Source organism: Haliotis asinina, chromosome 1 (genome assembly GCF_037392515.1).
Source record: "Haliotis asinina isolate JCU_RB_2024 chromosome 1, JCU_Hal_asi_v2, whole genome shotgun sequence".
Taxonomy (NCBI): domain Eukaryota; kingdom Metazoa; phylum Mollusca; class Gastropoda; order Lepetellida; family Haliotidae; genus Haliotis; species Haliotis asinina.
The window spans coordinates 61053382-61114329 of NC_090280.1; the positions used below are offsets into that span (position 1 = coordinate 61053382).

Genomic DNA, 60948 nt, shown 5'->3' on the forward strand with positions numbered 1-60948 from the left:
TTTGTACGTATCTTCTTTAAGTTGAACTAATATATTCAACAAACTGGAGGGAGACATGCATCTGCCATCCAACCACTTGACTTTCTTCATAACATGCAGACCAAAACCACATCCACAAGGATTTAGAACCCTTGTCTATTTTACAGCAACCATCAACACCTTGCAGAAAGCCTCATAACTACTCATCACTTCGTTGAAACGGTGTCCGTATCTACACCGAGACGTCCATCCGTTGCAACAAAGAAGTTAACCATACATGAAAAATACTCTAGATCTGTACACATCGATCAACCTTAGCTTTGACCCATTTCTGACTGTCGCCATACAGACTACGAGTCTGGCGAGAAACATACAGTTTGAAAAACGTCCTTCTGTCAATTTCTTTTCAAGCACTTGTCCAGTATCAACTACAGGTGAACAAAAAGGAAATGAACATATTGCTCTTCCAACGTGCAAGTGTGCTTGAATGATACATAGCCGCTCAAGTAGCGTTCAATTTTATTAAACGCTATTGCAGCCATATATAGTTCAGATAGATATTGCGTGTTTCTCCCAGTTATTTCATCCGTCGAGTGACCAAGCTTTTAGATTATAGTACGGGAACTGCGGCGCCACCAAGATGTACAATGATATACTTAAGTCACTGGCAATCAGTCAAAGGAGAAGCCACACAGCTCAGATTGCAGGCTAACCAGTCACATCAGTCAACCTGCTTCCTGAGATGATACACATCTGCCTTCTCAGTAACATAGGAGTATCCACAAATGTCCCCCTGGTCCAGTTTGATGTCCTTGGCACATCTCGAGGTAGTTTTGATCGAGGGACTGGGAAATTGTACAACCATTTTGAAACAGAAACGACGTGTATGAATTTGATATATACTTACAGCTTGTTCAGTTTGGTCTGATCAAGGGAATACTAATGCATTGCGTGCACATTTGCTTGTGTCTATTATTGTGAACTTCATTGTCAACATGTCCGAGACAAGATCAAACACCGTTATGTCCAAGTACATATTGTGTCGAAGGTTAAGCTTGACACTTTTCCATTTTTTATTTATTTTTCGATCATGGCATGATGTGTCTTCACCTTGGACACATGTCTGTGCCAGTGTAAAGGCCTATTTATATCGCTCTTTACAATATTTGACAATGGGCCGTTGCCGAATGTATGCATCATGGACAAACGCTATCAGCTGATACTGTGAAAATTCAGCAGGCGCCGTGCTGACTCGTAGCGAAGGTCTTGGTGCGTTATTAATGGGAATATAAGAATGCATTCAAATTTATCACAACAGAGAAAGACGAATGTTTTTTTAAAAGGCCATGAGAACACAATACATTTCTTTCCAAATGCTGCGCGTATTTGGGATGCTATCTAAATTAGTGCTCCCTCGTGGGAGTTGACGGCAATTTCAAGGTATTCGCAAAGTGCCAGCTTCATTTTAGCCAAACTTGACAATCATCATCACTAAGGGAAAGAAATTCTTCCCGTAATCATACTTGTGTTTGTACAAAATATAGCAAAATAAATCTTTTCTGACATATACATCTATTTGAAACCAAAGTCTTGTTCGATCGACATATCACAAATAGAGTTAAGCTCGAGGGCGAAATGAAATTTTCTTATGCAGTAAGATCAGTTTGAAAGAGAAACATTTAGCCTGATGTATTGTTATGTTTTACGGTACAAAATTGCATTTAATCATTGGTCATGTTGATGGTTTTAACGTCCCCTTAAAACAAGAGATAACGTGAATAGGTTCAAGGTTGTATGCTCCATTAAAGGCGATACGTCTAGAAAGTTCCTCGGATAGTGTGTCACCATCAATATATATGACTTGCCATCTACATCAAACATGGTATAATTGTCTTCTGTGTGTCAGGAATCCGCCTGATGCTACTTTCAGAAGTTGAATTAAATCGTATTATTGGCATCAAATCGTACTACGGTGCTCTAATTCCTTGGGGCGTGACATATCAAACGTTGTTGAAGACAGATACGTTAAAGAAAAGTAAAATGTCCCAGTAGACATACCCTGATAATGTTCAGACATACTTTCTTGTATCGATCTTCTTTATGACCTTGTATGAATGTCGCATAGAAAAATATGAAAAAAATTCACGCTTACAAGAACGAGTTTCATTTGGTTTCGATTCAAACACTGAACGCTTTTTAGAGTTACAGGCAAAATAATAGTTCGCTTTTTTGTACATTAAGGTGATATGATTTTATGATTTATGATTTTTTTAACCGGTATTAATATTTTCATTGGGTCGAGAAAATTAAACTTTCTTACATTCAGAAACATACGATACGGAAAATATACGTAATCACGGATATAGTTCATTCACGAACAGGAACTGGAACTCATGCATTTAGCAAAAAATCTAGCTGGTTATTTTTGCCTTTCACACTGAAAAACGATGTGGACATAGTTAGCTAACAGCATTAAATCTACAGTACAGCACTGCATGGTGTTGCTGTTGTTCACCGGAAATAAACCAAGAGCTTCTCCGCATGCGTAAATATTGAGTTATAACAGTAATGTTGCAGACAAAGATGGTGTTATTGTCAATACCATTGTAAATTCTAATATGTCTTTGTATTTATGCAGCTATATTCACGGCCATCTCGTTGAGAGCACTATGCGAGAACTTAGCTAGAAGTCGTCTGTTCGTTTACATCTGCAGACTGTGCATGGTCTTGTGAGTAACTTGCTTAATGGCAGGATACGAATGTGTGCTACGTATATAGGTCAAGTAAATCATGCAAACTGCAAACACTAGATTTGCCACCTCCTCAAATGTAGTGCTTAATGTCAAGCTTTCTCTGAATATATCTGAACATGTGAACTACTCCTGAGACCCAAACTGATCTATCACAAAGTCCATACCCTAACGTAATCATTTTTTCGTTTGAAGCTATCTTTAGAATTTTAATCCCGGTAATCGGTAGGCCTTTCTGATGACGTCTTCCAATGCCCTTAGACAGCGGTCACGCTGGTTTCAAAGTGTTCAGAGATTTGTTAAAGTTGATTTCGGGACATTATAACCTAGCTGTTTAGGTATCTGTACATACACGTATGTCTCATCTGAAAGACTTCCAATGAAGTTTTCTACACATAGCATACAGCTGACTTAACCACAGTGAAAAGTTTGCTTGGGAGTTATTACGTTTTTGTCTCGATCACAAAAATCATGTGTTCTGAGACAGGTCAGGGTTAGAACTGGCCCTCGGTGATGCTTACCGCAAGATGCGATACCGAGATCGGGTGGTCAGACTTCAATGTCAGAATACTGGATTCCCAGTTGGAAGAATATCCCAAAGGAAATGTTTTGTCTTCATGTGGTAGCATGTGAAAAACGTCACTTTTCACTTATAAAGAAAGTATAGAACTTTCGACACAGCATACTTTCGTGAAATAACCATTGCGGTTTAAGTAAAGATAAAACTCTCCTACGATAGGAATCTTTGCAATAAGATATTTCATACTTGTTCTATATAATCATGAAACATCCTCATGAAGAGAATCTATTTTACAAAGTTATAAAAATATATATCGATCTACATCAGTGTCACAGATTCCCGTCGAGGTTGAGTGCTTTATCAAAACTCTGTTATTTAGGTGTTCAATGCAAAATATCACAAACCATATTAAATTTAGGCCTTGAAGCACATGTAAGTGGAACTGTAGACACTTTCACGTAACATGTTGCGTTGAGTTTTAGAAGTGCATCTATTTGATCAGTTATTGGGTATGTTGCTTAATTACACCTTCATTCTATGCTAAACTGGGACGGTAGTACAATAAATGATCTTCCCCAAGTTATGTTAGTTGTATGGTTAGACGAACTGGACGGTTTTGTGATTAGATTGCTGCACGTCATCTTAGCCAAAAGAAAAGTAGCTTACCTTCTCATGTGAACATACATTTGCACGAATGTGTACTAATATTCGAGTATAGATAATGCCGTTAGAGACGCTAGCTGATCTTACAGCGAGAACACCCGTGAAAATCCGTGTTAGAGTTGTTCTTCAGCAGCCCAGGCCGCCTGTCGTAAGAGGCCACTAAAGGGATCAGGCGGTCAGACTCGCCGAGTGGGTTGACATGTGTGATCGAGTACCAGTTGTCTTGAGTAATGCTCATGCTGTTGATCACAGAATTGTCTGTGTCTTGACAACCACTCTCTCTAATATAGATGGTTAGTGTTCCATTCAGTATATTTGGTCCATTCGTTGAATACTCACATTGCTGGAATAATGGTAAAACCCAACTCGATAGTATCAAACAGTCGTTGTTTCGTAGGCTGAGATGAGAGTTTTACATGTTTAAGTGTAAGACTGAAACATGTAGTGTTCCATTTGTGAGTGAGTGAGTTTAGTATTACGCAACACTCAGCAATATTCCAGCTATATGGTGGCAGTCTGTAAATAATCGTGTCTGGACCAGACAATCCAGTGATCAACAACATTAGCGTCGATCTGCGCAATTGAGAACAGATGACATGTGTCAACCAAGTCTGCGAACCAGACCACCCGATCCCGTTAGTCGCCTCTTACGACAAACATAGTCGCCTTTTATGGCAAGCATGGGTTGCCGTAATGATGCAAGAGAATACCCGAAACATTCAAAATGGGCTGTCTCAACATATTAATCGATTTATAATCGAGCAAAAATCACACACCCTACTAGATTTGTCCAGCTTTCTGACCTGAAGCATCTTCCTCAGCAAATCTTGGACGTTTTATACATCCACGTGTCTGCAGCCAGTGCCTTGGGAGGATTGAAACTGTGGGAACACTTTTGTTTGAGCTACACATACCTTTTGATGCATGTGACGTATACTAAACCAATCACACTCCAACCAGGAGTCAATATCAATCAGTGTGTGCTTACACATTGACTTATCTACGGTATCTATAATGGTAACGGTATCAAACATTGGAGTATCCCAACAGATTTCCACTCCAGTACGCGAATATAATGTCTTTTCAGATCACGTTTGCCATTTGTGCACTTTGAGTAAACTACTTGTTATTACCCATTACTGTCATAATCAATAGTACACGGAGAGATGTGTCTTTTTTGTTCGTTGGCAGAACAATATGATATAAATATACGTATAGCACCAGCAGCATTCAGTTCAGTTATGTTACTCTTAACTTGAAACTGAATCATTTTTATTGAAGAACAAAAGAATCATCACAGGGCCTGGAATCTTACAGAATCAACATGGAAAGTACGTATTATCTCGTCATGGTGTGTGACGTAATGATAATGCCCAGCATTAATCTCTTGTTAAACACTGCACCCAGCAATATTCAGCTGTGGAGGTCTGTTAGTAATCGAGTCAGAAACAGACAACCCAAAGAAATCCTACATTAACAGAATTGGTCTAAGCAACTGGGAGAATGACGTCTTGGAGAAATTAGCAGTATAGTTTGCCTTCAGCTGATCAACTAAACCCATTGATTTATGTGTTGTAAAGCGTGGTTGATATATGATCTCTCTAAGTTGAATATTGATGAAAACTGTGTCCGTTTTACTCTCACCCAATACACAATGTCACGAAACACAAACCATCACTGACCTGTCTAAAGGGTTGGCTGAAGTGGACTTTGTGGTGATTCGTACCTAATCCCTAATCCTTCAGGTCGGTGTAATACATATGCTTTTGTAACAGATATATTAGATGTTTTTGTTTTTATCTTGCTACCTGATTCTGTTTTGAAACAATTCATTCACTCACTCTCATTTTCACTAAGCATATTGGTCATCATACATACACTTCCAAGTATAATATCTGAGAACATCGGCTTCAACAAAATGCTTTGAACAGAATCTTAAAAGTTTCAGTCTTTTCAAGAGACATGAACATGATGTTCATAAATGGAAGACACTTCTCCCCGAGGTCACGTTTACTTGTCTCACAGTGTCAATAAAAGCTGATTAATTCAGTTAACTGAGGAAACATGGCTATTCATGGCTATTCTATAATTATTTTTCAACAACTGTTAGGTGCACCATGCCTTCAACAAACAGTCATTAGTGTGTTCAAAGGAAATGTGTTTTGTCACATGCAACGCAAAGCACAACTTTGCAGATTTTGACACCTTTGGGCGTGGACTTACAGTAACAAATAATCAAAATGCAAATTCAACTTAGAAAGTTGAAAAATAAAGAAAGGGAAAAAGAGCGAAATCGAAAACGATTCACTAATTTCAACCCCATTGTGTAATCATAATTTCACCTCAGCTGTGGTGAAAAGTCGTTTCAAGAGCTGTGTTGCGCTGTGTACATAGCGCATGCGCAATAATTAGGTTCCTGGCAACTTCAACCGGGATGTCTGGATGGTTTATTTCCATGGAGTCGACTCATGGAAAACACGGCAAGTGATGCATACATGGATCATATGTGGTCGAAGATGGAAAACAAAAGATGTGTCTTGTGATTACAAGCATCTTGGATCTGCAGTGAAAAAATACACTGTTTCCATACTTTTTCATATTTTTTTCACATCTCGCTTATTGGGGTTTGGCAGATTTGCGAGCCAGGTTTTCAAATGAGAAAGTGTAACATTAGAAATACTAATATGACCGTTAAAATGGTCAGCTTGGAAACGGAAGTGTTTGATTCATGTCTGCAAAGCATAGAAAAACAGCTTGATAAGCAGCTGTCACAGTCATCCCTCAATGCGATGTTTGTTGTATTGACACCTATGTGTCTACCTGCCTGTCTCCTTATGCCAGTACGCAATACACAATTTCAATCACTGACCACATGCATTTGGAACTAACACCTATCAGGCTATACACCATAAATGTCTTGTGCACCTGAGTTCTGTCTGTGTCCTAATACGTAATTACGCAGATAGTCAGATGTGACACTTGTACACATGACTCATTATAATGTCTGCATCTATTTTTCTCGGGTGACTGGAACGGGCGGATGCTGGGGCAAACTCAAATTGTCAGTTTCAAGTCCTGCTTTGTACTTGGACGAACGACATTTTCCAGCCACGCTACCATCTTAGCATTTGTTGATGGGATCGAACCCAAATGCAGAAAAATGGGCATGCATTTCTAAACCCCAACATCTCTATACACACACACCTGAGCGTATTGACAAATGAACCAACTAGTGGCATTACACTTGAGTGCACGCCTGTCCGCTCTGACTGGCTTCGTTTCGAAGGTAGTAAACCCAAGTACGTGTGATGGAATTATTTTTGGGTTCATTTATTTATTTATTTATTTATTTATTTAATTATTTATTTATTTATTTATTTATTTATTTATTTATTTATTTATTTATTTATTTATTTATTTATTTATTTATTTATTTATTTATTTATTTATTTATTTATGTAAATCTTTCTATAACTACCCCCAAACAGACATTTCTTTAACACAGCTCTCATTGCGAACAAAGGGAATATCTTAATGTGGGGTAGATTTGTTTCAGATTTACAACGGATACATGTATTATCATTGTCATATTCAAATTCAATAGCTATGAAAAAAATGAGGGAGAATACCAGTCACATCATCAACTACATGATACGTGTGATGCTGAAAACTGAATTCGGAGACCGAGCACATTCTCTTGTCATCAGAATACAAAGTACTAAATTCTGTGCAATATGTAAGTATGTATCTGTTTCATGTAATCGGAGAGGTGTTATAGAGATCCTTCATTATTTGCAGGGTAAGCTTAATGTCTCATGCATTGTCAATACACGTGAATCTAGTTAGAGGATGGCATTTTCCCCTGCCAACAAGAACAAAACAGTTATTCTAATGGCAATGATACACCAAACACGTTTGGTGTCAAGCCATGTTTCATTCATATCCCGTGAATTTTATAATGCTCACTGAAACTTTGCCTTTTCACTCTATGAAATTGTGTTTGTCGGATACGAGACTATTAATTCATTTACATTGAAGTATAATATCGTAGAGTATCATAACTATCAAACATAGTCATTCAGCTGTGACCATGTGCCAAAAGCAATGACTCCTAAAACCACAAAGCTAATGACAATGTTATCTCAAGCAGAAAGATCACATCCTTTGCACATTCAGGAGACAAAGGTAAATCGGGTTTGTTAAAAATGTGGCCATTAGACCACTTAATAACAGCATTGGTGACGGTTTTACGGTATCAGCAATGAACGTCCATTAAATTAGGTTCATCGACTGATCCCATTTAGCTGAAGGAAATGGACATTCTTCAGATCCTTCACAGGGAGATTTTATTATCTTATATGATCTGTTTCTTATAATCGGAAAATGTTCAATTTCATTTGTGTTTGTATAAGTCCAAGCCAAGGTTTCAGATTGTATTCCTATCAGCAAAAAGAATTGGCTTTATATAATAATGTCCTTCAAGTGTAACACACATGCTCCCCCATTACAGTAAACACATTCTTTTTCTATTCATTTCCTAATGATAATCCGTGTATAGGTTGTCTAGGGCAAGGGTTGTGATGATGGTGCACATGTCGTTCTAGGAAACATACGTACGTGAATTATTTAAGACAAGTTCTAAGTGTTACATGTATGTTCTGAAATTGCCAAGCGATTTGAGGCGCACATAAAATACTGAATATATTGCTGCTGTCTATATTGTATGGGATATCTGGTTATGATTGCTCAAGAAAGAGAGTGACCACCTTGGGTGTCTACCGTCCAAATCTAGTCTCCAAGTTGGCTAGCTTCCCGCAATATATCAACATGCATAAAGAGAAAGATCAGCAAGAAGAGCACATTGTTAAGCAAGTGTGCCTGCCGATCTCTTCACTAACATTTTATCACGTGGATAGTATTTCTGGTCATTTGTGTGATTGGTTAAGTGTATTAGTTCAATTTGCATCGGGCGATGTAATTAAATTAATCAGGACCATGTCAGATAAAACACATAACCAACCTAATACCGTAGGTAGGGACGTTATTCACATAAACGCCATCTAAATTACTTGGGCCTCCTGAAATATTGCATATCATTGCCAGCCAAAATACACCAAACTGAAGATAACTATCTGCGTAATTATAAATGATTAAATCAATCTGAATAAGTGAGAAGGAGCAATATGTCTACTGGAAATCTTTTCTAGGGTATGATATGTTTACAAAGATAGACTTAAATTTCGGCACTGGCAATTTATCTCATTCTGCAAGCATAGCAAGACATCTATTAAAATAACGGCTAATGAATCCTGAGTAGAATTATGTGTAGCCATCGTAAGTAATAAATGACGTTTAGTTTATCAACAAAAGTAATCATTTTCCACAACACGTGACGTTTATATGACATGCTATTGCGTACAGTGGCAACTGAAAATGTTTTCATTATCAACCCCCATGATATGTGAGGCTGGCAAGATTACGTGGAGAACGAATCGTTCCTTTCACATCTCTTCTGACGCTCGTTTCAGCACTAAATGTATCAACTTAATCTGTCTTGGCGAAGTGCTGTAATCGATTGTTTCCTCGTAACATTGGTATCACAGGCAACAAATTCCCAACCCTAAAAAGTGATTATTAGTCATGTTTTTTTCCCCAAGTAATAATCTTTAACGTTTCAAAAAGGTCCATCGCATGCCTCCTATTGAATTGATAGTGCTCAAATATATATTATTGTCTTTTGACAAGTTAAAAAAGCCCCCAAAACCACCGGGATGGTAGAACACTTACGTAATCTTTGTCAGAAGAAACATTAATTCGAACTACAAAACTGAACTTGAAATGTTCTTCTGCTATGTAATGCTTACTCTGTTTACAACATCCTTGTCTGATGAGTAGGATAAAATAGCATGATACAAGACGGGGCAGTTATCTACGATCAGTACATAGATCTGTTCTTTCATGTTTGATCGTACTAACTTGAACATGAACATGAACCATTCATTCATCTGTTCTCCATTAGTATCTATATGCTAGGCATATATGAATATGAAATTTATTCCACTCCGTTGGAAATGTTTCATCTATATGAATATATCAGTATGCTCGCAAAATGGAATCTTCACTACTTTATAATGGCGCACGCACGCACGCACGCACGCACGCACATATATATACCTTCAAAAAGTAGGGATCATATATATTACCTTTTTTCACATGCGTTGGCATTGCCTAGCAGTATGCTCGCAAATTGGCATATTCACTACTTTTTAATGGTATAGAAATCTCCTTAGAATCTGCTGGATCAATAATGATGAATTCTTTGGGTCGAGTTCCAATTTTTCGATGGAATACTTTAGGTCGGACCCATCTCAATAGTCAGCTATTTACAGGAAATATCCTGTGACTGATAAACGTTTCTAGGACAATGACAAATGCGGTATGAGCAATTTGTGTGTGGTTTCATGATTTAGCTGGGTGTATTTATCTTGACGAGTTTACAAGCAGTCGTCAAGGTCATTACGTAAATTACTTCCTGTTCGTAGGTTTTGATTACGTACATATTTCACACTAAAGACATAAAGAGATTTATGATGTATCAGCTCCTCTATTAAAGATTCTTTAACGAGATGAGGCACATGACATGACATAACGCTTTGAATAACAAATCGAAGAAATTAACACCAAACGAAATGTACACCTCCTCAATCAGACAGATATTACAAGACGTCAGATCACTGTGATAACGATCAATACTCATGCTGACTGAAAGGTCACTTTCATTCCTGTGGAAGAATGTGACTCTGGATCATACAAAATGATGAGCGTAAACGAATGAGAACGCTGAGACCATGTACGAATCAGAAAGAAACACTCAGTGTGAATGAACATTCATGAATATGTGTAAGGTATACGTTTGCTTATTTGTTTATTTATTTGTCTCCTGTTCAAAACAAACAACGGTCGAGTATGGGCAATCCAGAGATCAACAGCTTGAGCACAGATCTACGCAACTGGGATACGATGGCAAGTGTCAACCAAATCAGCGAGCCTAGTCACACGATCCTGTTAGTCGCATGGTACGACAAGCAAGGGTCGCTAAAAACAGTTCTAACACGGATCTTCACGAGTGTATGATGTAGGAGTTCTGTTGATGTCAGCTATAATGCCCTAAGCACCCTACACATTGTGTATGCTCTGAATCAAAATATTAATAGTTCTCATGATGAATATGGTGGAATGTCGATTAGATCCGGTATTGGACTGGCCATGTATGAAGAGCTGCTAGAAAATGAAACAAACCAGGATGATCATCATCGTTATCAAACATAGAGTGTTTGTTCATATTGGAGTAACGGCACTCAGGTTTTGTCCTCTCTTGCACTGGTGAGATCAATTCTAGCTAGGATCTTCAGTGGTGAATAAGGGGTGCTTTACAAGGATCACCATTCCGTGGTTTTGGTACTTGAAACTGAATGTACCAAATCTGTGTCCATGAGGAACTACGAAAACGATGACTTGATAAAGAAACTGTTTCGTACCTTCCAGATTTGTCAGTAAATCAAGCCATGGTCACTTTTAAATTCAATACTTGTAATCTAACAACCCATGACGAGTGGTAAGAACATCTAGTTCAGCTGAACCATTAGAGTGTTGCAATAGCCGTGAAGATAGGTTGAGTAGGTCCTCAACAGCCCATGCCATGCTTGCCATAAAAGGCGACTCTGCTTGTCGTAAGAGGTGATTAACGGGATCGGGTGGTCAGATTCGCTGACATGGTTGACACATGTCATCGGTTCCCAATAGCACAGATCACTGGACAGACTTGATTATTTACAGACCGGCGCTATATAGTTGGAACATTGATGAGTGTGACGTAAAACTAAACTCACTCATTGGATTTTCAGATATTTGGGTTTTTTTCGTCCGAGAGACGGATTGGATCGACACAATGTTTACAACGTTTCCCTGTGAGGAAGCAACCTGTCGGATTATGTGATTAGGTACCAGTACCTTCTGCAATAAACGATTTTTAATGGGTAACGTTTTGAGAAATTCATCTGGGTGGCGCCTCTTTCCGTGTGTGAGGGACTCTGATCGCTAATCTTCAAAGTAAGCACAATGGCTGTAACAAGCGTTCAGTATATTTGAGATTTTAAGATCATTCCAATTGATTGAATCCCCATTGGCTCAAACGGTAAGGGACTGGTTGACAGTATACCTTTGTCTTTACTTAGATGTGACAAGCTGGTGTCAACATACAAAGAATTTGCTTTACATTTTCTAAAAATACTGGAATATCATGGCAAATTATTTTGTCACGTGTAAATTCAAATTGAGTATGGATTTGGAACTGATATTGTTTAAGCAAGTGTAACAGCAAAATATATGAAACAGTAAGATGGAATGCCAATTCAATACGGCATGTATTACAAGATACATACAGAGCTATAGATTACGCTAAATCTGCGTAGGTATCGATACCTTGACAGAACAATATGATAAAGCGCTCAACTCCAAGCTTCATGGGCATGCTCTGGGCACACACAGTATATTGGACATCATTACTTCGGATAACCCAAGCTGCCTTTTAAAAGGTTATCGGTCATATGACTTAACCCAGCGGTACAGAGGAGTGAAGGGATTTTTTTCTTTAAAATTTTCCCTTTTAGATGCTGTTAAATCTTTGTCAAAAGATAACTGAAAATATTAATTACTAGGTGTTGACTTGTGATTGGAAGTGGATTCATAGTCCTGGTCATGCTGAGTTTCCGTAAGTGTGTTCATCGCAAAGTCTGCGTCCTTCTCTTTCGTCAATGATGTTCTTGGCCTATCCAGCTCTGGAAAGGGTTGATCGGCTTAAAATACAACACATACGTAAAATATAATCATATATAGAGTGCCTACCTGTTAAAAATACAAAACGAAGAAAAAACTATAAGTCACACCAAACATAATTTTTCTCAAAACTAGAAATTCCTCAATATGTCTGTCACGTGTTTTGAAAACTGTACTACACGATTAAATTTTGTTTTCCTGATCAAAAGCACTTTTTAACAAGGTTGCCTTTTGACCCTCGTAGAATACCCACGTGTGATTGGCCTCAAAAAGTTTGAAATGCGGACACAAAAGGGTGAAGGTGCAGTAACATTAGTGGAACGTTACCCTTTGAAAGATTTTGTCATAAGCAATGTTCATTAATGATGCGTGCCATGCTGGTGAAAATTGTGGAATTAAAATGATTAAGTATTGCATGTTTAGAGTTCTAGTAACATGTTTATTCAACTAACTACCCTGAGAATAAGATGCAATGGGGAAATCACAGATACATATATAGCATATACATATAATTGAATATCAGAGAGGGTCGCTTTAAAACATATTGGAGAACACATTACCGTTGACAAACCATCCTGAAAAACTGTAAATATCCACGAAAACTGCTTTAGTATAAGAGGCATTTATTAAATAAAATAGGCGTACATTACAACACCAAACAGTCGTAAGCATGACTTGAATCTATCGGGGAACATATTTTACAATTTTAATGAGAAATGGTGTGTTATATATGATGTTCAGTTAGTCCATTAACATGATAAAGTTCCACGACCCATGACGTTTGCATGACATGTTATGTCGTAGGAAAGTAATTGAATTGATTTTAGCATTCATTCACATGAACCTACAAATTATTATGCCAACGTTATCAACTTGTGGACAATTAATCGTTGTTTAAAAGTCTACAGGTCGTTGCTACAGCTCGTTTCAGCAAGAAATGGTACACCTAATCTGTCTGTAATCGATTACGTCCTAGTGACGTTCGTACAACACATTATCATTCATTAAGTCACTTTTCAGGCACTGATCTATAACTTTCCATAAATTTCCACCACACTTAAGCAACTAGATGGAATGGATACTGACAAGGCATACATATTTGTCCTGTAGGTAGCTGATACACATACCTGACAACCTACTGGATGACAGCAGCTTACTTTGAAGGAAGAAACATCAGAGATAGCAAATGCCTACTTTCTCACACTCACACATACATACATACATACATACATACATACATACATACATACATACATACATACATACATACATACATACATACATACATACATACATACATACATACATACATACATGCATACATGCATACATGCATACATGCATACATACATACATATTTTCCCCTCCCCTCCTCTCTCTCTCTCTCTCTCTCTCTCTCTCGCTCAGACAAAAGCACCACATATTTACAGTATTCAGTGTATTTTATTGTATTGGGAGGTGAAACACTACCACCATTATATGACACCAATAATCTTTCTTCAAACGAAAGAGAACATAGCAAAGTTGTAAAAGGCAAAGTGTATCATACAACGTGCTGCAGCCTTCAGTCTTCAGTTTACTTTAAATCAATATTATACAACGGTACATTTCGCACCGGATTCGGGCAAAGGGATGGTTCATTGTTATGACATGAACTAAATGACACACTGCATCCCTTAGCTTCAATAATACATGCACACCGACATACAATTTTTCAGGCATTGTTTGTGTCTAAGTTTCCGAAGTCCCGTGGTAAACACCACGAAGACCAACCATGGATACTTATGTTGTCTTAAACGCTGTCGAGGGACCCGTCATGGTGTTTGTCAAATTTTGTTTCAGATGTCAAACTTGTATTGATCGACTGTAGCAAGTGGTTAAGTTTGGTTTCGTGCTTTCGCGGTTATGTATGACATTTTTACCCACATGAAACACCATGGGTGAAACGGAGTTCACTTAATCTGCGCCTGGGACAATAATCGCCGAATATATCTGGAGCAGTTAAATCACTCAGCTTATTTTGCCAGTGCCGGCGTATTCTGTCCCGATTATCTGGCACTTAGCAGTAAATATATATTTAATCTGGATCCTATCCCCATCATAGAAGGGGTTACGAGACTGAGGGCAGACACTGTCATAAACATTCATCCAAGCACTGTATCAAGATTATTTCCACCAGTGTCAGAAGTAAGCTGTGTGTATGTTCCTGTAATAGGTTGACAGATTATAAGCTTGGTTTTCGGTTCATTCGTTCCTGGAGTGATGTATTCATAATAAGAATGTTCAGTATTAGTAGAGAAGGGGATCAGTCGGACATGGCTGCTATAGTTCAGAAATAGGATGAACCACATATACATTTTCAGAGATTTCTTTGGCTATAAAAGTGTCCTGTCGCTTACATTTAACATTCGGGTCCAGATCCACTGCTTTCGATGCTATTTCTACATAAACAAGATACTAACATACTCATGAATACATTTCTCAGATTATGTGCTTAAATAATTTACCAGGTGTGTTGCAATATATATTATTGAACAGAAATGTGGTGGAACGGGAGGTACTGTGGCATTATCCTCATACAGGATGGATTTAAACCACCGATAAGCTCTGTTTATGATGAATACTTGTCAGCATCATACCTGTTCTCATGAATTCCAATCAAACATAACTGAAACACAGGAGAAAGATCCTCAGCAATACCTTAAATTGAGGTGGCTTACTGTTGCAATTATCAGCATTCCTTAACTTGAGTTTCCAGCTCAGCGAGTAAGCATTTCCTTTAGTTTGTTCAACATTATTCAAAAGCACAACAACGTCACATAACGACATGGGAGAAATGCAACAAATGGCTAAAATGTTGCGTTTTCCTTTTGTCACACTTTCGTTCTTTTCCATATTCGTAGTTGTTGTTGTTTGTTGTGTTTTTGTGTTTTTATTTATTTTTTTTTTTTTTCCATGCAGTTAGTTTTTATTTTATATCATATTTATTATTTCTTTATCTTTATTTATTATTTTTTTTTATTATTATTATTATTTTTTTTGGGGGGGTGGGGTGGTGGTGGTCGTAAAGGACAAGAATGCGTAGATGTCCTATCTGGCATTCAGTAATTCTATGGCATACACTTCTCCAGCATTGATCAGGACAATACACTTGTGAACTCATTTGAGGGGAGGCTGTTACCTATACTTCGGCTTGAGAAACTGAGGAACGTATCGAGGGCCGAGTTCAAAGTGGAAACAGTATTGAGACGTATCCGGCGTCGTGACACATAAATCTTGTGCCACTTAAGACGATTTGAAATGATTTTTGTCTCCAAATTAGATTTAGTTACAGAGTGATGTAATTAATACCATGGCAAGGTTACCATATTTATTCTTTTGAGCATAAAATAATTGACACCATGCAATCATTTTAGACCGAATCTATAACACGCGAGCTCCTCAATTATATTAGAAGATATCTTTCTGATTTATCACATGATAGGTCGCGTTCTGGATGGTAAGTAATGTACGCTCTGCTAAGATGTTGTCAGGGAGATGAATGAGAGTTAGATTTTACGGTTAAACTGTTTCGTTCACACATTTTTCATTTACAAATAGGAATGAAATAAAATTGCAACAACGCGGTGCTGTCACAACCGAAAATTCCCATTTTGAAGGACATGTAACCAAGTACATCTGTGTACTCATGTTCCACATGTAAAATATATTTTACTTCAGTTGGAAACTACACAGGAAGTTCAATCTTACAAAGCGGGTCATCGTTTTAGGTATTCTGAACAGACACTGACAACATGGCTGAAATATTAGTACGCATGATAAATGAGGCTAAGAGATCATGTTATCAGCACGGGGGCAACGGATCTTCACCAAAACGTCCATTACAAATCTCATTTCAGCAAAATACAAAAATGGAAGTGATATCAGTTTCTTCTTCGTGACGCTTCTCACGCAGACAAAATATTCGGCAGAATTATATCTGATTATTCCCTGATGTATCAAAAAAGCAAATCAGCAAATTTAATTTAAATTCTATTCTCACATCATCCATACAGTACCAGTCAATGCTGATATAGGGCACTTGCTGTAAGAGGCGTTACTTCACAATACTTACAGATAGCCACACAATATCCCAGCTTCCAGTTCACTGAATGTGGGATCAGCAAAATGCCACCTGCAGAGTTTAGGGAAACTCCCGCCTCACAAGATTATTATTGCGTATTCTATGGACATTTATCGTCCAATTATGTTAAGAAATCTGTGGGTCCAGAGTGGCATGAGCAAAACGCCCCCTGCCGAAACACTCTTGATTCCGAAAATACAACAAGATTATTACTGCTTCTTCGATAGACAGTTTACTTCCAGTAATGCTAAGACGTCTTTTGTCCCAGTGCTTTTTTCTCAACATGGAGATTTCCCCCAACAGAAAACACCAAGTCTTCGCAAGATCAACATGAGAACACAAGGTTTGGGTGTAAGGTTTTGTTAATATTTCGCCAATTTTCACTGATTTTCATCATTTATTGAACTCATGACAATACTCTATTCAGCGTTCCGAATTTGTTTATATCAGTTCATTGCGGAAACAGTACCTTTAAACAGTCTGGAATATTTTGCAAAATCTAGTTCGGGACAGATGACTGAAGTAAGTGGTTACATTTACACTAGTGAGTCTAAATGTAAGCAAACAACAATTCACTTCAGCAAAGACACTGGAAAATATTTTCTCTACAAACAACAATTCACTTCAGCAAAGACACTGGAAAATATTTTCTCTTGACATGGTTTGCTATCTACTGAAATATTACTGAAGAAATCTAATCAAACTTGTGTGTAGACATAATAAGTTATAAATGGCGTTCAGATTATCAACAACTATAACTAGTTTCCTTATCATGAGCCATTTATTTGAGACGTTATGGCACACACTGACAATTGGAAATGGTTCCAATATCAATATCCACGACATGTCTGTATGTGCGCGCGCGCGCGCGCGCGCGCGCGTGCGTGCGTGCGTGTGTGTGTGTGTGTGTGTGTGTGTGTGTACGTATATATTTGTCAAAATGTGTATGAGATGTCATGGTAGCTGAAGAATTCATTTATCGTATTTATCGTGTTGACGTTAATTGTGTCCATTGTTAAGAATTTGGTTTTTGCGTGCGTGTGTGCGTGTGAGTAATGGTTTCCACCCCAGAATTATATTTACACAATTTTGAAGACACATCATGATACATATTATTTGTGTCTTGAATTTGTTTCAGTATTCCTGGTATCTTTGGATCCCAATACATAAGATACATATATGCAAAAATTGTTCATACGTCTCTTTAAACGTGCTCCAGATTAATTTCGTCACTTTCACTTGTATCATATCTTCGCTTGAAATTCTTTCATGTACCACTGTCGTTTCTCATCCCAAAACTCTTTATTCAGCTCGTGTGTACGTGAATACATTTCTCTTATACCTTACTCTTCAAGATCAGCCATCTTATTTTTCCTGTTTTTGTCTGTGACATCTCTTAAGGATTCATCATTATCATCATTTTCCATTTCAGGACGTTCATTTCAGACATCATTGAGACATCATGTAAAAGTCTTTGTAAGTTGTGGTTACAATCTAACAGAGGACGTGGTCTCTTCACAGAGAGAAGTGGGTGTCTTCGTCCCACTTCCTTTCAATTTGAGACATTCCTGGTGGACCCACTGAACACTTTTCGGGACACCGTCTTCCACTGTGTTTTTGCAAGTCACTCAGGCATCGCAAGCACAAGACCACAGTCATCGCTAGATGGTATTGTTTGGAGGTTTCGTCACACGTCTAGGGGGGAGGGGGTGGGGTGGTCCTGAATGCATTGCTACAAAGTCGCAAATAGGGAGGTGTTTGGGGTTTAGATCAACCAACAAGTATGCATATGGCTTCTGGGTAAATTGTCAAGCACAAGAACGTCCACAACACTGGGGTTCTTTTTCGAGATCAGAAGGAATACCTCGATGAAATTCAACGTAGAGATAAACACAGGTTTGAATGGCACTTACAATGGCTGCCATCGTTTGTAAAGCCATATAATACATTCAGGATAAGTTTAATATTCACCCTTTCAAGAAGGTGTTTCACTAAGTACATTTTCCCACAGGAGGTTGGTCCTCAGACGAATCATGGTAAATAGACGTTACTGCCTAAATTCTTCCTCTGGTTTGGGCAGTACTTTCTGATGAATGTGGTTGCACTGGTTGCATCACACACGCTGGTACTTGTTTTGGGGGTGGTGGTGGTGGTGGTGGAGGGTGATAGAAGTGATACTTGTGATGCTCGTCTGTGTTCATTCATGAGATGTCTAGCCATGGCATCCCTTCTCGAAAACATGTGAGTGCAGACAGGATGCGTTGTTGACTGCATGGTGGTCCGAGTCTAAATGGCAGGGAACCTGTTTACTAACTCCTTTTATCTAAAGTCCTATTTTCATTTTCTTTCTTGGCACTCCTCCACTGTGGTCTGCCTTGGCCGACAGGTTGCCTTTCTCTCTTCAACTTCGCTTTGGCCTATTCAATGATTTGTTAAGTAGGGTTAACGAAATTAATCTTAGGCTGCTATGAGGTTTCTGGGTTTTGTATGTCTGTCTTCCACTCTCGGTCATACAGTTCCAAATACTGATCGACATACATCGTGGCAGATTTTTGTCCTCCGCGTATAACTGAATGATAAAGATCTCCTTTCCCTTCAGCACGGAGCATGTAAAACCGTGTCCATTTATCGGCATGGGGTACGTAAAGCTTGTATTGTGTATATTTCATGATGAAAAATGGGAGCGTATGGAGGTGTCACTGTAACTGGCCTGAGGCTAAATGAAGCTAGATTGCCTTTGTGGCCCTTTATGTAGACATCTTAATTGACCTTCAGCTTTCATGGATTGTTCAATATCACTGTCATCATCTTTTTTGCGTCGCCATACATGAATGACAAAACTAAGACAGGTGTATTTGTACCAAAATGTACTAAGGTAGTGCTCTATTGAATGGCCCCATCTCCAAGTGTATTGACAAACTGTGATTTTAACACACATGCTACAATAGGCATGTAACTGACAAATACTCTTCCATCTGTAGCCCATAGGGGGTGATCTAATCCACGTAACATTGCAAGATAGTTATTTCTATGATTTATGGTGAGGAAATGACGTCTTTCATACCGAGTCACCGGTAATCCTCCCTGTAATAACCTTCTGATAATAAAACTGATGGCAAGAATTTGTTCTGTGTTCATTTCTAAGATGTCCTGTCAAACTTCCTCAACATCCTGAAACCTTAAAAACTAAAAACTAAAATAATGTTTCAACATGCACCTAGACATAATTCTAGAAAACCACCTATTATTTCTAGCTTGACTAATATCTTAATGAGATCAGAACTCGAGAAAACTTCTATTTATACAAGCGACTGCACATAAACAACCAATGCAAATATACTATTAATATTGATTTATTGCTAATATTCACAAAGAAAAATATACAGTATTTTACATCACAATTTTTGGTTATTCATGTAAATCCACATGACTACCAAAGCGGGCCACCGCTTTTCTCGTGTCTATTTAGTCTTGATTTCACAGCAATCCGCAAAGACAGTGTTGTCATCTTGGTAATGTCCACAAACATCCATGATATCACAGAATGGATAGTAGTGGTATCACGTTCAAACAATGTCTAAACCAAGAATAGTCGGTCACTCCAAAATGCCTAGTCATTGGGGTTACAGAAGCTCCCATCTGATTTTGATGATCTTCCTGAAAGAGGCAAGGAACCATGTCCTTGAGTTCAGGCATTACCTGGACACCGTCTGTCAGTTTCTTCCTCTGGTCTATGGACAACAAAATACCTTTAGCAGTAGGTACGACATTTCCCATCTGGAAATTCATATACCACTGTCTGAAGCCCTCGCCATTGCTCTCCAAGGTAGCATACATGTTCCCTCCAACATGTGCAAAGAACCTGAATGACCAGACGTCATATACTCCTCCAACTGGTTGAACAAACGTGAAAGTTCCAATCAGTGCTTTAAAGTTAACACAGTGTCTCGTAGTATAGCACTTGCCACTAGCCTACACATCATACATTCTGATGTGAATTTTTACTGCATCTTTCAATGTTTTGCTGTCACAAACACATCACCTCCTAACTCCAGATCACAGCGGGTACCCTGTAACTCTGTCTTATCATCATCATCATCATCCCTCCGTCCCAAGAATCTGGCTGCTTAATGTTCTCCATTGAATAGGTGCACTTGTACACATTGTTCAAAACCGTGGGGTCCACCACTAAGGTGGCGGTCTATTTTAGTGTTTTGATTTTCCTACAAAGGATACAATGTATGCTGTTAAAGTATGCAAATTCACGGAAAATACACGGAATTCTCGATCTAGTTTCTGATGTGAACAAAAAGACCATTATGTAAGCTCTGCTCTGCTGATTCATGATACCCCATTGCTCCAGCAAGATGACCACAGGTTCCACATTCTCTGTGTCTTTCAAATCCCTGACATTATGTCGAAAGGTGTTCATATCCGAAGAGTCCATCACGACATATGTAGTGCAAGTGACGGTATGTGAAAAACAAGGTGATTTTTATGCATAACAAACGTAATGTGATGCCCGAAGAGGTGTCATGAACATATAAGGAACCTTGACTTGATGTTTGCACTCTGACCATGTTCTTCCTTTTTCTGAAACTGCTTGAAAGTATAAATCTCCTCAGAATCCATCTGCCTTCTCTGTGTAATTTCTGTCATCTCTTCTCAGACATGTGAGCTTCAACCAGGTATTGTGGATGGATTATTACTTGTATAGCCTTCTCACTCTGAACGTGTGTTCTGGCATTAGTGTTGTATACTTGCGACGGATTATCTGTACGATCTAAATCAGAATCATGATATTATAGATGAAATCGATACCTAGACCAAGAGTATCATTGACATTGTTAAATTACCCCCTTTACCACAAGGCCGGAAATCAACCCTTTGAGAATATTTCACTTGAACAAGCGATTTAATTTGTTTCAAGTATCAAATTTCTCTTTTATGCGCTGTCATAGCAAAAGTTGATTCTAGCGGACGTCAACACATCTCAAGCAAGCAAAATGTTGCATGCATGTTTCGTTTCCTAAAGTGTGTGAGGTAAGTATTGCTGATTTTGAGTTTTTATGGTGACCTGAAACTAATGTATAGTTGAGATATGAAACTAAACATAAAAACAGCTGCATGTGTATAATTTTCTAGGTGAGGAGAGCTCTTGTTGCGTCGCCCCTCGTAAGGGTCTCTTCGATCACATAGAGCGTTTTTATTGCATGTTTTTTTATGTTGGTTCCTTTGTTGTTTAACGTTGAACCCAGCAACATCTCAGCTATATGACGGAGGTTAGTAATATACATACATTTGCACAATTAATTAAATGGCTTTCACATGTCCTAATGCGTTTGTTCATTACAGGATTATCCTATGTCTGGTTAGCCCGAGATTGTGACGATATAAATCACTTCATGTTAGATTTTAAAGAGTCAGTGAGTGAGTGAGTTTAGTTTTACGCCACACTCAGCAATATTCCAGCTACATGGCGGCGGTCTGTAAAATACTTGAGTCTGGACCAGACAATCCAGTGATCAACAACATGAGCATCGATCTGCGCAATTGGGAACCGATGACATGTGTCAACCAAGTCAGCACGCCTGACCACCCGATCCCGTTAGTGGCTTGTTACGACAAGCATAGTCGCCTTTTATGGCAAGCATGGGTTGCTGAAGGCCTATTCTACCTCGGGACCTTAACGGGTCTAAATTTTAAAGAACGTTGTATAGATATTAATATACAACACTGGAATAGTAAAATAAGTAACTGATCATTTCTTGTAAATTATAGTGCAATTAATCGTGATACAAGAATCATCTTTTTCTGTAAGCTTATGAGCAATCCCACCCAAATCTCATGCCAATCGTACCGATTAAACCGATTGCTGTTGCCAAAGTCAGATTGGTAAAGCATAACGCTGCATTCGTCTCATACATTTTGAGAATGATTTATGTAAGAATAAACCGTACAAATGTGTGTGTGGGTCAGTGTATTTACCCCATCCGTGGACGAATGTTTGGAAGAGGATTCACCCAACCCATTACAGGGCATGAATATATTAGATTAGTGTTCAACCCCTCTGGTAGGACTCCTTCAGTCAAGTTGGTATTTAGAGTGGGGGGGAACCCAGTTGATCAGCTGGGTCTTTGGTCTTTGACATACGATATGTCTGTCATTGCCTGTTGTGTAAGTTTCCGAAGTGACATGATAAACAACCCTAAGACCAACCAAGTCTTAAAAGCCTTCGAAGGTCCCTTCATGACATTTGTCAGCTTTTGTTTCAATCAATCAGTTTATTGCATGAAAGCCAGTGGCCCATATACAAAATATATATGTATAGTATGTACAACATATACAACGTATGACACATGTTACAGTGAATCTCTTCTCAATAAGAGCGCATGATGAATAAATAGAGCTATCTCGTGTTGTAATAGGGATGCTTTACTTGAAAGTATTGAATAAAGTTTTGTAGCATTCTTGTATGATCGTAGCCATGGCGGGAAATACATCTGCCTTAAATCATTATATACAGGACAGATAAATAAAAAGTGAAATTCATTCTCAACAGTGTTACAGAATGGACAGAGCCTTTGTGATTTTATACCGGATGAACATCTTCCTTGATTGATACATAACTCATTTAGACCTAATGTCATGTCAGACGTTTATTGACTGATTTAGTGTGGTTTCGTGCTTTCCCTGTTATAGCAACTGATTAAGTGTGTTTTCGTGCTTTCCGTGTTATAGCAACAGATTTAGTGTGGTTTCGTGCTTTCCCTGTTATAGCAACTGATTTAGTGTGTTTTCGTGCTTTCCGTGTTATAGCAACAGATTTAGTGTGGTTTCGTGCTTTCCCTGTTATAGAAACTGATTTAGTGTGTTTTCGTGCTTTCCCTGTTATAGCAACAGATTTAGTGTGTTTTCGTGCTTTCCCTGTTATAGCAACAGATTTAGTGTGTTTTCGTGCTTTCCCTGTTATAGCAACTGATTTAGTGTGTTTTCGTGCTTTCCCTGTTATAGCAACTGATTTAGTGTGTTTTCGTGCTTTCCCTGTTATGTATGACATTTTTACCCACATGAAGCACAAGGATGAAACGGATTTCACTGAATCTGCGCTGGCGACAACAATCGTCCGATATATCTGGGGCAGGTCAATCACTGAGTATTCTCCAACAGCTGACGTATTCTGTCCTGATTATCCAGCAGCACTTAGCACAAGATATATGCTTAATCTGGATCCTATCCCCAAACACAGACAAGGTTACGAGACTGAGGGCAGACGCTGCCATAATCATTCATCAAAGCACTGTATCAAGATTATTTCCACTAGTTCGCAAGTAAATGGAGTGTATGTTCCAGTAACAAGTTGAGTGATTATAAACGGTTTATTCATTTGAATAGTCATGTAGTTATAATGACAATGTCCAGCATCAGTCGAGAGGAAAGAGGGACGTGGGACGTGGCAGCTATAACTCAGAAATAGAATGGACCATGGGCACCTATTTTCAGAAATGTCCTTGGCTATCAAAATGTCTTGTCGCTTGAAATTAACTTTAGTGTCTAGATCCACTCCTTTTGATGCTATTTAGACAAAATGTTAACGTAAACAATACATACTGACATACTATTCATTGGTTTTCTTACAGTTTATACTTGAATACGTAACCAGGTGCATTTCAGTATATATGTTCTTAAAGCCGAGCTTCAACAATGAAGGGCATTTTGAACAACATTAGTCCATTTAATTCTTGGATTTGTTAGGTTTTCATGCACAATTTTATTATGTTAAACTGGTAGTGTTATAATAAGTAACTTTGATAGTTAGTGACCATGCCCTCGAGACGGTTGAAGTAACGCAAACAAATGTCCCCCTAAGAGAGTGTGTAAGTTCCATGTAATTTGAGTTTTTTTATGCAAGCTAGGGGTAATGCTGTGGGATTCATTTCCTATAGAATGGGGGATTATAACATATTAGCTCTGTTTATGAGATTGCCTGACAAAAGCTCCACATGACTATTTTATACATACAGTTGAATTTACAGATTGTGCAGATCGTGTTAACACTGAACAAGTAATTAATGAATGAAACGGTGAGAAGATCTTGTTAACACTCAAGACCATCTTCCTCCTTAAGAGCACCTTGACAAAAAACAACACTTAAGTGTCTTCATTGTTCCTTTCAAACCCAATTTGGAATACCCTTCTCAAGACCAACCACCTCCTCAAGACCAGCTAAGTACTCAGACCACCTTGAGAAAACATAATTTTGGGCCTGCTTTTGTCTCATTTGTTATTTTTGCTAAGGGGCTTTTGTCCAAGGGATTTTGTGTATGAGACTTCGGTTCCGTGGGGCTTTTGTCTGTCCACAGTTTATGATCATTACTTGTCAGCATCATATCCATACTCTTGAATATCAGTGAAACATAACTGAAACACTGTGAAAGATTTGTTCACTGGCCTTGTTATACTTTCTTCACACTATGAAATGACTGTCATCGATACGTTAAATTTAGGTAGTTTGATGAACTGATGTTGGGAACTTGCAGAAAGTTGACACAATGTCCGAGATAGTTGACTAAAACTAGTAGGATACCAAAATGCCACCCGTACAGTTTTGGACACTCCCGCCTCAAAAATAGGTCAAGGTTATCATTTGCCTTCTTCAGTTGATGTATTGTCAAATTATGTTAAGAAGTCTATTGTCTTTGTGGTTTTCTCAACATAGAGATTTCTCCAACAGAAAATACCAATAATACGCGTTTGCAAGAACAGCCACAGAACACAAGGATAAAAAAACCCAACCTAAACGTCGGATCCGAGTGTCTTCGACTTTACATAAGGGCTTTCTCGTGAGTGGTGCATTGTTTTGTCCTTTCCTTGGTTTCTATTTGTCATGTGCAAACTTGACATGCCTTTGCGTGCGTTTGTGCCGGTTTGCAACCGCTGAAGCAATAAACTATCTTCTTTATCGAAAATTATCGATGGTATTATCATACTCAGCATATAGATAGGATTGTCCAACTGGCTCGATGTTTGATGCCCTGCTTCTACACGACAGGTTGCATCAAACAAACGTGGTGTATTATATGTACAGTTAACTGCAGTCACTATATGGCTGCAATACTGCTGATGTCGCTAAAGTCTCACCTCTCATTCTCCTCAGTAAACATGCATTGATAATGACACTTCTAATGACACCGCACCCAATATGAAATGCTAGGTGTTCTTTGAAATTATAGACATATTATTGCAGCATTTTCATTATTATTCTAAACAGCGAAATGCTAAATTTAATGTGAATCGAAAAAGGTGCTTTCAGTAAAATATGGATTTGCACACAAACACAGGCATGAGCTGCGACAATATGACACATCTCATTCAACTTCGAAATGCATGAATAAAAAAACAAAAAAAATGTATACACAGGACAGTTCTCACTCCATTATATTTTACGCTACGTTATTTATTTACAGCTATATTAATACACCAAATATTCTCCTCCAGATATAAAGCTAGGTAATGTGAATGACCACTGTCCATCTATACTTTATTCTATATAACTAGGCCATTATGGCACTATCGGAAATAGAAAAAGGCTGTTACTCAGCATCCTACAGTTTACACAACTGCAAATAGCATGTGTCAAAATAACCCTCTTTGGCCTAACTGGGTATTCAGTGCTTGATAAAACTTTTAAAAAATATTATCAGCTGCTGAAAACAATAAATCCGACTATAGATGGCAATTAGGTCACTCAGCCAGGAATAACAACGTACCATCGACTCACCTGGCATGAAATGCATGTGCTGTCTACAGACACAAGAGGTCATCTCAAAGATATTTTGTTTCTTTTCATGTGCATTGAATATGTCTCATCTATCGATTAACAATTTACATATCTTTGTTTCATAAAGTTTATGATGTAATGCATAAACAAGCATAATGTCTGATAGCCGAAACATTATATTAAAAGTCTCAAAATATATAGGTTGCATGACCACTTGAAAAGTGACATTACTGGATAATAATTTCGAATTGTCATGACACGCCGAGTACATCCACATTTTAAATCCCCTTAAAGAATTATCATATCACAGGTGATATCTCTATCCCACGAGCGACCCCAACCATCGTCTGCGCTGAGTCTACCCACTTACTCAGCTCCAACTGTTTCAGTAGAAGAAATCACTGTGGAGTTATAATCTGGAAAAAACTTATTTTTGTCCTGGTTTTGCTTTTGAGACGCTCGCCATTGACTTAAACCCTGCACTGCTCATTTCTTCACTGATTTCCCATCAGTGAAGTCCCTTTTTCATGTTCCCTATCTCCCTGCCACTGAGACTGTAGTTAGACTGAAGTCAGTTTGACATATATTTACCACTTTCACATATTGACTACTTGAATTCTAGAGACAATTGTGAAAACAAACATTTTCGACAATGCTTTGGGCCGACATTACAACATAAAATATGTCTGTCTGTATAACTACAACATATTTTCAGTTGGTGATATATGGTTTGACAAGTATTTGGTGAACTGAATGAAGAAATCTAATCAAACTTGTGTGTAGACATAATAGGTTATCAATGGCGTTCGGTGTACCATCAACTATAACTAGTTTCCATATCACCAGACATTTATCTGAGCCGTTATGGCACACACTGACAACTGGAAATGGTTCCAATATCAATCTCCACGATATATGAATCCAGCAGGTTATAATGTCTGTGTTCTTAACATCCGGTCAATGAAGCGACCCTGAAATGTCACTCCTGAAGCTCGTTTCAGCACAAAGTGAGTAAATTCACTCTTGCTTGGCGCAGTTCGGAATTCGACTTCTTTCCTGTAACCACTTCTATCGCAGGCAACAGATTTACAAAGCCGATAGTTGATTGGGGACTTTCGTATTTAAAACCACTGTACAAGTTTCCGTAAAATCCGATCAAACTCTTTCGGTAGGATTGAAGTGATTTTGGTAAGAGGTTTTCTTATTTGCACTATGAGAACCCGACTGATACCAGAGAGACAATCACTGAGGTCATGAAACAGTGACTAAATCAAGGATGAAGACTCATTAGTTGCCCATATTTGGAAAATTATCGGCACAAGTACTTTTGACTTAGGAAACTCGTGTAATCGAAACTGACCATGTCAATTTTGTGAGAGTGATTTAGTTGTTAGCCGCTTTTAGCATTATTCCATCAATATCTCTATACCAGAAATGAGTTACACGCACTGCACCCATGTGGGGAATCGAACCCGTGTTTCAGCGTGACGACCGAAAGCTTTAACGAGTAAGCTATCCCACCGCGCTAAACTCCTGTAAACTGACAGAGATACCATTGATATGATGTGTATTACTGCCTGACAAGTATTAGATGAACGCGTTTGTGACAGTCAGGCAGAGCAAGTAATCTGGACGAATACACTTGGTTGCTACAGGTAGATTGGCGATTAAGCAAGTGCAATACATGCTGATGAACGCGTTTGTGACAAGCAGGCGTAGCAAGTAATCTGGACGAATACACTTGGTTGCTACAGGTAGAATGGTGATTACGCACGTGCAATACATGCTGACCGTGGCGTGAAATCAATACCGCTATTGTTTATCACGTGTCTCGTAGAGCGATTTACTTCAGCAGAACACCATCGCGACACGATTAGCACGAGGAAACTGAATTTTTCAAAATTTAACAACAACCTGTTTCCCTCTTGTTTCAAATGGAATGTTTTGAATGGCGATCCCATATATGCAAATTGGGGTCATTTGTCAGATCATGGCTCATCTGATACTTGTCAAGCAGTAGTTGGGGCTGAATATATAAAATTCTCATCTTCACGTGTTGTCAATTCAAAAGACTGAACTCCGTCGAATTGGCTCGTATGCGTTGTAATTGGTGATGTAAGAGGACGAAGTCCTTACTTTGAACCAAAACTCCGCTGTGGAGCAGGATGATGTGACGTAAGGTGAGGTAAAATACGGTTCAACGTCCTGCCTGCCTCACCGCCTGACAGTAATGTCTACAAACAAACGTTCTGTCCACTACGCCACTGGGGAGGTTTACGGAACACAAAATCAAGGAAACTGAACCCAAATAAAATACCTCAATCTGATACTGACAGATGACGACAGAGAAGTGTTTTGAGGGCTTTTTCATGGGAGTTTGTTCTCTAACGTTGATTCATGAGAAAATTTATTCCGTGTTATTTCGTTACTGCTTTCCTTCAGCTTTATTTGTTCTGAAACCATAGCAATTCTGAATACCACTTACTGACAATCACTATATTTACCCAAGGTTTGGAGAACGTGATACCATCTTTAATTGCGCGGCACAGAATAATGGCGTCAGAGGTCTATTGAGTACTGTAATCCTATGATGGTTTCTGGGTGATGAGGAGTTGGCCTCGAAAACAGAATTCAATTTGGACACGGTCTTTCCTGTGTCTACATGCATGTCTCAGCGGATAGAATTGGGCTGAGTTAGAGTGTTACACGCTGTGTAATCACTGTGGCGATGTTGACACTTTGAAGCCGATAGATGATGAAGATTGAAGGGGGCACTGTATCTCAGATTTGGGTCAATGTCCGAGGTTGTGCCTCGAGATGGAGGTAAATCAGGCTGGAATAAGGGAGAGAAATGGGAAAATAGATGAATTTAAACGGAAATGGAACGTTTTCATTTAATAATTGCGACAAACGGAAATATGCTGGATGATATCTTTACAATATCATTGTAAACCCAAAACAAGCACTCACGAGCACACTCGCTAAGTTTGTTTGTTTTGATAGCTTTTAACAATGAACTCAACAATACACTACTTGCATGACGCCGCTCTATAACTAATCGATTCTGGACCCGACAATACATTGGTAAATGGAGAGCATCGATCTGTGAGCCTGACCACCTCGACCTAAGCGTATCGGTTGACAATGCTGTCTATAACACTGGCAGAAAAGTTAACGTGTTCATGGCTTGGGCTTTACCCGCTTTGAGCAGCATTCCAGCAATACCGCGGGGTTTACCAGAAATCGTCCTCAGACACTGACATCTTGACGATTCAGTGATCAACAGTATGAACATGGATCTACGCAATTGGAAACATTGATCAGGTTTATTGGTAGTAAAGGGTTGGAGAATATGTTTGTTCTTTTCGATACAGGGCTTAAACCTCCAGAAAATATTTTAAAAGTGATCTTTTGAAGGAATACTCACCGTCAGCACAAAACATCCTATGCTACACCTGAGCACTGTATAGGAGGCATTGTGTATTCGTGGCATTTGACAATGGGAGCCGTAACCGTCTATACTCATTTACGAAACAATAAATCTGGCATCGTTTAGTAGGTTAGATCTCTGACTCACAGTACTTTCTAAAAGGTACTGTGTAATCCAAACTGAGTCATCTCCCCGTTGAAATCAAGATTCCCACCACTGTTTTAAATGATTTAAGTTGGAGAAACCGTAGGAAAATATGGAAGAACATATTCTTTATCGCAATAAAGAGCCTACACCGAAACTGCGCTTTTAAATTGTACTTTAGAACTTGTTCGTCTATTCATCTTACATTCCCTAAATGCCCCAACTTCTAAATGCTTCTCAAACAGGTGACTTTGGGTGATATATATAGTGACAGCCACGGTACGGAACTCCAGGCTTTGTCGGCGGTTAACCGCATTACTTAGGTTAGAAAATGGATATTTTACAGGCGCTTTGTGTAACTTCTCACCATTTCATTGGGAGATGCAATAAATGTGACTAGATTAGAGTGACCTCCCTTTCCAAACAACGTAAACAAATGATGAAATTGACAGAAATTATCGAAAAGCGGGTATGGAGCCCTTTTTAGGTTGTGTCAACACTTTTCTGAGCAAATTTGTATTGAATTTTAGTTGAAGAGATGTTGTGTCCGTCGTATTGGCCTAAAGCCAGTAAATCATTTACTGGCAGAGCGTAGTGTTGCACAACTGTACGTAAATAATTTGCTGATATTAAAGGACTATTTTCGAATGACAAGTTCATTCTACCGGTACAACGTCAGTACGCGACAATTTACAGAGTATTATTATTAACGCGTGTGTAGCCAGAGGATATTTAGTTTTATCATGAGTGAAAACAGTCCTGTAGCTCAATCGTCCAACTCCAATGCGGAAAAAAAGAATGGTTGGGTTGGACCGCCGACCAAGGAGTGGCTTGAAAACAGGTTGTCAAAGAGGTTATGTTACCTGCTTCGGTATGGTGCTCTCAAAGAGGGACTTCATGCTGATGATCAAGGTACGTTGAAAACGAATACATGTTAGCCTGTTGTTTATTTCCGGGAGGTGATGATGACTTTTATGGAAATACAATGATTCATAACAATGTGAATGACCCCAACTAAAAATCATATACAAAGTAAGTGATACCCCTACCATTTTGTGACCCGTGAAGGTCTGGTGTAGAACAGGCCTTCAGCAACCCATGCTTGTCATAAAAAGCGAATATGCTTATCATAAGAGGCAACTAATGAGATCGGATGGTCAGGCTCTCTGACTTGGTTGACACATGTCATCAGTTCCCAGTTGCCCAGATCGATGCTCATGCTGTTGATCACTGGATTGTCTGGTCCAGACATGATTATTTACAGACTGCCACCATATAGCTGGAATATTGCTGAGTGTGGCCTAAAACTCAGCTCACTAATTTGATCACCTCCCATTTTGTGTAAATCCATCCTCATACTGTTGATCACTGGATTGTCAGGTCCAGGTTTGAATATTTACAGACTGCCCTCATATAGCTGGAATATTGCGTGGGCTGTGTTAAGCAACCAAATAAACAGTGTGCCCATCATTGACTTGTCTGGTCCACACTTGGTGTGTTTTTAAACAAACAAAAAGCAAACCTATACGACAATAAGGATACTGATGCCAGTCATTGCGGGACTGCATATACATAGATGTTCATGATATCAATCACTGGATTGTATGGCCAAGTAATCATATGATGATATCTCTTTGTGTGGTGCTAAACAACAAAGGAAAATATGCTGAACAGCAAAAGAAATGCAGTTTTCATCAAATGAAATCTCATAAAAGTAAGTGTTCATGTTTATGTCTTCCATATGTCTTGAAAACTTGACAAAAAACCAGAGTTGCTAATCTTTGTGCTGCTCAGTATAGTACAACTTATGGTGTACTCATTTCAGGGTATGTCAACATAGAGGAGCTGTGTACAGCAAACCTCTTAAGCGACCACACCCAAGAGGAGGTGCTTGAGGAAATAAAAACCTCAACATCTTGGAGGAAAACAAAACGCTTCCAGTGGAAGGAAGAACATGGAAGGATCTATGTGAGAGCACAGTATGCTCGACGTTTAGAGAAGGTAGATCATCTATCTGACACTTGACATTATTTAATTCCTCAGCTAAGAACTTAGTATCACTGCTTTGAAGGCTTTGAGAGGATGCAAGTCACATGGATCAACAATGTCCACAAGGAGCATGTCTTTGAGAAAAGACATCTGGAGATTGGCTTTAAAAGTGGCCGAGTTGTTTATAGTCTTAATTTTCTTGGCAGATCATTCCAGAGTCATGAAATTGCTCAGTTGAAGGATCATTCTCCATAGGTGGCGGTCCTTTACAGTAAACCAATGTAAAACTCTTAGATTTGTAATTCAGGTATCTTACTAAAATATTCTTTGTAATATATCTACACAAGGAAATGTTATCAATGTCCAACGGACTCTAGCATTTGCTGATTTTGTGATGGTGTCAAAATCTGTCACTCCTTTTCGAAATGTAATGAAACTAATATCTTTGAAATGATCTTGAATGCAAAAACTTATTACCTGTCTTTGAGTACACCATTGCTGAACTATTTGAGCAGAGCAGGTTAGGAAGGGGTTGGGTTGAGGGCAATTTTCAAGGAAATATTTACTCCAGCATCTGTCAGTGAGTGAGTGAGTATGACTTTACACTGATTTTAGCAATATTCCAGAAATATCACAGCAGAGAACACTGTAAGGGTTTCATACGTTGTGTCATGTTGGAATTGAACCCAGGTCTTTAGTGTGATGAGCTAACGCTTTAACGTCTAGGGTACACCACTGACCAAGCATCTATGAGAATTTGGGGTAATGCAGATATGCCTACCAATGGACAGAGCATGGAACTACAGATTATGGGGTTCACCATGCCCTGTCCCTGACGACGGGTATACACAGCAAGATTGTGTCAGTCATTATCAACATGTGTCAGCAGGGTGATCATGAGCTGTTTTCTTCTCCAGAGTCCATATCATGAAGACTGCAAGGTGCCAACCCTGTTTGAGAGCTGCATACAAAGTGTCCTTGCAAACATAGAAGACTACGATCTGGATGATTTCCCTGATGAATTTGTCATAAGGTGAGAACTTCTGAGTAGTAGTTACACAGCTACTGTTTTGAGTAGTTACACAGTTACCAAACTTGTTATTTTCATGATGGTAAACTGAAGTAATTAGTTTCAATGCTGTTGGGTGGATAGAGTGTCTGCACAAGGCTTGGTTGTCAGGGTTTGATTCCCAGTCACGTCATACTAAACATTGAAAGGTTTTATTTGGGTTTTTTCCCTGCCAAACACATGGGACAAAGGGGATTATGCAAGACCTTGTCAGCTTGAATGCAGCATGCAGTGTATTATTTAGGTATGTGTGTTAAAATTGCATGGTATCTCAGGAGACAAGCACCAGAAAACAGATGCGTCACATTCTTTTTGGTTGCTGTAGTCATTTGCGAACAACACTGTGACAAATATACTAAACAAAATAGTTTGGGGTCCTGAATATTTGGGAGACATTTTTATGCAATTGTGTGCTCAAGTTTTCACTGCAAATGTTGATCACTATCTATTTTTGCAAATTTATATTACATGTAGAATTACTTGTTCAGTAGGTGTGAAACGGTACACTCTTACCACGGTAAAATATCAGTTTTTGTAGATTTGTAAAGGTGTTTTGAGGTATGATTATTGAAAAGAATGTGCATTTTTTTTCTAGCACAATGATCCATCGCCTGAAGCGTCAGAAGAAGCTGAATAACAAAGCCCTACAGATCCTGCTGGTTCCCACCTTGGAGCACCTGGACCTGGAGGGGCTCTACCTCACCAACAACATTCTCAAACTGGTGTGGACAAAATGTCCCCATCTCAAAACACTCAGCCTCAAAAATTGTGGTTATATCATGACTGATAACCTCATGTCTCAGCTAGTCAAGGTACATGAAATATACATAATAAGTTGTTCACTGGTCACAAGGGGAACATGAGTTGATGTATCCTTGATGATAGTTTATGTTCCCCTCACCCTTCGGGTTTATGGAACATAGAGAAACATTATGAGTACATCACTTCATGGGCCCCAAGGAACCAGTGAACAATGTATTTATCTTACTGCAAACCTTAATGTTAATCTTGCATTGTTTGAAGCATGGGTACAAAGGTCTTAGTAGACACAGCTAGGTTTTGCAGACGACAAGATTCAGAGTTATCTCCCTTTCATCGATTTTGCATCTGCAAAAAACTGATAGTTTTCATACATTACATGTGTTTCAATGTTATTCAAGATAAGGAAGTTCTACCATCAAATACAACATGAGCTGGACATTCCCAACAGGGTACACTGAAAATAACAGAAGATCTCTCAGCCAATCAGAAAATGACATGAGCCTTATGACTCATTTAGTCAAGGTACACACATATATAGATGACCTTTTGTCTCATCTAGTCAAGATACATACATGTATAGATGTCCTCAAGCCTCAGCTTGTCAAAGCACATATAGACGGCTTTATGTTTGAGCTCACCAAGATATGAGTCCATCTGTATAAGTTTTTATAGGGTTTTGATAAGAATGCTCTTTTTCAAATTCCTCAATACACTAAATATTTATAATGGTGAGTACAGAGGTATATTTTAAAGACCTTGTTCTTCACCTGTCTTTTTTTTTCAATATGTTTCAGAAACTGCCAAACCTGACGTCACTGAATTTGGCCCAGTGTCAGCATTTAACAGACAATACTCTCAAATCGATCAAAAAACACTCCAAAAACTTACGAAATATTAACATATCTATGGTGAGAAATTTCACAGAGGCATGTGTGTTAGACTTCATAATAAGCCTTTCAAACCTAGAGCAGGTGGACATGTATGATGTGAGGATATCATCGGACGGTCGGCAAACTCTGGCCGAGATTGGCAAACACAGACCTTTGAAAATTGTTCTGCGGGAATTCCACAGTAAAGAGGCAGCACAGGAAAATCCTTCAGAGATGTTGCCACATTTTGGAAAAGTTTGGTACTGACCTCAAGTTTCAAGGGCTGGTCATTTATTGGTTGGGGCTGGCCAGCAAGTACGTTTGGCCAGAGGACTGCATTTTATATTTCTGAGAACCACATTTTATGTAACCTTTTCATGTGATCCTAGTGAGATGATGAACAACTCTTTTTTAGCAGGGATTGATGTAAATAAAAACATTCTCTTTCACTGTCTTTGAGTCAACATTTATTTAAAACTGATGATTATTTACAGGTATATGTGCATAATGTACATGAAAGGTCATAACAGCTTGAGATGTCCAGTCACTCTGTCTATAAGTTCAGCTGGGCCTGAAACATATCACGTAGAGATATGAATACACAATGCCGTTAGAAAGTGGTCAAACGTAAACACGTTATTCGGGATTACCCTTCCTCAGTAAAGATTCTAGTGGTAGCACATATGTTGGGTTGAGTCCCATCCAGAATTTGAACCACATCTTCAGAGTCAGGCACCTAATCACCAGCAGACAATGTCAGCCAACTAACCCGCTCAGCCCCCACAACTTGCATAAAGTGGAGGTTGGACAAATGACAGTTGAGACCACAGAATTTGTGTACTTCTCCCTCTCAGCCAGATACCATAGGAAGGACAATCATTTCGTGATATTTGTGTGTAATGAGACCTTGTGTAGTATTCTCTATGTATCGCCCATGTGTATGTTACATTTCTCATGTCTAAGCTATTTACAGACTATCACCAGATATACTGAAGAACAAAAGAAACGCAAGTTTCAAAAAATGAAATCTCATAAAATTAAGCATTCATGTTTATGCCTCCTATTTAACAACTTTATAAAAACAGTTGCATTTTTTTTGCTTTTCAGTATAGCTTGAATATTGATGAATGTGGTGTTAACCAATAAACAATGGGTTCAAAGGTTTCTGAATCACTGGCTACTGACCTGGTCCAACTCCTAGCACAGTCCTTGACCCTGGAGCTATCTGTGTGCGACCTGCATCCTGGATTACACTTGTTGTCAGACCAGCTGCCTGAGCTGACTTCGCCAGTGCTAATCTAAACATCACAATAATCATAAATGGCAAAAGCCGATCAAAATTGATTTCAAACTTAAGATATGCATGTATGTTTTCAATGCAGACCTAAAATACTAGTACATTAACCTTGATCATTATGTATATATCCAGTTTGTAGTAGAATCTTGTATTCTGCTTGTCGTTATGTCATTTTCATCAACAGCTCTATCAGTAGTATCACGATGGCTTAAAAATAGTCTTGTCTCTGAGCAAAGAAGTCAGTGGTGGATAGCACTGATATTCAGTAGTCAAATTTTAAGTTCAGGGATGGGATTGGGTATGATTGAAAATAGAAGAAAATTAGCGCCATGGTCTTGGGGGCCGCAGATCCCCATGCAAGATACGGCATGATCAAATCTGCAGATACATGGAAATGTTTCATTCCTGCAAGTTATCTGGTTATCACAGAACAAAGACAAACAGAAAAGTGATACTGTAAGTGAGTTGGGATTTGATCCAAGTTTAGCTACACTCCAGCAATATCATAACAGGGACACCAGATTGAGTATGTGAACTTAGTTTTACCCTGCTCTCAGCTACATGGTGGCTGTTCATAAATAATTGAATCTGGACCAGACAATCCTGATCAACAACAAGATCTTCAGTCATCGCAATTGGGATACAATGACATATATCACCAAGCCAGAGAGCCTGACCATCCAATCCCCTTAGTTGCTGACAGAATCAGTTGCTCAAGACCAATTCTAACCTGATCTTCATGGCAAGGGACACCAGAAATGGGCTTCATACATTGTTTCCATGTGGGAATCGAACCTGAACCTTTGGCAGGACAAGTGAACGCTTTCACCACCCACCACCCCAGGCCATACTGTGACATTCTGCTCCTGACTGGATGCTAAATCTGACCTCCATTACACCTTAGTAAATTGAACAATCAAGTGTAATAAAAACCACGCATTAAAACAGGTGAAAATCTGCAGTCAGACAACTTTTTCTCTAGTTCAGTATCAGTTCATGGATACCCAGGAGTCAAACGTTTTCTTTCGTTTAGTTTCAGTCCAACATTTTCTTTAGTTTAGTTTAAGTTCATGGATACCCAGGACTTACAAGGATGGTTCATCATCTGTCTTGACCACTACTTTTGGCTGACCACGGGACCGCCACTTGTACAGATGGTCCTGGTTAGTGCGGAATGCCTTCTCGGCCCCTGCTACAGCTGCATGGGCACACTGAATACAGAACACAGATATGACAATAAACACAGTGGTATGCCATCTTACAGTCCATTTGATTTCATCGGATACAATGAATTGCTCACTAAGACAAAACATATTCATTGTAACAAAACCAAATTTTGCGCAGCCACATGCAATCAACTGACTATGTCTGATGATTTGCCTCATAATTTTGGACGCCCGAATAAAAACGTTCTTTAACTAACGATCCTAATTTTGAGTCACTTTTCTCAATATTTTACAAGGAGGGACCACTTACTGATAGAACAGCCAGGTAATCAACAAGCATGTGTAATGAAATTTCCATTTATCGGTCTCAAATGAAATCAAACAGACTGTAGTTCCTATCATCATTTTGGAAAATCAGAAATGTCAGTAATAAACATGAAAAAGATCAGATCGTTCATATTTACCATTATATTTCAGTTCCTGTCAATTTCACCCCAATCTTTCATTCTAAAATGAAACTGAACAAATATTGACTGCACACATGAGCACCCAGTCAAAGTTTGTTTATTGTGGTTTAACACCACAAATAGAAATATTCCAGCTCTATGACAGTGGTCTAAATTTATCAAGCCTGGAACACACAATTCAGTTATTGGCATCAAGCATCGATCGACGCAAACTGGACATGATAATGTGTTGACAAAGTTAGCGAGTTTGACAACCTTACCCTACCTGTGTAGTCAAATAAAATAGTCCATCTGAGCTGTTAAGACCAACTGAATTTTATTAGAATGACACTTAAACTAGTGACTAAACTTGCAGGCTGGTATTATCACATTCTCTTCCCAGAGATTACTAAAGTTATATCTCCTCATGTAACTTCTGTACTAATACGGTCATATTTCCTGGTTCTCGTAAAATCCCATTGCGGTAAAAAAATCGCAACATGATTTATCTCCCTTCTATCTTTCCAATCAGAACATGTGTTACACAGACTTAGATCCAATATGGCAGTCACTGGGAGCTGGTTGACTACCAGTAATTCAAGCAAATGTAGGGCCAGGAATATCCCTCCTCTGCCAAGGAGTTGACACACAGATTTCATGGTTGTAAAGAAGGACAACAAAAACCCCATTAATCCACCATTACATGAGTGAGTTCTGTCTAGAGAAAAGGTTTGCACATCATACTGGGGAAGAGGTTCGAGTTTTCCCGAAGAAAACACAAAGCCTTTGGGAATGACAATTTTTGAAACAACATCGCACAACCTAATCTGATTGCAACCAATCACAAATCTTAAACACTCGTACCATGAAAGGGACGTATTAGATCAGAGGAAGATATGACTTGAGTAACCTTTGTGTGAAGAGAATAGTTTTGTCATGGAAATCTGGTCAGCAGTAATTTCCAAACTGATTTCACATTATTTCATATCTCACCTGAGCTGTAGCCTGTGAAGGTCCAAGGTAGAATAGGCCTTCAGCAACACATGCTTGCCATAAAAGTCGACTGTGCATGTCATAAGAGGTGACTAACAGGATCAGGCGGTCAGACCCGCTAACTTGGTTGACAAATGTCATTGCTTCCCAATTGTGCAGATCGATGCTCATGCTGTTGATTACTGGATTGTTTCATCCAGACACAATTATTTACAGACCGCCGCCATATAGCTGGGATATTGCTAAGCGTGACATAAAAATAAACTCTCTGACTCACCTGAGCTGCTATCTTCCCTTTCCCCATCTTGAGGTCAGTTCGGACTACAATGACCATCTTATATTCTCCTGAGTCTGATGCCAAGAGTGGACGAGACAACTGCAACAGAAAATACCCCATGTTCAATGTTACTGCTTGTTTAAGAGAGCAGTGATATATGGCTTCAACTCGGCTGTTTGACATAACTGAAATTGGGGTTGGTAGAACGTTGTTGGAATGTTCACACTGTCAAACTCAAGTTTGACATGTGTCATGTGTCTAAAGGTTGCTTTTGAGGCAATGGATATAAACATAAATTATACCAAGAGGCATGTGGTAATTCATTTCTGCAACCTGATTTCATTCTAGAAAGACCTCATGGCATATTATAAAGACAGATCACACAGACTATTATTGAATACTAAAGAAAATATTATGTAAATGGCCAGTCATGTTTTTCTTCAGTAACAACACAGATACACTAAATCTTATAACAGAAAAGGCATGATCGTGGAAAGTGATGAAATTGAGGAAAAAAAGAATCAAATGAGTAAGATGTAAAAGGAGAAGAGGTGATCTTATTATATGGTGTGTGCTTTAACAATGTTGTGCATGAGTTAAGACTGAGTCTTAACCATTCATTATGCCAGAATCTGATAATCTGAGTATGAAATGTCACAAATGATTTTCTGGACAGAAGAGGAGAGGTTGGGGAACCAACCAATCTGCCTATAATAGCTAAGCGGGATATTATTTGCTGTTCTGCCTATTTTGATACTGGCCAGTTGGACTATAGTTGGACTTGGTTCTAATTATTTCACAAACTATCAATTTCCGTACAAAATGGTTTTATTTGATCACAGAGATGAAAAGTTAATGGCCCTCAGCTTGAATAAACAATGTCTTTTGACAAAATTGAAACATATATGATCAGGGAAAGATGTTTCATTAAGAACACAATTTTTCATAATTTTCCTTCTGACAACTAAAACTGAATATCCATGTCATTTATTTTCAGTGAAAATTGTCAGAAATATTACAGACATCAAAACTTGAATCATGCTAATAATCCCACTCGCAAATGCACCACTTTAATTTGATAAATATCATAATTATAAGCCGATCGGCCTATAGCAAAATTGGCTGAACAGCCTATAGTATCCTATCTAGCCTACAATATAGGCCGCTAGGTAGGTTTCCCCAACACCTGTTGTACCATGATGCCATGGGTATGTCACTCACATCATCTGTAACATTAGCGGTCATCATTATTCGTCTGGTAAACTTGGCCTTGAACATCCATCCAACTGCAATGCCAATTCCAAGCCCCAACACAAATGTTGCTGTTTGTTTCTGATCAATTGACAACATCTTCTTTCTTCAATTCTTCAAACTCCAGTCAATCTCAATCTGACCAGCCTTGACAAGTTGGTGAAATTCTGATCTGAATAAAGTTGGATCAAACACCCACAGATTTCACAAAGCATCCAGCTACCAACTTACTCAAAAGCATGTCCATACATACAAATAATACTATTATAATTATTTATGAGCTTTTCATACTGTGCACAAACCAACACTGACAACTTACTCTTTCACGCGTGAATAGTGGCCTGAAGCCGGCGGATGTTGATCGCGAGCACTTCCTTTTCCTTTTCGCACTGAAAATGGTTGAAAAAATCTGCATTTTCACTGGTTGTCGTTTACCGCACAACCAATCAACGATCTTGATTCCTACACTGAAAACATAGGATATTGAATGTATTATTAGAAGCGAGTACAGGTACGATTTGCGGGAGAACGAAAGAAGGGAAGACGATGAACTTATACGACCATATCAAACAACTGCACCAAGCAGAGCTTTATGGCGATCTAAAACATTTGGTAATGATATATTGAAATGTCGATGCACACCAAATTTATTTGCAGTCTCAACATTTTCAGTCATTTCGCTTTCCCCACAGAGATTTCTCTCGTGAATAGCATTTTCATAAATTTTGGTCTAGACTTATTTTGTGTTTTGAATTTCGTTCAAGTAGCTTTTCTTTTTGTCAATCTTAGATAACAGTGAGCTTTTGACAAGAGCAAGCACATGCAATATTCAAGAAATTACAAGTAGTATACAGCAGTGGATCTTAATATGTGAATGGAATATAGAGTATACAATAAGTTGTTGGGTTTTTAATGGTTAATGAAAAACATGGTTTTTGTTGCTTGAGCCGATAACACGATGAAATAATCTGTTCATTCAATGAGTTTATTGTTTGTCATAATTGTTTCAGTCCTCTTTTGTGCTGTCTTTGTGTGACAACAGTGCAGAGGTGGAGGTGCTGTCACTACCACAGAAATACCAGTGTCTTGTACATTTTGGAGACGCCCTGTACCACACAGAAGAGTTCAAGAAAGCTGAGGTAGGGAGGATGCTTGTAGCAGCACATATTTACTTTTTAGAAAGCTCACTTCACTTACTGAAAAGTGATGACTGAATATTTCTTGAAGACTCAAGGAAGTTTATGTTCATGTATTAATCATCACTTTAAACACTAAGTATCAAGTTTCATCATAGTATATTTATCTGCAATAACAACCTGAACAGGGGTTTCTGAAAAATGACACTAACCATTCATGCTCATTGGAAATGAAGCAGTTATTAATTGTGAGATTTCAAACAATTCCCAAACTAGAGATAACTCTTAGGGGCAAAATCAACTAGAACTGATTCGAAAAGTATACTTGTGATAGACAGGCAACATGTTAACTAGCTTCTGTGGTAGAGTGTTTTGTGAATCTGAAACACACAGTATCCAGTGACCTGTTACTTTGAAACACCATTTGTGAACGCTGAATATATTTTAGTGACATTGTAATGATTGTTTATTTCAGAGTATATTCAGGAAATCTCTCCTACTGAAGAAAGCCATCAACAAATCAAAAGGAAAATGTTCAGGATCTGCTGTGAGTTTAACATTGTATAATCTAACTAAAGTTAGTCAATTGAGAATTTCAACAAAACACATCTTTGTGACTGATTCATGGTGCTGTATCTTTATTATGTTTCATCACACTGAAATCAGGGTTTTCTGAATAATTATCATAAATGAAATATATAATTATATCTTGAATGACCCTACATCCAGACACATATATGCATAAATAGTGATTGTGTGAAGCACCCTGGAATATAGAAGGAGAATGGCAAGAGAAGTGATCAGTAATTTATTTTTCCAAAAGTGAACATGACGGGGACACTTTGCAGCCAATCAGTGGTCTAGATTTCCATTGATGCAGTTGTCTCAGAGTTGTTTCCCATAGACCATGACCAGATGATTTCTATCAATGTGGTTGTCCCAGAGTTACTTCCCTTAGACCATTGTCACAGTGAACACCGTCCCTTAGAATAAATAATTACATATGGATCTGCCATATTCGAAAGTGACCGAACATGGTCATATTCTCATAATTGCATACAGCAAGAGCCCCAATATGTTTCAATTCCACCAGCAATTAGGATGTGTTGACATTAACAAAACCATTCTTCGTAAGGGGACTAGTGGTAATTTTCATCCCGTTCGGTCAAGAAGATTGAGGGAATGCTTTACTTTTCAGGATGTCATATCTGAAGTCGATGTCAAGTTTAAACTGTATCAGTGTCTATTTCAACAAAAACAAAATACAGAGGCTCTCAATGTGGTAAGTCGATGTCAAGTTTAAACTGTATCAGTGTCTATTTCAACAAAAACAAAATACAGAGGCTCTCAATGTGGTAAGTTGTTAAAGGTCACATGCAATGCAAAACACAACTTTGCAGATTCTGATACCTTTTGGTATGGACTTACAGTATCAAATTATCAAAAGTGCAACATCAAGTTATGAAGCTGAAAAGTAATGCAAATGATTCAGTAATGTCACCCCAGAGCTGAGTGGGGAGGGATTAGAGTGGAGATTGATGATAGATTTTTCACAACATGCTATTGCAATAGCAATACTCTGTTGTGACCAACTATTGCAATAATATTGCAATAGTCTTTTCTCCTTGAATTGTTTTATTTGAAGCAATTTCCTAAATGAACATATAGTTTATGAGAAATAAGAACAAGCTGAAGTAGTTTCAGTCTTTTTTAACAACCCACATGAAACTTGCAACCTTGATCAAGTAAACAGTCAAGTTTGTTTAAGAAGTAAGTGGGGCAAAAAAATTCTAAATCCACGCAAACAAATCTGGTACTTCCTGTATTTTACACCATGCATTTATCAACATTGACAAGTCAGTTACTAAACTATCGACTGTCACACATACAATCGATGCATCGATAGCTTTTGTATCTACCAATGATTAATTACTGTTGGAAAATCAACAATTGCAATTTGTCGATGTTTTGATGCATCTATACAGCCCTACCCTATTATGATATGATGGGTTATGAGTTGCACAGTTGCAGAAGTATTTGTTTCAAGTTATCACAAATGCATCTTTTAAGCTTGAGAGCATCAACACCAAACAGCGGACTGCTAAGATCAACCTCGCACTGGCCAAACTGTACTTGCGAGATGGACGAGACAGATCAGCCATGACTTGTTACAAGGAGGTTGTCAGGTGAGACATTGGTGCTCCATGTACATGTTGAATCATTAAGGGCTTTTATCACTGAGATGAAACAACTGCATAGTTTTGGAGTGGGGACCATACATCAGGGGTTTGTGCACTGAAGTGTTGAATAAAGATGTCACACAGGTCACAAGGTGCAGATATGTAGGTCATGGGGGTGCAAACATATAGGTCATGGGGTACTGACTTCATGCATGTCACAGGGTGCTGAATAAAGGTGTTTGTTGTGGGGTGCAGAGTGTGTAGCACAGTCATACAATGACAAAAAATGCATTAATTCAGGCATCGGAGAGAATGTAGGTCTGTGACATGTATTCTGTACACAGACAGCATAAACATGTCATGATGTGTGTATTTGCTTGTCTTCCAACAGAGAGCATCCCCTGGCCCTAGAGGCAGCAGTCGGGTTGCTGACACTTGGAATGAAGGGTGCAGATGTCGCATCCCTCATCATGAACAGTCTTCCCCACGGCACCAGCTGTGAATGGTAAGGGACACTTACAGACATTGCCTCCACACTGAGAAATGTTTTTTGATTCATGATCCGGCTAATCCGTAAACAATGAAAAGAAGAGTTTGTTTGTGTCAGAGAATTTTTTTTTGTTCATTGTCACCCGGCTGTATTGCAGCTATATGATTGTGGCCTGTACATTATTGATCCTCCACCAGTCAGTCAAGTGGTTGACATCATGAGCATCGATCTGTGTAACTGAGATATGATGACAAGTCATTGAATCCTGTTAGTTGCCTGCTGCAACAAACATGGGTTGCAGAAGATCAAGTCTAACCTAGATCTTTGCGGGTTGTGGACCAAATGTTTTGACATTTAAAGTTTAGGAAATCAGCAGGTTTATAACCCAAGTTTCTAAGATGTCTGGACTCATGATGATAATGATACTGTTCATTTTGAGATCAAGCTATGACAGTGAAAACCGAGTTTGTCAGGTTGGAAACTTTCAGACCTGTCCCTCTCTCCCTCCCCTACCCTCACCGCCTTTTTCGGAAGGGGGTCATTAAGTTGCATATCTGAATGGAACTTTCAAATGTTTTTTAATAATATGAATATGTCCTAATTATTTCAGGTTATCATCCTGGATCAAAGGTCACGCATATCTGTCATCTAAGGAGTATTCAAATGCAGTTCAGACGTTCAAGCACATGGAAACCAAGGTGGTGACACAAGTTGTCTTGCATAAAATCATAGGCTTTACTCATTTGCTCTGCTGAGTAGATTTGTTATTCAGTGAACAGTGGAAGCCCTCTAAACTGGCAGCCCTCCAATGCAGTGTGCTCACAATATTGGCACTAGAATTTGGTCCTGAAGCTAGTTAATTTATGATCATTTACGTGCCCTCTAATCAGGCATCAGTCTATTTGGTTTTTGAGGACAACAAAGACTGTCCAATTGACTGTTTCTAATGCTCGCTAATCCAGCATCAAGTATCTCATCTCTCCTGTTGACTGGCAGATTAGTTAAATGTGCATTAATGACACAGTGGATCACCATCAGCATTAGTATTTAGTTAATGGTACTTAACTCAACAATCTACTTCTGTACTTTATCAGTCTGTTTGGGTAAGAATGATGCCGAAATCTGTTCATGGATCAAACATTCATTTCAATGTAGAATGTAATGAAAACATCAGACCAAATCTGAAATAAAGTTTCATTACATTTGTCTCCAAAATAAAAAAGGTACATAAAAGTAACTATCATAATTTTGTGTAATTTTGCAAGTGAAGTTTTAAGAGGGTAAAGTAACGGTGGTACTGTCGCAGGAACAGCCTCAAGGGTGGGAAGTACATGCAATTGTGACGTCACAGTATGAAATCGATCTGTTGATTTGGTACAACAGACAATGAAATACACCTTTGACATCCAGACCATTATTTTCAAAGTTTGAGGTTTCTTAAGGCGTAAGTGAAAGGGGTCGCCTTAAATATGTCCTGTGTAATTTTGTTAATTGCACTTCATGTGCGCTTGTGTTGTCTGAAGGACAAATGAAAACTTTTTTCCAGAGTTGGTCTGATATTTTTATTCCATTCTCAAAAGAGTGATTGATCATGAACCAATTTATAGTTGATTCATCAGTGATTCATCAGTATTGTTTTCATCCATACAGACTACAAGAAATCATAATCCCAAATATAATATGTGTTACATCTGACCACTTTCTAAATGTCATTGTGTATTTAACACAGAAACCTCTGGTGTTTTTATGCAAAAAATAATAAAGCCTCTTGAAATGCTTAAGGATTGTAATGAAAATTTCATGAGCAAAAGATTTGGACTGCATATTTTTCATTTTCTTTGTGCAGACTCTTGTACAAAACCTAGCATGAACAAGGCAACTCTTATTGACATGCTTGTGTTGTGTTCCAGACATGTTTGAAGGACAATGTACAGTTGTTGAACTGTGTTGGGGAAGCCAGGTTCTACGACGGCCAGTACAATCAAGCTATCGCAGTCTTCCAGAGGGTGAGTACATGGGTAGTTTTCCATCTTCCTTAGTCAGTGGCGTGATATCTCCATTAAATTTTAATAAATTCATTTGCTACTATTGGTTTTGAGCTCAATTTGAATAAATTCTCATTCATTAATGAGGAAACAATTGCTTGGTTAGCCAGTCCAGTGCCATCAAATTACTTGCAGCTTATTCATCTATGTTAGAAGCTTTATGATGTATACCACAAGTTCTTTAACAGGGTTTTCTCTAGCTACTTTTAAGTAGTATATATGATTGAATAAGAGGGCAGCATTTGAAATTAGTGTTTGTCCTAAGGCTCGGAGACAACTGAAAACCACCTGGACCCACAGATTTTGTTTCTGCAGGTCCATCATCCTCAATATCGCAGGCAATACATTCTGAATAATCTCCACTATATCCTGGATGCATCTATGGTTTGATCCGATGAATGTTTTACCTCCCTTGTCTAGCATTTTATCCAATCAGGTGTCTATGCTTGAAAGTGTACCAATCACAACTCACTTTTGCTTGTAAAATTATCTAACCAATTAAACTAGGGAAATAGTTGATGCCGAGGTACTCAGAAAGATGTAGCAGGAGTTCTCCTATATTTTGTAAAAGTTTCTGACCTGTCAATTTGTATGAACTCAAACCTGAGTTGCTCAGCAAACAAACCTTCACAGTTGCAACCACCATCTTTGTTGACACTGGCAAGCTCGGTTGTAAAGGCAGCTTAGTTGATTGGTTACTGTGGAGCCAGCAAAGGGAGGTAATAAAATTATTGGAGATGCTTCCATTGTGTAAGAGGTATTTATCGGAGCGTATGCCCTGGAGATATTGAGAATTCAGGTCCATATGGCAAACATGTTTTTCATCTCCAATAGCATTTGGAGAACCTTTTTTAGTTCTGGGTCCTTAGGCCTGCAGCTTTTCAGGGTTAAGGGAAAACACTGCATGATGGTCTTGCTTCATATTGTTTCAGGTACATGCATTAGATCCACTAGTCTTGAAAAACATGGACCTGTATGCATTCCTTCTTAAGCGAGAAAAGAAATTCAAAGAATTACAAGGGTGAGACAACTCATTTTACCATTGAAATTTGTGATCCAACACTTCATTCTGCAACAGAACTACTGTCTCTAGGCATGTAAATAATCATGCCAGAGCCAGCGATTGATATTATGAGCATCATTATGCTGTCTACATCATGCAACTGAAATGATGATTAAAGCCATGTTAGAACCTCACTCACTTCGTGGTTGTAAATGGAATGTAAATGCAAGAGGCAACTAACACGATCGGGTGGTCAGGCTCACTGACTTGGCTGACACATGTCACCGTATGCCAGTAAGATAGATAGATGCTCAAGCTGTTGATCATCAGATTATCTAGTCCAAACTCGAAAATTTACAGTTTGTTGACATATACCTGGAAGATTGCTGTTTTTGGCAGTAAAACACCAAACCACACCACTCTTCCTTTCACCTATTCAACTCACCAACTCATCCACTCACCCACTCATGTACTCAAAAACTCACCCATTCTACAACTCACCTACACACCTACACACCATCTCACCCACTCGTCCGTTCAAGCACCCACCAACTCCCTCACCAATCATCACTCACCAACTCACCCACCTACCCATTTATCCACTTACCAGCTCACCTACTTACATTGCCTACTTACTCACAGCAGATGTCAGGAAGGCCTTGTTTTGTGTGTTATATTGAACTTGTCTGTGGTAATAACTATCAGAAATGATCTCATGGAAACAAATAAGAGAATTCTTGAAAGTACAAGTGTTCCGTTATTCTTTTCCAGGTTTCTACACAAGGATATATTGCACTGTGAGGGAAATTCTTGAAGTACATAAAGGAACACTCATACTTTCCTGTGTTCCCTTTTTTGTTTCTACAGACATACTTTGACTATATGTTATACCCTCGCTGTTGCATTTTTCGACAGGCTGGCACAGCAGCTGATGTGCATCTCAGATGGCGCCACTGAACCGTGGGTTGCCATGGGTTACTATTCCCTAATGTGCATCACAAAACCCAAAGAGAGAGCAGCAAGAGCCGTGTACTTTGCTCAAAAGGTATCCAAGTATTTCTTTACTGTTAGACCTAACAGTGTGATGGCACATACATAATAGGGCCTTGTATGACAAGATTGTTGCTGATCAGTTTGAAAAGGATACAACAGAGTCCAACCAATCATGTACTCTGAAATTGAAATATGGACATGTTGACAATGTCAATTTATATCAGACTTTAGACACTAGTTTTTACATACTCACTGGAAACACTGTTATAAATTATTCATATCAGTTTCTTTATAATGATGTACTCTGTCCTGAGACCAATGAAGATCAGGATTAGAATTGATCTTCAGCAACCCATGCTTGTCGTAAGAGGCAATGTAATAGATGGGGTGGACGACTCACTGGCTTGGTTGACTCATGTCATCGCACCCCAGTTTTGTAGATCAATGCTCATGCTATTGGTCACAGGATTGTCTGGTCCAGACGCTTTGTACCTAGGGAATCAAACCCTGGCCTTGTGAATGGTTTAACCCCACCACACTTGTTCTGAGAACAAGAGATGTGAGACCATCCAGAGGGTCGTGTTTTGATTTATCATCTGTATTTGCAGAACCTCCTACTCATAGTGTGCGATGATGCTGTTGTTCACATTCTAGAGTTTCTGCTGTTGCAGGCATATCAGATAGATCCCAGGTCTATACAGGCTCTCATCCTCAAGGGTACAGCTCTGCTAGAATTAAAGAAGATCCACGATGCCACACTTCACTTCCTGGAGGCTGTCAGACTTGCACCACATCGATTTGAAGCTTACAATGGTAAATACTGAACATATCCCACATGCTGCAGAGTATACCATTATCGTATATCACAATGTCACATTGATTGCTTGACTGGCATTTTAGAGGATGCTGTTTGGATTTTTGTTCATTTGTTCATTGATACAACGTTTTGGGAACTTTTCTGGCCAAATCACCAGTTCTTGTTCTTTATGTTTGTCACATTGATTGTATCAAGTCCTCACATTGCAAGTAATTCACAGGAAGACAGTTTTATGGATGTCAGCATTTGTGTTTTAATGAATACAACGTTTTGGAGTAAATACAAACCCTTTCATCTGAAATGTTTTGTTCCTCATTATAACGAAGTTGGCATCCATAAAACTCTCTTCCTCAAACCCTGAATGTTGTACAAACTGATGGTTGATAGTGCAAGTGTCTTCATGTCACCATGACAACAAAGTCAATAGTTATAGTTCATTTTGATCATGAGCAATATTCTTTCATCAGGATAAACCCATCTGTAAATTCTTTTTAAGATCAGAATGTCACAATTTGAAAGAGGGTAAAATGTTATTGACGGGCATTTGTTGGTAACCATCAGTCACGTGAGCAGTGGAGGTGATGCAGTAGCCTACTGGTTAAAGCTTTCACTGGTCGTTCCAAGAACCCAGGTCCGATCCCTCACATGGGTACAATGTGTGAAGCCCATTTCTGGGTGTCCCTCTTCTGTGATATTTGCTGGAATATTGCTAAAACCGGCATAAATCCAAGCTCTTGCATCTGTGGCTGCTTAGTAGCAACAGTCATGATAAGGATGTTGTATTTATTGATGCCAGCCTGTGTTTAAGATCTGTTTCTTTTTCAGGTCTCATTGAGTGTTACCTTTCTAACAACAAAATCAAGGATGCTCTCACCTGGGCGGGCCGGATGATACGTACACATGGGAACAGTGCTAGAACATTCACTGTAAGTCTTTGTAAACAGTAGTGAATAGGGCTCAGACAGGTGGGCAATGACTCTCTTACCCATGTCAATACCCGAACCCGTCATGATCATGTGACTAATAGATTTGGCAATGTGATACATTGTTCCTTCATGATTAAAAGGTTGTATTGCCTTTGAAGATTTAGACATAATTTAAGTCACCTCTTTTGAAAATAATACATGATTAACACATTGAAAAACGAGAATACGAGCTGAAAAATGTATTGCCATTTCTTGCAGACTTGATTCACTCATTACACTAAACACCCAAGAAAATGAATTGGGTTGTCATGCTTGATGAATTGATTTAGAGCTTGTCTTGATACCCACAACAGTTGATTGTCAACCTGAACGGTGGCAGGAAGTACATACAGCAGTTCAGGTGAACTCAGATTGTTGTGTTTCCTGATCCTGAATCATGCCTATTGCTTTTCTACTTTTGACAGTTAATTGGGAACTTTTCATTTCTGTGAAGCTGTCATATTACCACGCACCCATGGGTCTCCTCCCTTTTCCCACCAAACGGTCCCACGTGACCTGAGTCTAGCTCTCAGCACTCTCCCATTCATCACTCAAGCAGACGGTTGGGTGGTCATTTGGGTCCTTTTTTATTGCTAGATTATTTCCCTAATATGATACTCAACATGATCCCAGCAGTGTCCTGAAGATAATCTGTACCCAACAAAAACATCAACCAAGTCACTGAGCCTGTGCACAGATCCAAAAGGTTCCTGAAGTTGAACTTCAAGCATACTTTGCCCTTGACCTTAAACCTTGAACCCTCACAAGATCATGTGAAGGTTTAAGACATGGGACAATGCTGCCCCGGGGTGTTGTGTATCTACTTATAGGGAGGTTTTTCTTGCTGTTAACATTAGTTCTTTTGTGTATTAATGGGTAAAGGGATTAAGTTATATTATTTGATGGAGTTTTTATGTTTCAGCTGTATGCGTCTGTGTTGTCAAAAGATCCAAATATGATATCAAAGGTAGGTAACTCTACTGTTCTACTCACTCGTAGCCCATGTATATCCAGTACTTTGCAGCAGTTGAGTTAGAGAGTAAACAATTTCTTTATTTCAAAAACATATGAAGCCACAGTTCATAATGTTTTCAAACTATAAATATCATTTCTCGTGTCATTCATATTCGTTGCCAAGTAAGGGCAGTGAGATAGCCGAATGGTTACAAAGTTTGCCCACCAAGGCCTAGGTTCAATTCCCCAAATGGGTATATTTTTAAACTCGTTTCTGGTGTCCCCCACTGTGATAAAGCAGGAATATTGCTGAATGTGAAAAACAACCACTCACTCACCAAGTCAACTTTTCATTTGGATCTTATTTGTATTTCATCTGGATCTGTGGAAAAGGTTTTGGCAATGATTTCAGAGAATGAATAACATCTGTTGAGTTTGGATAACTGGATGTATTCTGTAACTGTGTGTTCAGTGTCCTATAACGTGTCTGTAAGTGTTCTATGATATGTTCTCTGGTGTGACTGTATTTTGTCCTGTGATGTGCCCTATTATGTGTGTCTGTGTGTCCTGTAGTGTATCTGTGAGTGTCCTAGGGTGTGTCTGTATCTGTTCTATAATGTATCTGTATATGTCCAGTGATGTGTCTGTATGTACAAGATATTTCATGGTTGTATCCAGGCTAAGCCTTACCTGGAGAAAGCGATGAAGATGGACCCATCATCCCTGGACCCTGTGTACAACATGTGTGAGATCCTGGCTCAGGAACAACAGCACGATAGGGGCATTGAACTGTGAGTGGCAACATTTATATGAATAAATTTTTATAAAAAAACCCCCAAAACTTATATTTTCAATGTTGTGAGATTGTGATCGCAAGCAACCATGAATGATATGAATGGTGTCTGTTCATCTGTTTTGTGTGAACAAGGTGGAATGCAACATATGTGCATTGTCAAAACCCTGTCTACAAAACCTATGTCAGAAACAGTGATCGAGATTTTAATTTCATGCTACACACAGCAATATTCCAGCTATATGGCAACAGTCTGAAAATAATCAAGACTGGACCAGACAATCCAGTGATCAACATCATGAGCATTGATCTACACAACTGGGATATGCTGACACGTTTCAATCAAATCAACAAGTCTGATCACCCAATCCTGTTAGCTGTTTCTCACCACAAGCATGGGTTACTGGACGTCGATGCGTGAAGATCTGAGGTAGAATAGGTCTTCAGCAACAAAATTGTTGTCTCAAAAGGACAATGCTTGTCATAATCACTAGTGTGATTGGGTGGTCAGACTTGGTTGACACGTGTCATTGGTTTCCAGTGGTGCAGATCGATGCTCATGCTCATCACTGGAGTGTCTGGTTCAGACTGGTATTTACAGACCGCCACCATATAGCTGGAATATTTCTGTGTGCAGCACAAAATCAAAATATCTCAATCACTAAACTAAACTCACTCACTCACTGAAGGTCAATTATAACCCAAATCCTTATGAGTGTCAGAAGTAGTATGTTGAGCAGAAATAATGTGATGGAGCACATTAATATGAGCTCCTTCAACGTGGCTTAATGTGCACATTTATTACTAGTTTTATCAAGCTAATTTTATTGCACCCCAACATTATGATGGAAACACTGGTGTAATAAAGCCGACTTCTCTCGCAGCCTCCAGAAGCAGCTCGAGAGTCACTCCACCGGCCGACTACATCAGCTTCTGGGAGACTTCCTGGCCCAGACCAACAGGATCCAGGAGGCCATGGACCAGTACATCATCACCATAACGTAAGTACAGCAGCACGTGTGAGGATGTTTGTGGATGTGGATAGACTTCAAATGGGTGTCCTGGTCTTGCTGCCACATGTCTGGAGCTACAGTGCAAGCTGTAAGGTACATGCTAGTGTTGCTAGTAACTGTCACACTTAAATGCAGGAATTAAGAAACAAAAACAAATGCATAATTCTACTATTTGCAGTCTCTTGTGTCAAAAGCTTCCATTTACAGGTTGAGCGATGATGTCTCATTTAAAAAAATGCTCCATTTACAGGTGGTGTGATGTATCTTGTGTTGAAAGCCTCCATTTATAGGTTGTGAGATAAATGTTGTGTCAAAAGCCTCTATAAACAGGTTGAGTGATGCTAGGTCAGTCAAAAGCCCTTAGGAACAGTTGGAGTATTATCTATTTCAGGATGGAGCCACTGAACGTGAAGGCTCGTGAGGGAATCGAGCGGCTTGAGAAGGACAACGACATGGGTCTGGAGGGAGGCTACGACGTGGAGGTGGAGATGGGGGGAAGTGACAATGACGTGAGTGATGATGACGTCATCTGAATAATTGTCTTCATCAAGAGAATTCATTCCATTTGAAAACACAGACTCTGTATAACTCTTGAAAAAGCATGAAACAGTTGTCTTGAAAGGAATCTCATTTCATCAACGGATGAATATATACCAGATGCATCAACAGATGCATCAGCTCAATGTCAAAATGTGATCAACCTGTCTGAACTGTCAATGAACTATGACTCATTTTCACTTTTCATATCTATGCAAGTTGATAACCTTATCATTTGTCAAAGATCATACCTGTTGTGTTGGATTAATAGTTCTGATTTCTGAATCAAATATTTTTTACATTTCCATGGCAACAAGTTTGACTTTGACTTACTTTGGTGATTGTGCTCTTTTCCAGAGCCGAACTTTAAAACCATTCACAATTTCTTCACCAAGCTTGGCACATGGATAGATCTAGTGGTGTACACACCAAGACATTTAACATCATCATAACTGGTACACGTGTTCATGAAGAATATTTTGCCATTGCCAAGGACATTAGTGACTGTCTTCCTCTTGTTTTGAGCTTAGAAATGCATTGGCTGTTCTGAACATTAAAGTTATGCAACTAGAGGCTTGTATTGGCACTGCCAATTAAGAAGTACTTGGTTTGTGTAGAGAAATGGGTAAAATGTGCTCATCATTCAGGGATTCAACCAATACCATCATTCAGGGATTCAACCAATACCATCATTCAGGGATTCAACCAATACCATCATTCAGGGATTCAACCAATACCATCATTCAGGGATTCAACCAATACCATCATTCAGGGATTCAACCAATACCATCATTCAGGGATTCAACCAATACCATCATTCATGATGGTTGTTCTAATTCTGCACTGAAATTCTCATGATTTCTCCATTATACAAAATGCTGTTAAGGAATTCTCAATGATTTTGGTCAGTTGAAAACAATTCTCTCATTGTTGAGAACTCTGTGATATGATGTTGTCAGCTGTTAATGATGTTACATGCCGTGAGTTCATATGGACTGTGTTCCAAAAAGTGATTGCAAACTTTGTGATAAACTTATATCCAAATATTTTTGGAGTCCGGCCTTGATGTGATGGAAATTAAGCATGAAACTCAAAGGGTCTTTGCCATTAACCTTATATTGAATGTTTAAAAAGTGTTTGGTCCCAGCATTATGATTGCTATTGGAGCGCATATTTTTTCGTTTCAAGTATCCCATCTTCAGTGAAATTTTTGTGCTACCTCGACTGGCAATTGTTTTCCTATTGTTTGCAGACCTGTTGTTCTTCATTTATGACTTCATAAATGCTCAAACTCTCAAAGTCAGTTCTTATAAATATATGTGTTATCTTTACAGACTTTTTAATAATAAAAATAGTAAACTGACACAATTCAAACTTAGTGATATCATTTGGCACAAATCCAGTGGAAGCTGTCTAAACCGGCACTCATTTGGACTGAAGAAGTAATCTGGTCTAGACAATGTGCTGGATTGTAGAGCTGATGATAAATGTACAAGCCATGGATGTGACTGAGATTTTATGCCAGTCTTGACAACTTGCTGGATTGGACAAGTACTGGTTTTGACAGCTTCCACTGAAGTGTAAAACAAGCCATTCCCATTTGGTTATCAGCCAGTCTGGAGACATCAGTCAGGCCATGCATGACCATTATAATTATTTTTCAGTTTATGTAAACATAAATGGATAAATATTGCATGTGAGCCAGTCAAGTGACACAGACCTTCTTACAATGTATTTTGTTTAAGAGAACTGGGAGTATTCTGCACAAAATTCCAAAGAATGACCAAATTCCTGCACATTACCGTTTTTATGTCTAATGGGAAAACAGATTTTATCATCCAAAACTCTGTTCCTCTGGCAATATTTCTTGTGTGGGATCAACGATATCGCCTTGGAGATATCATTTTGGCAGTAGATTTTGTACAAAGCCTTTGTGTCATCAATTATATGATTCACAAAATAAGACATAAAAAACGTGATCACTTCACAATGCTGTGACATTGCTGCACTGCAGGTCTAATAGCAGTACATGTTCAGAAGTGTAAATTTATCATTGAAAACTACTGAAGAGTGATTTTGATGATAAATTGAATCTCACCCTCGTGTCTTCTACCATCAAATATATCAACACTCGTTGATAAAAGTGACAATATCTTGTTGAAGCAGGCTCTTGGATGAGATTCTATATATTTTTACAGAAATAGGAAAGAATTTGGTGATTCTTACATATTTTGAGTAGTATGCATGGCTTGAGTATGGAAATAGGATGGAATCTGAGTCCTTAACATTCTTTAGTAGTATATAAAGAATATCGTATTTGAAATGCATAAATGCAGACTTCTTGTTGCTCATAAATGAATGCTGTTAGTCGTCACAAGACAGTAGGATATGACACCATTCATTATCACGTGACAAGCTCTTTGATTCCTCGTATCTCATCGGTTATTGTCTAACTGTGTGTTTTGTTTGCAGGCTGACTTTGAGGGCAGTGACATGGAGAGCACATGGTCCGAGACTGACTTCAGTTAACATAGGCTCAACCCTAGTCATTTCCTCAGTGCTAGTTCTGTATGTGGACCCTGTAGACAGGGATGGAGATTAACTTTAAAAAAACAGGGCTCATGTTTTGGTTTGTTGTTTTTTAACCTTGATAGCCGTCCAAAGGGGCGGATCCAGACAGGGGTGAGGGGATGTGCATGCCTCTCCCTCCAAAATTTTTTTTGTTAAATCGTATGTTAAACACTGAGTAGACAATGGGCAATTAGAAGTATAATTTTGTTAGCCCAAGGTAATTCCTACTAGCAGTGGTCCTATGGGCAAGTGTTAATTTCCATCCCTGGAGCATACAGGCATAAATGGCAAATCAAAACAGCATGTTGTTAGAACTTTCATCTCTGCTGCTCAATCAGTAATAGACACTTTAACTTGTAAGTTATTGGGCTATTTTTGCCTTGTGTGTTTTGTTGATGTTTAGTTTATATCCACTGCTGGTATGACTGCATTTATTATCTTGTGTGCTACCTTTTCTATAAGCGTCAGAACCAAAATGTTTGAACACATTGAGTACAATCTGGTTATAGGTACGTTATTGTAGATCCGATGAAACTGATCATGACACCTGAGATGTTGCTGCCATTTAGCTCGTGGCTCCTGAAACAATGTGAGAGTCTTTTGTTGTAAAAACTTTTAGCAGAACTGAAAGATGATGGAATTAAGTGCCGAAAGGGCAGAGAGGAAGCATATAGGTTGAAGTGTTCATTTGTCACACTGAAGGTACAGGCTGGATTGCCCACCATGGTACTGTGTATCAAGTCTAATTATATGCCATTAAAAAAGTAGGGGATACTGCATTTTATGAGGATACCACTAGCCAATGCAAATACAAATGAGAAAAAGTAATATATATCCATACAGATGAAACATTTCCAAAGGAATGGAATAAATTGTCAGATTTTCCCTCACTTTCTCTTGATCATCTGTTTCCTCCATGGCTTCATCATGAGCATTTTATCAATCTGTTATATGTAATATACCCTACTTTTTGAGTGGTATAGTATGTTTTGAGATATTTCTGGTTTATTGGTGCAATACCTTTCTCCTTCACTCAACTGCTACACCTAAATTTAATGTAAGAGTTGAGAATTATTATGTATGATGTAAGTGAAAATGGAGACCAACACATACAAAATATAACACTTTATTAATGCATATTTATTGGTCACATTCATTATAGACATACAAGTTGTCGAGCACCATGGTAGTTGAATTGAGTATGAATCCAAATTTTGAATAATCCTCCTGCTTTGGTATGTATAATGTTTATGGAAGACAAGTAGGGTCAAACCATTTTTCAAATTTTCCTTGAAAGATTTCATGACTTGTTGAAATTTCAGTATTTGTTTGAGATAACCAAAGATATGACTGATGCAAAATTAGCATTCATGGAGATAAAGTCACAATATCATTCTCAGGCCTATAAACATCAGTGAAAGAAATCCTGATGTTATTTCAACACGAAGACATTGACCAGCACATGTTTATGTTTGATTGTTGCCTAGGAACCATTGTATTTTCATCCTAACAGCATTGCGCATTATTTTACTTGTATTTGAATATAAATTTTATATCAATATGTTGTCATGGTTACAATAATGTAAGTTTAGATATAATTACTCAGTCTTCATTAGTTACAGTGTGGATGTGGGTGCATATGGAATGGTAGACAGTATCTGTGATGATCATCATTCAGTATATACCGTAAATCATGAAATAAATACAAGCACGAAATAAACATTTTTATGTGATTGTTAATAATAACCAGTTATTAATATGCCACACTGTATATATTTTTCATGCATTTATTATGAAAGAAGCAGTAAAGAATAACCAGTTTCTGTTTGAGGAGACCAGTCCTTAATACACTTTGTATACCATATGTTCCGTTACCACTGTACCCCCAATACTTTGCAGTGCTGTTGTTAATTTTTTTAATGTTAATCACAGTAGACACAATATTGAGGTGAAGATGCTAAGACCAGTCTCAACTATGTCATGATTTATCTACTAGGGCTGCGATTCCATTCACGACATTGGGCCCTCAATTCAATCCTTTTCAATTCAATTCTACATACAAGCAAAAACATCCGATTTCATTTAACTCTCAAAGTCAGCTTTTTTATCATGAAATGCTTATTCCAGCACTCGAAACTGCTTGATTTGGGAGTCAAAATTATGTTCTGGCTGTGTGGAAATAATTTGAATAGGTATTCAAATAGCAAATCAGAATAGTACTACTGGCTATTGAAAACCAAAACTAAGGTGTAAGATTGATTTTCAATGAACCATGCCGTGTCATTGCAGCCCTAATACCTGCACCTCGGCCAAATGTAGAGACAGCATCAGAATCGGGTAGTATAATACACCCTGCATATTTTCACCATTTTGAATACCAGTTAAACACATGGTCTAACACCATTAGACCTTGTGGTTAATGCTCACACAGTTGGTCTATGAACATGTGGACATTATTTCAACAGTGGCGAAAACCTTGTTTGTTTTCTGAAACATTCTGTGGGTAGCTGCATACGTAGGAGAAATGTAGTGCAAGCAGGGCAGCACAACAAAGAGAAAAATGACCAGTTGCTTGCATATGGGAATACTGGTCATTTTCTCTTTGTTGCACGTCCCTATTTTACGCTTCAGTTTGCCTGATTCCATATCAACAAGATCTTTTGGAGGGTGGGAGGTGTCTTACTAATTTCTGGTTAACAAGTTCACTGCTGCTGAAAGATACAAAATATAGGTGTTATGACATGACAGTTGACATGAATCTAGGCATCAGGAATTATTTTTTATATTTCCTAGCAAAGATTTGTCTCAAATTTTCTCAGTTTCAATAATCTTTTGTTTTCAAGTCCCATGACTACTGGCAGATGATCTGATTAATTACTTTTGTTGATGTGGTTCACCTGAGATAATCAGGCTTTTGTCCCACACAAGTAAAGACTCACCTTTGCAAATGTCATTTGAAGCTTTTCGCTTGGTTTGAGGTTGTGCTATAGTCTTCACCTTCATGACACATGGTAAATTAGGTTTATTACAAACACTGTTATATCAAACACACTGACATCTTTTCCTGATCATTACCTGTATATTGTAGTTGAGATATATGTTAATGTCTGTTTTTGCTGTAGCAAATTGAAATCTGTGGTCCCTTTGAGTTCATTATGGGTTTGTTATAACTGTATTTCATTTGTCATTGATTTACAACCTCTGTATCAGAGGACATACAATCGATTACATGTTACATTGATGTAAAACATGTGAATAATAACAGAACAGGTTCAAGAATTTATGTAGATCACTAGTAAAACCTGGTTGATTACAATAGCAGAATCAACACAGCCCCTCCAAGCTGTTTCTTTGCTTTCAGAAATGTGAAAGCATCTGATTAAGGGTTGTGATTCACTACTGAAAGGAGATACTATGAAACTTGTGAGACATAAGTACCATATGGAGATATGATTCATATCTCACCCACAGTTATTATCGAGATCCACATCCTAAAGGTATGACGTAACTGTCGGATTTGGATGGTCAGACTTGCTGACTTGGTTGACACACTTTGTATTCCAATTGCATAGATTGATGTTCATGCTGTTGATCACTGGACTGTTTGGTCCAGACTCGATTATTTTACAGATTAATGCCATATAGCTGGAATATTGCTGAGGGCAACGTTTAGAATCCAACCAACCCAAAGCGAGGTTGGCATACTGTCACAGTTCTGATAGACAAATCCTGTCCTCCTTATTCTATCTGACAATTGGATACAGCTGAGATTTCTTCAAACAAATGTCACATGGTTACCTAGACAGGGATACTGATAAGCAGGAGGATAACATATTTTTCATAATGACTGGGATTGTAAAATGATGGGAAATGATGGTAGACAGCAACAATGTAGATAGTCTTGTCTTTACATATGCGTTAACTCCCATGAGTTATGAGAGTGAATGTAGTGTCCATCCAGTTAAAGGGATGGCATAGAAGGGGTGATAACAGACTAAGAGACATATCAGTTTTAATCTGGTATTAAACCACAGCAGTAAGTTTTTGACCTGACAAAGAAAGCCCATCTGCACATCAGGTTTTGAACACTATGTCAAATATGCAAACATGTATCAAAAGCTCAGAAACAAGTTAACAGAAAGACATGTGGACCCAACTGCACAAAGCCATCTTAGCGACATGACTGACTTAAGCCCATGTTAGGTTATGGTAGTTATAATCGTCATAGGTGTGCATGGTAGCTTTGTGCAATGGGGCCTTGTTTCTTAAATAATCAGTACTTGTGACCGTATGGTAGATGCTAGAGTTGATACTGCTAATTATCTTAAGTATATTGCCTTTCAAACGGCATCAGGTATATTTCAAATTTAAAAAATAAAGATTTAAGTGTTCTTACTTTACTAATTTGACCTCTTGGTAGGTGTTTGATTTACACTTATATTTGTTATTAGTTTGATTACAAAGGACCTAATTAATCTTGCCATGATAATAAAATTCCACTGGATACGTGAAAGACTGGGTAATTCCGAAGTATAGGTTACTGTTGTGTTCCTAGTTGGACTAAGTCAAAGCTTGCATACTTGATGTCAGTGAGTGAACATTCGTGTCAGTTGTTACACTGCCAGGAGGGTTGGCTCAGGAAGACACGTACATGCGGGGTTTATCAAGCTTTATTCCAACCTGAATGTATCTTGACATTACATACTTCTAGATCCCTTGAAATAAGATACGTTTCTATTGTGTGGAAAATGTTTCAGTCACAAATAAACTTATTGTTGTTAGCAACCCGTGTATTGTTGTTTGTTTACCCAGAAACATTATTTCAGAAATTGTGTAGTTAAAAAGGCGAAATATGATAAAAAAAAATATACTTGATGATATCACAGACGTAGCAAACGACTCGTATATGATTTTCAAGAGTAATCAAAAGATATCGCTGTGATAGTGCTTGGTCCCTAGTTATTTCACCTGAGATGGCGTGCACATATTCAACATCCTTTAAACCCTGATAACGCAACTAATAACATTGCGGAGTATGTGTCTGATTTCCTGTCTAGGGACGAATTTTGTAATAAGAATAATATTAGAATTGCCAGCTGTTTAAGTG

The 60948-nt window shown here is 38.5% G+C and overlaps 3 protein-coding genes across 3 annotated transcripts; 2 read left to right on the forward strand and 1 right to left on the reverse strand.

Moving 5' to 3' along the window:
- Window positions 1–30619: 30619 nt before the first annotated feature.
- LOC137281636 (F-box/LRR-repeat protein 15-like) lies at window positions 30620–35363 on the forward strand. Its single transcript, XM_067813003.1, has 5 exons — window positions 30620–31137; window positions 32051–32226; window positions 33132–33247; window positions 33879–34095; window positions 34840–35363. Exons 1-5 carry the CDS (start codon window positions 30969–30971, stop codon window positions 35179–35181), a joined length of 1020 nt encoding a protein of 339 aa, XP_067669104.1. The 5' UTR covers window positions 30620–30968; the 3' UTR covers window positions 35182–35363.
- LOC137281640 (peptidyl-tRNA hydrolase 2, mitochondrial-like) lies at window positions 35364–40703 on the reverse strand. The gene is made up of 5 exons (XM_067813017.1): window positions 40315–40703; window positions 39094–39192; window positions 37301–37422; window positions 36100–36212; window positions 35364–35485 (listed from the first exon to the last, which is right to left on the reverse strand). Exons 1-5 carry the CDS (start codon window positions 40441–40443, stop codon window positions 35436–35438), a joined length of 513 nt encoding a protein of 170 aa, XP_067669118.1. The 5' UTR covers window positions 40444–40703; the 3' UTR covers window positions 35364–35435.
- Window positions 40704–40839: 136 nt separating this feature from the next.
- Window positions 40840–60626, forward strand: LOC137295547 (anaphase-promoting complex subunit 7-like). The gene is made up of 17 exons (XM_067826936.1): window positions 40840–40956; window positions 41355–41483; window positions 41956–42027; window positions 42679–42762; window positions 43551–43666; window positions 44052–44165; window positions 44761–44848; window positions 46061–46156; window positions 47128–47216; window positions 48114–48243; window positions 48863–49004; window positions 49834–49934; window positions 50896–50940; window positions 51606–51718; window positions 52605–52721; window positions 53125–53242; window positions 55743–60626. The coding sequence occupies exons 1-17, from the start codon at window positions 40891–40893 to the stop codon at window positions 55797–55799; spliced, it is 1677 nt and encodes a 558-aa protein (XP_067683037.1). The 5' UTR covers window positions 40840–40890; the 3' UTR covers window positions 55800–60626.
- Window positions 60627–60948: the final 322 nt, after the last annotated feature.

What these genes read in the sequence shown, in the direction of transcription:
- LOC137281636 (XM_067813003.1), top strand. Translation starts at nt 30,969, where the DNA reads ATGAGTGAAAACAGTCCTGTAGCTCAATCGTCCAACTCCAATGCGGAA. An exon ending in ACTTCATGCTGATGATCAAG is followed by an intron (nt 31,138 to 32,050) that starts GTACGTTGAAAA and finishes TACTCATTTCAG; the next exon opens with GGTATGTCAACATAGAGGAG. An exon ending in ATGCTCGACGTTTAGAGAAG is followed by an intron (nt 32,227 to 33,131) that starts GTAGATCATCTA and finishes TTTCTTCTCCAG; the next exon opens with AGTCCATATCATGAAGACTG.
- LOC137281640 (XM_067813017.1), bottom strand. Translation starts at nt 40,443, where the DNA reads ATGTTGTCAATTGATCAGAAACAAACAGCAACATTTGTGTTGGGGCTT. An exon ending in AAGGGAAGATAGCAGCTCAG is followed by an intron (nt 37,423 to 39,093) that starts GTGAGTCAGAGA and finishes TTCTGTATTCAG; the next exon opens with TGTGCCCATGCAGCTGTAGC. An exon ending in TGTGCTAGGAGTTGGACCAG is followed by an intron (nt 35,486 to 36,099) that starts GTCAGTAGCCAG and finishes GATATGTTTCAG; the next exon opens with GCCCAGCTGAACTTATAGAC.
- LOC137295547 (XM_067826936.1), top strand. Translation starts at nt 40,891, where the DNA reads ATGAACTTATACGACCATATCAAACAACTGCACCAAGCAGAGCTTTAT. An exon ending in ATGGCGATCTAAAACATTTG is followed by an intron (nt 40,957 to 41,354) that starts GTAATGATATAT and finishes TAATTGTTTCAG; the next exon opens with TCCTCTTTTGTGCTGTCTTT. An exon ending in ATACAGAGGCTCTCAATGTG is followed by an intron (nt 42,763 to 43,550) that starts GTAAGTCGATGT and finishes GCATCTTTTAAG; the next exon opens with CTTGAGAGCATCAACACCAA.